The 71104-nt window shown below is 43.4% G+C and overlaps 3 protein-coding genes across 7 annotated transcripts; 2 read left to right on the top strand and 1 right to left on the bottom strand.

Annotated features, from left to right (window-relative positions):
- Positions 1-1530: 1530 nt before the first annotated feature.
- On the top strand, positions 1531-9439 carry LOC110564431 (GTPase IMAP family member 4-like). Of its 4 annotated transcripts, none has more exons than XM_060380040.1 (3): positions 1531-1624; positions 3565-3636; positions 7665-9439. In XM_060380040.1, exons 2-3 carry the CDS (start codon positions 3579-3581, stop codon positions 8591-8593), a joined length of 987 nt encoding a protein of 328 aa, XP_060236023.1. In that variant the 5' UTR covers positions 1531-1624; positions 3565-3578; the 3' UTR covers positions 8594-9439. The 4 variants fall into 4 exon arrangements, with proteins under 4 accessions (XP_060236023.1, XP_060236021.1, XP_060236024.1 ...); XM_060380038.1 differs by having other exon boundaries at positions 3565-3651; XM_060380041.1 differs by lacking the exon at positions 1531-1624 and adding an exon at positions 2056-2106.
- Positions 9440-34361: 24922 nt separating this feature from the next.
- Positions 34362-49425, top strand: LOC110564433 (uncharacterized). The gene is made up of 6 exons (XM_060378776.1): positions 34362-34472; positions 36317-36414; positions 37455-38326; positions 41592-41852; positions 46402-46450; positions 47824-49425. Exons 1-6 carry the CDS (start codon positions 34387-34389, stop codon positions 48705-48707), a joined length of 2250 nt encoding a protein of 749 aa, XP_060234759.1. The 5' UTR covers positions 34362-34386; the 3' UTR covers positions 48708-49425.
- A 4501-nt stretch (positions 49426-53926) lies between these two features.
- LOC132653070 (GTPase IMAP family member 3-like) lies at positions 53927-59477 on the bottom strand. 2 transcript variants are annotated; one of them, XM_060380037.1, is made up of 4 exons: positions 59252-59477; positions 58677-58751; positions 57238-57272; positions 53927-56694 (listed from the first exon to the last, which is right to left on the bottom strand). In XM_060380037.1, exons 3-4 carry the CDS (start codon positions 57263-57265, stop codon positions 55889-55891), a joined length of 834 nt encoding a protein of 277 aa, XP_060236020.1. In that variant the 5' UTR covers positions 57266-57272; positions 58677-58751; positions 59252-59477; the 3' UTR covers positions 53927-55888. The 2 variants fall into 2 exon arrangements, with proteins under 2 accessions (XP_060236020.1, XP_060236019.1); XM_060380036.1 differs by lacking the exon at positions 58677-58751.
- Positions 59478-71104: the final 11627 nt, after the last annotated feature.

Below are 71104 nucleotides of genomic sequence, written 5' to 3'. Positions count from 1 at the left end.
CACTTGGTGCTGAGACTTGGTGCTTGGTGACTCTGTGCCAAATTACCAGATTTCACAGGTGAACCTAGAGAATCAAAATAACTTTATAAATAGATTTCCCTGGGTATACAGGTCTGACGCACTATTTTCCTCCACATCACTCTTATTGTTTATGTTAGGGATTCAACTCCTAGACTCTTCCTGCTGAACTTTGCCCGTGTGACTATCCAGAGTTGATGGTCCCTTGGGGTTTATAAACCATGTGGATGTCAAGTACATGAAAATAATAGTGTGGAGACATGAGGTTCTTCTGACATATATGTGGAGAGGTTGAATACAAATCGAAAGGAGACTGTCCCAATCTGAAGAGGTATGCATGGAGGACAAAGCAAACACACACACACACACACACACACACACACACACCACACACACACTTGTCCTGTATAAGTCAACAAGAAGAAATAAACATGAGATTACACAAGGATAAGCCTCAAAGTAGGCAGAATAATACAGAAAAGAAGAGAAAGAAGAAAGTGAAAACTGGTAGCAGATGATAATTTTATTCTTAGAGGATTGTATACATCCACATGTGTTCGATCAATTCCACTCCCATTTCTCCCATTCCTTCTTGATACCTCTCCTTTGCCTCTCAACTTTGTGTACTCTTATCCCCCACTTAAAAATCAAGACTCCACTTAGTGCTGCCTGTACCTGCAAGGATGTGGAACATCTACTAGCACGTAAGTAGCCTCTTAGGGGAAGTGTCCGTGAGGAAAACTTCAAAACTTCACACACACACACACACACACACACACACACACACACACACAGAGAGAGAGAGAGAGAGAGAGAGAGAGAGAGAGAGAGAAACATGCACCTACGAGCAGCTATCATTTGCCCATAGCTTCTCAGACCTAGGCAAGACTATATGAGCCTTTCTCCATCTGCACTGGGGTTTTGGTTTGTGCAGGTTTGATGTCTAATGGCCTTGTCACATGCAGCAAACACTGTCTCACTGCAGATATTCACTGCCTCTGGTCTTTCCATACCCTCATCTGCAATGAGACCTGTGACCTGAGGGGAGAAGATATGTTATAGATGTCCCATTAAATCCAACGGTATCACTAATAACATGAAGTATAAAATGTCTAAAATCCAAATTAAAAGTAGATTCTATTATGTGCTATTGAAAAGGAATTCCCCCGTCCCCACCATGGCTTAAATAAGTAAGCACACAGGAGATTCAATATCACTGCCGACTAAGTCATTGTCATTTGTATTTATGGCATGCTCTGCCAAACAAGGGCAGACTACCCATTAGTTACTAGATGGAGCATATTGTAGTGGACAAAGCCCTGACAGTGAGAAAAGTGGCTATCATGAAAGCTCTATTTATGCATTTGATTTATCACATTCCAAGTGCTCAGTAGCTACAGCAGCCTATGGGTACCCCATTAGATGGCGCAGAGCAAGAGGACGGCAGGAAGTTCTGCAGAGCAGCTAGCTAGAAGGTGGGTGGGTCTCTCACACACTCCTGTTTCCACAGTTCCTCCCCCTGGCTTCCTCTCTGCCACTCTGCTCTCTTTTCTGGTTTTAGCATTGTTGCAAAATCAGAGAAGGCCACAGGACCCAGATTTTTCAGGTAAAAAAAACGAGGGTGGAGTTTGGGGGTGTTGAAATTGGTGAGAAGGGTGCCTGTCTGCTGGCTGTGTGTAGCAAACCTCCCGGCAGACCTGCTCTTAGAAATTATACATGATGTTTTCTGTTTCCTGTCTGCTGACGGTAGCCTGTAATCTGTGTTGAAGGTTGAGCAAGCCCCACAAATTCATATGTGCTTTAGGGTTCACTGTACTTTCTCTACAGAGAAAGTTTTCTGTCACTGGTCAAAAAATTTTAACTTGACTCTTCGAGGAGGAGAATGAATAGATTGGCTTAGAGAGGGCAGGCAGGGAGAAGGTAGGGATGGGGGATCCCTAAACAGGCTCAGCTTGCCATGTGTCCTCCACCAAGCTGGCATACAAGTCAAGATCAGCAGTTATTTTTTCCTTTAAGCTGCTTCCTAGGGGACTTGCTTCTTGGGAACTATTTTTTTCGGTGTTCATAGAAGCATTGACCTCGCTCCAGGTGAGTCTAAGTAAGGAGGTTACAGTCACTGTGACTACAGTTGTGGAGCCAATATTGGATGTTTGGTCATAGGCAGAGGGGGGACTTCTTAGTCAATGAAATCAGTACCTATAGAAACGCAGGTCCTGGTTGTACAGTCTATGACATTTCAAAGGAGAGCATTCCAGGCTGTCCTGATCATAATGGCTCCAGCATTTGAAAACATGTTAATGGGAGTTAGTTACAGGAAACATTAGGAATGAGCTGATGTTTCTGCATGCCTGTGTCTTGATTGACAAGGAAGGGATGACTATGTGCTCGGGTCATTAACAAGCAGAGAGAGGTAAAGACCCAAGAAAATCCATTTGCTTGTTTAAGAAATAAATTGAGGCCCACCTTTGCCCAGGGCTGTGCTTATCCCTGGAGAGTCTCCTGCCATATAGTCTAAGAGGAGACAATTAAATGTTAGAGTACAATTTCACCTTACAACCATGTCCTTGATAAAGAAATGCTGCTGTGAAGCTATAGCAAGCACAAGTGAACTTGAGAGCCTGAGTCTTCAGTTGACAATGCTGCAGGAGAGAGGCATTAGAGAGGGCCTTTTGGGAAGCAGAGGCTGGGAAGAACCAGCTGGGCAGTCAGCTGGAGCAGTGCCTTCAGGAAGGGGAAGTTCTGAAAAGGTCTAAGTGCTTCTAGGATCTTGGGAACACACAGGGAAGGTCCATGCCTTTAGAGAGAGACGAACATGCAGGGAGTTGTGGGCCATTAGTTCCAATAGTTCACACTATCTTCCTAAAATAATCCAAAGCCACTAGGGAATTCAAGCAAGGAAAGAACAATGAAATTCCATTTTTAAAGTGAGATCTGGAGGAAAAGGAAGTGGGGGAGGGATGACTGAGCACCAGCCCGCTGCACTGACAACATATACATTTGGATCTGATAAGCATGAAGGGAGAAAGAAAAACGTAAATGAGATTTCAGAAAACAGTCATTTGGTGATGGGCTGATGCAAAGCAGGAAACCAAGGCTGTACTAGAGCTCACAGCCTGGCAAGAGAGACTAGCTGTATGGTGACGCTGTTCACTAAGACAGGACTCATGCCTGGGGGAAGCAGAAGTCAAGGGTTCTATCCTGGTCAGCCTTTGTTAGAGATGCCCATGAAAGCCACAGTGGAGGGCTGAGCCAGAAGTTGAGAATACTGAAGGAATATCGTGAAAAAGAGACTGCAGTAGTCACTCACTAGCCCAAGAGAAGGAGAGGACCAGGAAGAGTACAAGGAAGTGCTGGAAGAAATTAAATCTGTGCAAGAAAAATTACAGCCTGAAACAACAACAACAACAAAAGAATTTGTGATGAGTTTTTAGGGACAAGGCAGGAGAAATCAAAATACTGAGTTCATGGGAGAAAGTTTAGTGTTGGCTATAGGAGGTAGGGGCCACTGTTTTTCATAACTTGCATTGGTTGTTTCTTTATCTTCAGGGAGTCAAGCTACAATGGCAGCCCAGTACCATGGTGTGGAGTCCATCCTGGGACAGTCGAGAACCAGCCATGGTGAGAGGAGCTGGGGTCAGTGTCAGAGAAGAGCCAAACTGCAGAAGTGGGAAAGCAGGCAGGGAGGGCTTCAGTCCCTCCTGTGATAACCATTAGTCCCCACTTGGGCAGGAGAAAACCATTATGCTGTCCTCATTTCATGTGTCTGCTCTCCCAAATTTCTTGACTTTATGTTCTCTTGGGGTATGTCCATCAGGCTGAGCAGGAGAAACCAAATGTCCTCCCACTGTTCCAGACCTTAGTTGGCATAGCCCTCTCTTCTCATCCTTTCTTTCTTTTCCCTCTATGGTTTGTCTTGACACAGGTTTTCACACTGAGGCTCAGGCCAGCTTGGAAACTGTGGCAGCCATCCTGCTCCTGTCTGTCCACTGTGGGTGATAGGTATGAACCACCACAACTGCCTTCAGCACAGCTTCTTACTTCCTCTTTTCTACAATGGAGACAGCAGAAAGGCTGCCTATGGGACGTTTGATTGTGGCCTCTCTGGTCATATCTCTGTTCTGTCCTAAAGGAGAATAGGTAGAGAGCAATGTGGGGGTAATTGGTCCCAAATGAATCAATGTGCCAGTGAACACCCCAGTCCTCAACCACCATGTTCACTATGTCAGCTGAGATTTTGCTGGTTTATTAAACTACCTTACAGCATAGTAGTTTAAAATATTACCATATCTGTGCTCCAGATTCTCTGGGTCAGTCAGGCATTTCTTGAGTCTAAAGCACATTTGTTAAAGTTGTGCACTCTCTCATGTACCTGTCAGCATCCCCATAGGCTCACAGATGTGTCACCCCTGCACGTGTTTTAGGCTAGGGTTTTCCTGTCAGTCTTGACAGACTCACAGATGTGGGCACATCACTGTTTCTTAAATGTTTGCTGCCTTGTCCTCAAGGAATTTTTATGTGACCCTAGATACATAGATACACAACAGAGATCACAAGTCAAACATATGACATTTGAACTGAATTTTTTATATGTATGTATGCATATGTATATATATATATATATATATATATATAAAATTTAAGATTTCTTAAAGATTATTATGAGGAGTTTCAGTTATATTGGATGAGTACATTCTTTTTTTTTAGTACATTCTTAAGACCTGTTGCATAACAGAGTGAATATACTTAATACTATATTTTATAGTTGATTATAAAGTAGATTTTAACGACCTGAAGAAGACAGGAGTTCCACAAAGACCAAATATATCTGGGCACAGGGGTCTTTTATGAGACAATTTCTCCAAACAAGGACCATCTATGGATGCAACCTAGAGCCCCTGCTCAGATATAGCCCTTGGAAGCTCGGTATCCAAGTGGGTACCCTAATAAGGGGAACAAGGACTGTTTCTCACTTGAACTCAATGGCAGGCTCTTTGACACCCTGCCCCCCAGGGAGGAGCAGCCTTGCTAGGCCACAGAGGAAGACTTTGCAGCCAGTCCTGAAGACACTTGAGAAACCAGTATCAGATGTAAGGGGAGGAGGTTCTCCCTTATCAGTGGACTTGGAAAGGGGCAGGGAGGAGATGAGGGTGGGAGGGTGAGATTGGGAGGGAAAGAGGGAGTGGGATACAGCAGGGATACAAAGTTAACAAACTGTAACTAATATTAAAAAAAAATAAAAATAAAAGTAGATTTAAATGTTTTCACCACAAAACATAGTTATATGAGCAATGGAGATGTTAAACATTGTGAGTGCCTCTTTCAAGCAGTTCACCGTACACTATAACTTCATACAAGTTGTGTTTAACAGCTTGTCTTCAACGACACTGAAGATGCATATGCCATGGACAAGAAAAGTAAACAAGAAAGTTGAAGTTAATAATCGTATTGTCTTTCTTCAACTTAAAAAAACATGTTTGCATACTAGTGAGATAGATGTGCTCAGGTTTTGTTTAGTTTTGCATAAGTAAGTCTTGATTAAATATTTGACCTCACAGGACAGAGCATTTCAAACATTTTTTAGGGTTGATAGCTATTTTAAATTCATAATAATCAGTTGTAAGAATGCCACTCACTAAGTACACAATACAAAGTGGCAATAGTCTCAAATCCAAGTCAAGAGATTTCAGGTACTGTTTATTATTTGCTCATACTGAATGGTATGAGCAAAATGAAGTGTTCATATTGTTGGTCAGTGACAAGGTTGCCATTTTATCATAAAACAGGCAAGTACTATCAGAGATATTACGGATTCATTACAGCTTCGATTTTGAAATCATTTGTAGTCATTGGGCACTTAGAATCTTTTACTGTTGTTAATCTTTTACTGTTTCTCTTCCTCCCTATTTTCAGTTTTGTGGCCCCACATGAAGTCACAATCTGTGTTTTAAGGAGCTCTGGTGTAGTCAGGTAGTCTAGGGTGTCCGGGATGGTGGGGATCGTACCTGGCTCTTACTATCAAGTAAGATAGTCCAGGTACCTTTACATGGCAGCTGTAGAGAAGCCCAAGGCACAGGGAGGCCACAGTGCTTAAGGGCTCTTGGAAATTTTGTTTGCTTGTCCTCCAAAGCATGTCAGAAGCAGACCTACTGGCAACACTTTACGGGGAGAGCTACAACTCGACATCCCAAAGAGGCAGGCATTCAGGGATGGGGAAGGTTAGGTGTGTATTGTAGCCTAGACATGGGTCATCATCACTTGGTACTGAAAGGGTTAGGCTAACTTTGTAACCTATATGTCTTCTAAAGCCTATAGTTTTGAGTTTTAGGTCCAGGTTAAGCTAAAGCCTCTTAGTACCTTTCCAGAGAGTGAAGGAATGTGAACCTATCTGTGAGGACAGATATAAAAAAAGGCAAGCAAGCAATGACCTTCACTCAGCAAAAGAAGGACCAGACCCTTGTCTTTGAGATAGCATTTCTTAGCAATGAACCTAGACTTCTTCTGAGTAGCTTTTGACCTCCAGCCAAAAGTCTGTAGCCCCTAATCTTCAAGGATGAGCTAACCACCCCCACCTTCAAATGCAGCTGCATCCACACTTGGCAAGACTGGCCAAGCTTGAGCACCTAAGACTAACCAATTATCTTACTTTATAGCTTCCTCATCCAATCCTAAATTGCCAAGACTGCAACTTCAAATCCCCCACAATTTTTCTTTTAAAAACCTAAAGGCCTTTGTCTCTGGGTGCCACTCTTTGCTGACCAGCAGGGGTGACCCCATTGTGCAATGGTTAATAAACCTCTTGCTTTTGCAACGAGTCTTGGTCTGGGGGAGTTTCTGGAAAGGGCGCGATCTTGAACTCCTGAGCTGTGAGACCCCAGGTCTTACAGTAGCAGCACTGGCTAATTATGGGATAGGAACTACCATTGGTACCTTGACCAAGAGCAATGCCAACAAATCTTTCAGATGGGTTACTCCACTATGCAGCCAAGTAAATGCTGATGTGAACTGCCCCACATCCTTTCTTAGACTATCTCCGACTGTCTGTCCTCAGTCATATATTTCTTTCATCCTGGAATTCTGGCTCCCCAACATGGGAGACTATATTAATACTTGTATACCTCACCACTTGCCTGAAAGGTGAAAGAAGAAAATACCACACACACACACATACACAAACACACACACACACACACACACACACACACACACACACACACACCTATATCTACCATTTTTAAATATAAATCAAAAGAAAATACATCTGTCCCTGCAGATGCGCCCAACCTCACACTTTATGTTCCACTCTAGATTCTGTTAGTGAGGTAGCTATCATAAGTGGCTTCTAAAACTTATGTTTCTCCTCTGAGTGCTTGGAAACCACAAAAGGTCGGAATGAGGATCTCAAAAGAATATTTAAAAAAGGATGTAAAGAAAGGAGATCACAGAAGGTACCAATTGTCAAGTCCTTCATTTAGACCATTCAGTTGGCCATTTAGACCCAGAGGTTGTTACAGACCCTGAGAGGGCAGAGATGACAGCAAGGAGAAAGCTGTCACACAGCCAGAGAGTGGGTCTCACAAGTGAGACAGTACAGACTTCTCTCTTGGGGGCTGAATCTCACACTTGGTTCTGTTTCCTTGATGTTCTAGATCTTGGGAAACAAGATGAAGGAAATCCCCAACTCAGAATTGTCTTACTGGGAAAAACTGGGGCAGGAAAGAGTGCAACCGGAAACAGCATTCTTGGAAAGAAAGTGTTTTCTTCTGGCATTTGTGCAAAATCCATAACCAAGGTGTGTGAGAAAAAGGTGAGCACCTGGGAAGGGAATGAGCTTGTTGTTGTGGATACACCTGGTGTTTTTGACACTGAGGTACCAGAGGCTGCCACAAGAAAGGAGATCACTCGCTGTGTTGCCCTGACCTCCCCAGGGCCTCATGCTCTGCTCCTGGTGGTCCCATTGGGGCGTTACACTGTGGAAGAACATAAGGCCACACAGAAGATTCTGAGCATGTTTGGAAAGAAGGCTAGAAGATTCATGATTCTCCTGCTCACCAGGAAGGATGACTTGGAAGGCACTGATATCCATGAGTACTTAAACACGGCTCCCAGAACCATTCAAGAGCTGATCCGTGAGTTTGAGAATCGATACTGTTTGTTCAACAACAAAGCCTCAGGGGCTGAACAGGAAGGCCAGAGGACAGAACTGTTGAACTTGGTCCAGAGCATGGTGAGGGAAAATGGTGGAAGATGCTTTACCAACAAGATGTATGAAACTGCTGAGGATGTGATTCAGAAACAGACCCTGGAAATGCAAGAACAGTACAGAAAGGAGCTGGAGAGAGAGCTCACACGGATAAGAAGGGAGTATGAAGAAGAGATTAGAGACCTGGAAGATCAATTGGAGAGGGAAAGGAGAAAGGCACGTATGGAGAGGGAATTCACCAGAACAGAGGCTGTCTTTACAGAGCGACAAGAAAATGCTAGGAGGGAAGTTGAGAACGGAAATATGATACTTGAATTAATTATAGTAGCATGGAAGATTGCTTCCTTTATCTTCAGCCAGTTTATGCAAGACTAGATCTAGTCTGTAAGACTAGACCTTAGCTATATCTTCTGCATTGCCCCCTGATAACCGTGCCCTACAGAGCTCTGCTGAACATCAAAATGTTCCAGTGTCTGTCTTCCAGGACTAAGGAATGAAGTAAATGCTGCCAGTAGCAGTTGTTAAATTTTCAATTGACTCAACAAGAAACTGACTAATCCTCAGTTTGTGAAACTCCAAAGCAGAATGGATTATGGCTTGCTACCTTGTGTTCTTCCTCAGCGGAAGCTACCCAGGAGGCCACACACACACACACACACACACAAAATAAATAAATAAATAAATAAATAAATAAATAAATAAATAAATAAAAGAGTTTAAGATGTACCCAGGCATCCTTGTCTGGATTCTCAGGAATTGTCGTCAACTACAGCACCTACACACCGATACTCATCTTTTTTATGGTCATTGTGTATGTTTTATTAGAAAGTTCATTTCTTTGCATGAGGTAATCTTGAGACAAAGATAGATGGCTGTACAGTTCTCAGTACATGTCAGTTTGTACATTTTCACGAGTGGCCTCAAATTGTTCCCTACATGCCCTTGAAGGAAAAGCAAATCTTGTAAATCAAGTAATCCAGGATGAACACAAATTAGCATTCCAGTAGGTGAGGACACAATGACTGGTGTGTTTGGGTGTGGCTCTAGGAGCTCTCTGTCAACCTTTTAACCTGTCTGTTTGGTGAACAGACAGGTCTGTCCTTGAGAAATGATCTGGCTGCTGCAAATCTACCCTGATGCCCCGTACATCCAGCCTTTACTGCTTCTGCCCCACCAAGCTAATTTGCTTGTTGCTGTTATAATAAACTTTTCATTGCCTCATACTTGTTCAGAATCAGAATCTGTTTTGTCTTGGAAAATGGTGCTAAACCAGCACAGAGATGAATTTTGTTTTATTGGTAAAATTTTAAGGTGTTTTTCAATTTTTGAACTGAACTTGCTCTATCCCCATGGCACCCATTTTTGTTTTCTCATGCATGTGCATATATGTGTACATGTGTGTGTGTATGTGCATGCACACTTGTGTGTGTGCAAGTACATGGGAGCATGTGGAGGGCAGGGGGTGATCACGGGTGACAGCAGTGCTATCCACCTCCCTCGATAGAGCGATTTTTATTGCCCTGGGTTTCTTCGATTAAGCTGGACTGGCTGGCCCGTGACCCCTGAGGATTCTCCTACCTCCACCTCCCCAGCCCTGGGTTACAAGTGCAAGCCACCACGCCCAGCTTTTCACACAGATTCTGGGAGTCAGATTTGGGTTCTCAAGCTTGCACAATAAGTATTTTCCCGACTGAGTCATTCCCCTAGTCCCATTCTCTTCTTTTCTCTGAAATCTTTGAGCCACATTCTCAGTTTTTCACTGGTAAAAGACCACAGCCTTTTTGGGTCCTTATTATCTTATGGTAGAAATTGTGTCTTAGGTTTCTGAGATTTTCCTGGTGCATGCATTCCCTCTAATATGGAGACAGCAATAATTATTTTCTTATTCTTTTCACTCCATTTCTTCTGAGTTATCCTCACTTAGTTTATAGGAATCCTCAGTGCTTAGTCCCAACATTTCCTGGTGTCACCTGTGACAGCTCACTTTGTTCTTTCATATCTCTAGATTGGTGTCTCTAAACATTTTTGGCAGCAGGTGACTATTACAGAAAGTCACTAGTCAAAATGCAGAGAACAACTCACCATGGGGCGCTCAGCCCTACTTAACACACCACAACTCAACTGCTGCATCCAAGGCTCGGGGACATCATGTAAGAGGGAGTGACAAGAATGCAGTGCAGTTTGCTGTGATAACACCATGGGCCAAATCAAGTTGGGGCAGAAAGGGTTTATTTTATCTTAATGCTTAGAATCTATCATGGAGAGACCCCAGAACAGGACCTCGAGATTGGAAACTGGAGACAGGAACTGATGCAGAGGCCATGGAGGATTGCTGCTTACTTGCTGTACATGGCTTGCTTAACTTAAAAAAAAAAAAAAAAGAAAGAAAAGCTGCATTATGTGTCATAGTGTGTATATCCTTTTGCCCAAACATTTTTACTTGCAAATGTTCATTGCAATGAGTCACTGGTCTGGTTTGAGGCCTCCAGCTTCTGCTGTACTATCAATACTGGACCTCACTGAGACTCCTCTCAGAATACTGTTGTTGTCCTGCATTATGGAGATCCTGAAGCTTTGGATCTGCGGGACCAGTCCCTTCACAGTTTCTAGCAGTTCATAGATGGGGTGGATGTGGGGATGGACCAACTCAAAGCTGTGGATGTAGGCCTAAGTGGAAGCTCAGTTGGTCAGCCCACCACTTTTCACTTTTCTTCCATCCTTGCCATCAGGGCCAGCTTACTTCTCCGCTGCAGGCATCAGGTGTGAGACTAAGGGTTGGGAGTGGGAAGAGTGGAGGGGTGCATCTTTCCTGAGTCTCTGATACCACATGGCAAATGAGGGGTGGGGCTAGCTGTCTAGCACTCATTCCAGCAGGACTAGCTCTCCTGTACCAACACCATCAGAGCCATATCTCTCATGCTGTCCAGGTGAGGAACAGGGGAAGCTCTCCTACTGCAAGTGATGGGTGGGCCCTGTGCCAGGACATCGACATAGCCTCAGGTGACATCCCGGACCAGGGACATCTACATGGTCTTTGGTTGTAATATGGACCTCAGCCATCAGCACAGACCCTGGCTGTTATAGGACCTCAGAAGCAGACATGGCACCATGAGCCTGGATGTCACCATGGCCTCATTTGGAGGCACAGACTGCTCAGATTAGTTTGATTGCCGGCAACAGTATGGCTCCCAGATATTAGCATGGTCTTAGCAGAACCCAGACCAGATGACCTTCTGTGGCAATATAGGCTACAGCCATCAACACAGACCCAAGCTACAGTAGGGTCACAGACCCAGACATGGCCCTTGGTGGCAGCTCAGGCCCAGACATCACCATGGCTCCAGGTGGTTACACAGGTTCCTCATATCTGCCTGTTCCTCACCACCCTCACATCTCCAGTTCCACCTCTCTCCACAGTGCACCAGGTGCACAGATTTGCTTTCTCTCCCATTTCTCCACACATCCTCTTTTCTCCCCCACCTCTCCCTTCCATAGTCACTCACTCATCATAGTGGCATTGCTGGGGTGGGTACTTGGGTGTCTCTCTCTTCTGGATGGCCTTCCGCTTAACTTTTTAAAATCTAGGATCACTTATCCAAGAATGGCTCCTCCCACAGTAGGCTGGGCCCTCCCATATCAATTATTAATCAAGAAAATGCCCCACAGACTAATCTACAGGCCTGTCTGATGGAGGCATTTTTTTCCACCTGCGGTTTTCTCTTCTCAGATGACTCTACCTTGTGTGTCAAATTGACAAAAAAATAAAAAAATAAGAAATAACCAGCTCATTTCCTTTTTTTTTTTTTTACCATGTCTGAGTATATTAATTACTGTCACTAGTGTCATAAATAGTGAATATCGATGGTGATGGAAGGCTTATTTCATTTTCTGGCTGTCTCCAGAGCTCCCAAGGAAGTGAGAGTCTGATTTCTACTTTTTTTATATAGGGCATACCATCATTTAGTATTTTCTTTTAACCTAAAGAACATAAAGCTACAGAATTTGTCTCTACAAATTGATTTTTTCCGTATATTGGCTGTGCAAAATAATGAGTTTTCTTATAACATTTTCACACACACACACACACACACACACACACACATATATATATATATATAATGTATACATGCTTTGATCAGACTCACACCCATGCATTATCTTCCCTTCTCTTTGCTCATCTTCTGGTCTCCTTTCTCTTCCTAAATATGCCCTTTTCTGATTCATTTCTCTTAAAAATTTGATTTTCAACCGATGAGAGAAAACCTATAATATTTGGTTTTCTGAATTTGATTTATTTCACTGAATGTAATGACCTACATTTTCATGCACAGTTCTGTGACACTATTTCCTTCCTCAATATATAATTTGGTGAAATCTATTTTGTTGCATATTCTGATCTTTGAATGAGAAATGTCCCCCATAGGCTCAGGCATTTGAACACTTGGTTCCAGTTGGTGACACTGTTTGTGGAGATTATGGGAGGTGAAGCCCTACTGGAGGAAGTGCATCACCAGCGACAGGATTTAACAGTTTATAGCCTTACCCACAAGTCCCCTCTCATTGCCTCTGGGCAGCTGCTACCATGCTTCCCTCCCCATTTTGGACATTTCATCTAGAGCCATAAACCAAAATAAAGTCTTTCTTCCATAAACTCTTGGTATTGCATTATTACAACCACAAAGTAAACAACATACTTACCTTCTTTTGAAAAATATTCTCTTTATTACTGTGTGTTAATTATTAAAAGTGAGCTTATTGTGACATTTTCATAGATTTATAATGCTTTGTGATTTGGTGTTACTCATTACCCCTTTGAAAAAGATTATTTATTTATTTGTTTGTGTGCTTGCGTTCTTGCGTGCATATGTGCATGCTTGTGCGTGTTTGTGTGTGCCTGTGTGTGTACCACTTGTATGCAAGTACCTTATATGTCAGAAAACATTGGATCCCTTAGAGCTGGAGTTACAGACCATTGTAATTCATGTAATGTGGATGCTGGGAACTGAACTTGGGTCCCTTATAATAGCAGCAAGCACTTCTTTGCTTTATTTAAATTTTAACTTTAAATATTATTTTATTGTATGGCCACGGTTAGCAGAAACCATAACTTAACCTCTGAGCCATCTCTCTAGCCCCAGTCACCTCCTTCCTTTCCTTAGTTATCTCCTTCCCACTCCTGCTAGTCTTTTTCCTTCCTTCTAATTCATTCTCCTTTTATTTGATGCCTTAAAAAACTAGATTCTACATATGAGAGAAAAAGTGTGATATTTGTATTTCTAAGTCTGACTTATTTTGTTTCACATAATAATCTATAACTCCATCTCATTTTTTTTTTCTTTTTTTGAGACGTGTTTCTCTCTGTAGCCTTGGCTGTCCTGGACTTGCTTTAGACCAGGCTAGCCTCAAACTTACAATAATCTGCCTGCCTCTGCCTTCCTGAGTGCTGGAATTAAATGCATGTACCACCACATCTGGCTTAACTCCATTCATTTTATTACAAATAAAACAGCATGCTTTCTTCAGCAGATATACGTGTATATCTCGTATTTCCTTTATCCATTCATACTTTTATGGGCTCCTAGAAGGAGTGGGGTGATAATAATTGAGGTCATATATTGATCTGTATCTTGTGCTCGCTTTGCTTCCTTTGGGCACATGCCCATTATTGATAGAACAAGATCACATAGTTCTACTTTGAGATTTTTTCCTCACAAGTATTTTGTGTGTGTGTGTCGGGGGGGGTGGTACACATGCATGTGTGTAAGCACTCACCTGGAAACCAAGAGTCTCCTTCAATCATTCTCTACCCTCTTGTGTTCCTTTACGTGTGCACACATTGGGCATGGGGACACCGACATGAGAGGGTAACTTGTGGGAGTTGGTGCTCTTTTACCAGGTGGTCTCAGGGACCAGCCTCAAGTCCTCAGGCTTGGTAGAGAGGCCTTTAGACACAGACCCTTGTTACTTGTTGTTTGCTTGCTTTCTTGAGACAGGGTTGCTCCCTAAAATTTGGATCTTGCAAGCTTCACCTACACTGGCTCTGAGGAAGCCCCAGGAACTCATTTGTTCAAATGCTAATTGGAGAAACGTTACAAAGCAGTACTTCAGTATTAGGGAGTTGAGGGAAAATACTTACATTTTGTTTGTTTTGTGTTTTTCTAGAAAGCGTTTCTCTGTGTGGCTCTGGTTGTCCTTCTCATTCTGTCGACCAGGTTGGCCTCAAACTCACAGAGATCCACCTGCCTCTGTCTCTGGTGTGCCACTATACCTGGCTTCGTAATATTTAAATGTTTATTATATAAGAAAGACCTCCCATGGAGACAGAAAACAAAACCTTTGGCTGATTGAAAATTATAAAATAAGCAAGTAATTTTGGCTGGTGCCAGATGGGAAGTGTGAACCACATCAGAGGAAAGGAGACAACTCTGCTATGAAAACCTTTTTAATGTTGCCTTGGCTCTGGAAGGGCAGTGGCTGGGTCTGCTCTGTTGCTGGGCTGATCTGGGGACCCACTGAATCACATTTCCTGTTCATATTTGTATTTTTAAAAGCAGAAAACAGATTGCTCTCCATTTGGGCTCTTGGTGAGCAGAAGTGACCTGCATTTTCTCTTCCTCAAAATATAATTCTGAGTACCTGGTAAATATACACGACAAATGCTGGGTGTTTGGAATGCAATATTCACTTCCTAAAAATGAACAGACAATATACAGTAATGATCATCTTCTAATATATAAAGTATTAATACAAATTTTACAAAAGGTGACAGCCTTCTTAGTGTGGGCATTTTGTTAAAAATGAATTGTTTCTTGTGGTTTCTTCAATTACTGTCTATGGATGGAAAAAAAAAAGAATTAACAAGGAAAGGAACATGACTGGTCCTGAGTTTCAGAACCAGATTGACAAAAAAAAAGAAGAGAAATTTAAAAAGTAGAGGAAAAGGCTGGTTATTGTAGATATATGATACATCTCGGTAGAGGCAGAGATATCTGGGAGAGCCCAGAGTGGACTGAACTGGTCATGTGAAGATAAGGAGGAATTGGAAAGAGAGGAGAGAAGAAAACCATATTCAACAGCCATGAGGACCCTGTAACAGGTAGGGACTGAGGGATGCTAGGAGAACTTGGCAGCCAGCATTAAACAGGCATCTCAGCCATTTGTCCCTTGAAACCTAACATCTACTAGCACAGATCCTTTCACTTTATAGTAACATCTTGTACAGTAGAAACATAGGCATTCAGTATGGGAGGAACCCTCATCACGCAAGGAAAAGAGCCAAAGGCTAAGGCACAAGAATCCATTAAAGACACATGTGCCTCACATTTCATCACTCTGTGTGTTGCTCCAGGAATTAAGACCTCACAGGGAGTTCAGCTTTGCTCATCTCTTGAGCTCCAGTGGTTTGGTTGAGTTCTCTCAGAATGTCTCTGAGGGAGTTTGGCCAGGTACAAGCTCTTATGTGGTTTGAAACCAGACCCATGTTCTGAGGGTTTATTTCTTGACCCATCTTGGGATCCTATGTAGAATTAACAGGACCTTAGATTGAACAGTAGGATATCATAAGACAATGTCTAGGAAGGGAGACTGGGTGGCTCCAGAGTGAGGAGCGAAGAGCTGAGTCACCTGATAGGCGACTGTCCTACTGTCGACTGTACTACTGTACCACCATTTGCTCCTTCCTTATGGACGGACCTACACCATTGCCTAGAAAGCAGAGTGCCCACACGAGTGCTGCATTCCACAGGTTCCTGTGGCTAGTGGCAGCCATATGACCAAGAAAACAAAGCAGAAGTATTGTGGGTTTCTGCACTTCCTTTGCCTTGGCAATAAAAGGCCCTGCTCTCTTGCATATCAGTACTACCTTCCTCTTTCTCCTTGGGATTCAGAGCTAGAAGTTGCTTTCAAAGAATGCTGAGTAGAAAAACATGTCTCTGATGGTGTTTATCTTAGTCCCAAACAGACTCAGAGCCACTCTTTGCCACATCAAAATCAGGTCCTTTGTCTGCTAAGTCACTGAAGTGAATTATCTCAGAGATGTAGCCAAACAATGTCAATGTGGTATTTTTGGAAGCAATCCCCATATGCCATAGGGAGTTTTAGACCAGTTGCAATGGATGGGAAGAACCAACCATGACCCCGTAAAGGATACTTCCTGAGCTGGGAAGCCAACTTGATTTACCTCAGCTGAGACTTCCATGCTGACTTTTCAGAGTCTGCAGATGGTGTGACTCATTGGAGAGGGGCAGAAGTGTGGTCTGAAGAGTCCATCTGACTAGAGGACTGACACAGAGAACTGCAGGACAGCTGGTAGGCTATCTAAGCACCCTCCCAGAGAGTGCCTACAACAACCATATAGACCTGCAGAGAATGACTAAGATCACCATACAGAACTGCAGAGAATGCCTAAAACCATCTTATAGAACTGAGAATGCCTGATGCCACCATATAGAGTTGATTTAAACACTGCACTGATTTAAACTCTGTCAACCTGTCAACCCTTGTGATCTTCCCCAAATGCAATGGATGAGCCCTATGAAAGAATAATAATAATAAAAAGTCTTGAAAAGAAAAATGTTCACTTTTCTCCTGGTGTCCTAATCCTAGTTCATGTTTGAGCCTGTTGTTCAGGTTTAAATGAAATCATTTAGTGATTGCACGTGAAATCACTTTTTTCCACACTTCTTTTAAGCTTCCTCAAAGCCTATTCCTAGAAAGGCTACTATTGGCACAATGGAACTTTAGACATTAACAGTGTCCCGACTACTGAAGGACACACTGTCTGCTTCACATTCTGTCTGTGTGTCCTGCAGTAGTCATCACCTAAATGAGCTCTTTCACATTGGTGAGACTTTAAAGCCCATATTCTCTTTGTTCAGTACTCCTTTCCCTCCCTGCTCAGTAATAGATTGTATCCATACTACCTATAGATCCATTGTACCCTTGGAATAGTATTACACAACGCAAGGCTTATCTTTTATGAAAATGCTTGTTTTGGGTAGATGATTTAGTCTAGGGATATCAAGATACCTGATTAGTTGTACCTAATTCTCAGTGCTGAAGTTAGGTTGGGACAGAAGGAGGGGATCAAGGAAGTGAAAATATTTATCATATTTGGTTGCTAGGAGCCAAGGGAGAGGAAGCAATCTGTTTCCTGTTGTGGAAAGTCAATATAATACAAGGAAGTGCAGCATCCATTATCAGGTACTTCCCAGAAACATTCCAAACCATGGCCACTATTACCCTTTGCCAAAAGAAGTGATTTGTGATGTTTTTTCCTGTGCAACTGAGGTTAGGAGTTCCTCTTTCCAGGCAGATAGATGAGATAAGACACAGACCTGCAGATAAGCAGCTATCAGGCGCTCAGGCCACATCTGAGTCCAGACAGTCCCTATGCAGCCCCTACCATTCCATTGTGGAAGGGAACTAGAACCCCTATTGCATAGCTGAAGGGAGGAGAAGGCTAATCAAGGCCTGTCCCTTCCTCCCTCCTCTTAGCTTCTGATAAGCTGGTCACACTCCCAGTACCTTTCCTGAATCTCCTAGATGTTTAGCTGCATCTGAGGCATGACAGCCTGTATGGTTGGTTAAACTTTTTTCTTTAGTAGGTCTGAGCCAATGTCCTGTTTCCTTCTTTATCTTATGTCCTGTTTCCTTCCATAACCTATCTGTAGGAACATCTCTCCAGAAAGACATCCTTGTGTCCTTCTGAAAACCAGGTTCCCTCTTTTGCAGGGTCCTTTCTTTCAAAGACTCCCTTTCTTCTGCTCACTCTTTTAACTGATCTTCTTGCAGAGTTGATTTACATATGCAGACCCTCCCTTCACTCCAATCCACATTCCCATCAAGGTAAAGGAGTTCATGTAAGCATGAAAATAGCCTTTGCTTTCTAATGGAGTGAAGTTTTTGGTTTCTTTGTAGACTCAGTTGTGATGTTTTTTGAGAAGCTGTCTTGTGAGAGGGCATGTGATGTTTTTCTGTGAGCTGTCTCATGTGAGGGCCATGACTTTGGCCAGCCAAGAACATCTGAGGGTGAACTCTGAGGAGAGGAGATATACAGAAACCCATGGACAGTGAGTCATCACTTTTTGAATTCATGCTTTGACACTTAACTTTGCAGAGAGAAACATTCCAGAGAACTTCTCTGGGCAATCCAACTGAGTCTTGTAGCTTTTGCTGACTTGTCCTGATCTTCTGGATCATGCAGATTCATATTGCTGCTTGGTGTTGGCCTTTGGACTGGACTGCTAGTATCCAGACAGCAAAGAGTGGACTCATTCTAAGAAACTACTTCTAAAATGGTTTAAGGCCTCCTTTACCTAATAACCTTTTTTCTTTCCTACTTCTGGTTGGTGGGTGTAAGGGAGGTAGAAGCACTTAAGAATCTTAAATAATATAGGTTAGGTGAAAAATCTTAGCCTACAGGTGGCATAGGTTCTTTGATCACGTCCCGTGGGTGGGGAGCACCCTTGCCAAGCCACAAAGGAGGACAATGCAGCCAGTTTGGATGAGATAGGATAAGCTAGAGTCAGATGGAAGGGGAGGAGGACCTCCCCTATCTGTGGACTTGGAGAGGGGCATAGGAGGAGATGAGGGAGGGAGGGTGGAACTGGGAGGGGAGGAGAGAGGGGCTATAGCTGGGATACAAAGTGAATAAACTGTAATTAATATAAAAAAATAAAACTTTAATTAAAAAATTTCCATGTGTAGTATTTATCTGTCTGTGTTTTATCTGTTTTGCTGTAAATGACAGGATTTCCTTTATGGTTGAATGAAATTCCGGTGTGTAGATATAGCATATCATTTTTATATATCCATCTGTTGGGCAGCTACATTGATTCAGTGTCTCAGCTATTGTGGCTGCTGTTCAATAAACAAGGGCATGTAAGCATCTGTTATTCTGATATTCTGATGTCATTCCCCGTGTGTAATCTCTGTGCTATGTGGCAGATATATTTTTATTTTTTTTAATTTTATTATTACTACATGGTTGTGCTAATTAACATTCCCCATCAGTGTCTAAGTGCCCCCATAATGTCTCACAGCATTTATTATTCTTTGTTGTTGTATATCTATTCTAATTTAGATGAAATGACTTTTTATTGTTTTGGTTTGCATTTTCCTCAGGGATAATTATACTGAGAATTTTTCATCTGTTTGTCTTCTGAAAAGGGTCCACTCCATCCTTCTATTTGTTCTTTACTATTTTCTTCTTTCTTCCTTGATTTTCTGTTTTCTGATGTGGTGCATATAAGAAAGCCCCTGTCAGGTGAATGGGTTATAGCAATGTTCTCCCTCTTTCTGTGGTGTCTCTTCACTTTTTTTTTTCTCTGATGTAATTTCATTTTGAGGTCAAATATAAAACACTCACCATTAATATCAATCTTTTGAAGAGTCTTTGCTCTGTTTAGTTCTAGTAATTTCGGAGTTCCAGGTCTTACATCTAGGTCTTTGACCCATTTTGAGCTGTTTTTTTATGCTGGATATAGCACATGGGGGAAAGGTTTGAATATTCTGTAAATGCCCAGTTTGGGGAGGATGCTGTTTGTTGAAAAGGCTGTCCTTTCTCCAGTGTGTATTTTTGACATATCTGTCAAGAATCAGATGGCTGAAAATGTGTGAATTCATTTCTGGATCCTCTGTTGTGTTCTACAGGTCCATATGACTGTTTTATGTAAGTATTATACTTTTCTATTCTCATTGCTATTTTGTATTTCTTGGAATCAGGTCCAGGGCACTGATAACATGGCTCTTTCATGCAGGATGGCTTTGTCCATGTCAGATCCTTTGTGTTTCTGTGTGAATTCTTGTATTATTTTTTCTAGTTATCTGAAGAATATATCAGAGTTTTGATGAGGACTGAGTGGTGTCTGTAAAGTGATCTCAGTAATACAGATATTTAAACTATATTTTCTCTAATTCATAAACATAGCCAGTCTTTCCATTTGTGTGTGAATGTGCACACATGTATAGCTGTGACTATGTATGTATCTCTACACATGTGTCTTTTTCAATTTATTTCATTAGTGTTTTATAATTTTCTTTGCAGAGGCCTCTCACTTCCAAAGTTAAATTTATTTCTATGAATCTTTGTAGCTGCTGTGGATGAAATTGCTTTTATTTTAGAGTGTTCTATTTGAGCCCTGAGTCTTACATAGGTGGTGTTCAAGCCCAGGGTCATACTGTTTGCCATACAGAACTCATGTCTTTCACGTGCTGCTCCGTCCAAGAGTAACAGGCCATGGATTACACCAGCCAAGCTTCAGGAAAACACCCAGCCTTTAAGGACATGAGTCCTTAATGCTTCAGTCAGTTTTTTTTTTGTTTTTGTTTTTTTTTGTTTGTTTGTTTTTGTTTTTGTTTTCAGTTGCTTTGAGATTTATTCTAATCCCTACCTGAGCTTTAGTTTTTGCTTTGTCTGGTCATTGTCCTCATGGAAAATGTTTGCTCATAAGCTCTAGGCAAGTGGGTGGCTAGTGCATGTTTTATCAGAGCCGGACTTTTGACTCCTCTGCTCACACAGGAAAAGAAGGTTCTCAGCTGTCCCTGAGAACTCTGTAGCAAACATTTTATGATTTCCTTCACATATTGAACCTGAAACGGTTATTTCACATGTGACAGACCACCTAGAGTTCATCTCAAGATATAGTTGAACTCAGGAAGGATAAAAAGGCAAACCAAAAGGGGCTTTCCCAGCATGTTTGGAGAGGAAACTGTGGGTGTTGAGGAGATTCTAAACCAAAGAAAGACAGTGGGTAAGAAACCAGTGAATGTTCTCAGAAATCACACCCTAGGCTCCTCCTGGGCTCAACTGACCACAATTACCTGTTTACATGCTCTAAGGGGGTGGGGGAAGAAGCAGAGGAAGTAGAGGAGGGCCCCATTAGAAAACCAGAACCCAGCTTCCTTGAGGCACAGTGAGGGGAGAAGGATCTGACAACCCCTGAGGTGATTTTTCATTTTCCCTAAGAAAAATGTCAGGATCCATCTGCCTGAACCCTACTCCATGTCCTCACAATCTGACTTTCATTTGTAGATCTAGCTGCCCTTGGCTTCCTTTGGCAACCTGAGAGCTTCTTGATGGAACTTGCTTTGGGGTGTACTGAAGAGATGGTTCAGCAGCTAAGAGCACTTGGTGCTCTTGCAAAGGACTTCCTCAGCTACCAAACAGTAATTAATGAGGTTAAGCCATTAGCAAATGGTTCCCCTCTTATCTGTAATTAAGTTTTCCATCTCAACCACAGTCTCCATCTTGTTTAGTAAAACATACTAATGACATGCCACGGCCACTAGAGAGAAGATACGGAGCCCACTGCCACTATTAACATTCCTCTAGATATCAGCTATAATAAGCTAACAGTGGAAGAATATAGACTTTTTATTTCTAAACTGAAAAAGACAAGGTGTTCATCATTGAAGCCAAAGAAAGTATACCTCTCCACACCACATCTAAATAACAGTAGAAAGAGAAATTGTAAGATGGTTGTGAAATGCATTTTGCTAACATTTTTATTGTAAGCTGTGCGGCAAAACTTATGAAACTTTTAAGTGCATATATAATTTTTTACCTAATTCTTTTGGAGGAAAGTCAAATTTTTCAACTGGGTCACCTGTTCCTCCATTAAGTCACTCCGAATAAAATAACTATTACACTTATGGTTTACATCAGGAGTTCAGGCAAAACTCTAGAAGATTCAACTGAGGTCTGCTGGGCCTCAGCAGGAGTAGCTCAAAGGATCACAGGTAGCAGAGAGTTAAGTAAGAGGACATTTCTGAGCCTCTGACTGTTACCTGTTCTCAAGGTTGAACTTATGAGAAAGGAGTGGGACTTTTCACACCTCCCCAAGGCAGCAGCATTCCTCTGCTGGTGATTTTGCTCACTCAGGTGCACCAGAGCATTGTAAAGTGAGAAGAGTCTAAAGGTAGTGCTGGTCGGCTGTGCTCATTGTTGGGCTGATAACAGGGAGGAAGGAGGGTTCTCTGTGAGACCCCGAGTCCACACATGCACAAAGATCCCATTTTAATAGTTCATTGCATTGTCATAGCAGCTCTGCCACGTTCACTCACTGGAGCGACATCTCTGAATATGCTAAAACAGCACTTTGAGAAGCATGGCTTTGCTTGTGCCTTTGAGGAATTGTCTTCAAGCTCTGAAGACAGGGTCCTTTACTGAGTCCTGACCAACTCACAGCTTTCACTGAGACTTTTGCATTCTCACCACTCTGTAGTTCAAACTCTGTAGGTCCCCCTTCTTCTGAGAAGAACACATGTGATATAAAGTTGCCTAGAAAAACTCCAGACTGAGAAGACATACATCATAATCTTAAGGAAGGGAGACATCGTTGCATTCTTAGCCTTTGCCAAGCCCCAGTAGTCCATCAAAATCCCTCTACAACTCTGACAATACATGAAGGGTTTCTATAAAGTATAAGGAAGTTAAACGGCAATCTAACAGTTTACCACTTACCTCCATTGGATGGACACTAAACTCGGAAGCTTGTGAAGGGTAATGTCCTGGATGCCTTCATCTTTTCTATTGTGCCTCTGCAAATATTCAGAAAAGAGATTTAACAGAAGAGTGGGTTCATATGCAGATGGCATCACATTACTTCACAAAAAAGGAATTTTTGAGTATGATCATTTAATAGGCACACCTGGTGCCCTTGGAGGTCAAAAAGAGTGGTGGTCGGAAAAAGGTGGAGGCCAGAAGAGAGCATTGGATCCCCTGAACCTGGAGTTACAATGGCTACGGATGGTCATGATCCATCATGTGGGTGCTCAGTGTTGAACCCAGCCCCTCTGCAATTGTAGCTCTTAACCATTGAGCCATCTCTCCAGTCCCTATTTCAAAATGAAAAGACCACTTACGATATGTTATATACTCCTTAACATGCATTTAAAAGAGGGTTTGGGTGAGAAGAAGGAGAAGGCTATCTGTGGAGTGTGAGGATGACACATTAGACCGGGCACCATCCGTGTCTAAATTTTGTCCATGAACTGTTCCAGGAAGTGGCCACTGTCTTTACATCCTGGCAGTTGTCCTTCCAGAAAAACAAACAAACAAACAACAGTGATTTACATCTGACATCACGGATAGGAAACTTTTAAGATCCATATCTTTGTGCTGTGTGCGCTGGCAGCACCCATCTCTCAGTAATGTTGCTGTGTTCTCGCCATTGCCTCCAGGAGAACTTGACTCTGCACCTGCCACCTCTGTGAAACTTTGACAGCCAGAAGCAAGCTGTCCCCTTCCATTCACAGCTAAACTGAAGGAATCTAGTAAATGGAGTTTTGCCTCCTGGCTTTGCCAGACACAGGTCTAATCTAAAGTTCAGTTTCTCAGAGACTGACCTTGGCAACCTTTTGGAAGCTGATCTTGGCAACTTTTCCAGCAGGGTTATCTGGTCCTGAGAACTAGATAATAAACTCTGTGAAACTCTGGGAACCAGATAGCACACTTTGTGTAACCTTGAGTGAATCCTTGGATGCTTTGCCAGGTGATGCAGATGAGCTGTTACGGTGAGAAAATTGCTTGTAACCCGTTGCTTTATAAGTGCTGTTTGTGTGTTCAGTAAAGGGGGGCCTTGATCAGAAACCTGTCTTGGCCTCCATTCTTTGTGTCTCTGTTTCCTGTCAATTCCCACTCTCTCTTCCAGGTAGACCCTGTGGGACCGGTCAGGTGGCACCCGAACAGCGACCCTGGAAATGAGGGACTCCGTGAGAAACGCTGTTTTTGGGGGCTCTGGATGCCAAAGTGAAAGTGCTTCCAGAGGACTATCCATAGCAAGGAAACCAAGGTAGGCAGGCAGCACAATCATGGGGCAGAGCAATAGCAGGGAGTTGTTAATGAAGACTTCAAAGTCAATGCAAAAAATCGTGAGGAATTGGGATAAATGCCCTAATCCCCTTTAGTTTGTGAATAAAGTTTGTTGCTGGTTTCCAGAGGAAGGTACCATCAATCTGGAAACTTGGGAGAAGGTAGGGAAAAGGTTGCAGGATTATTCTACTAAGAAGGTACCAGTTATAACTTTTTCTTTGTGGACTTTAATTAGGGATGCTCTGGATCCCCAGCATGAGAGTGAAAAAAAATGAAGAATTTAATCTCACAAGCTAAAGAGTTACTCGGGTAAATTAGAGCAGCCAAACAGGCAGAAAAAAAAAGTACTTCTAAGGATATTTCAAATGTTCATGTAGGAGTTCAAGGAGATTTATGCAATTTGAGAGCAGAAAATGATTTAGGAGATGAGCTAGATATTGAGGATGAGACGGAGATGGAGCTAGAGGAAGAAGCTGCTAAGTCTCATAATTCAGACTGGCCTCCTGTGCCCTCTGTTGCCATGGCTTTTCCTGCTACATGTGCAGGAGGTATGGGATCACTGCAGGCAGATATTACTGTTCTCCAAGAGAGAATCCAATTGGAAAGGGAACAAGTTCAGTTGTTAAAGAAATTAAAGAAGTTAAAATTACAAAATAATAATAATAATAAATACATAATAATAATAACAATGCTTATTCTAATGTAACAACAAAAGGGTATTCACTCAGAGTAGACTTCCTTCTGTGCAGCAATTGGCTTTTGAGAATGCTAATCCAGCCTATAAAGCAGCTATCAGACCATATTGAGCTAAAGCAGACTTAACTGGGTATATTAAACTTTGTGCTGATATTGGGCCATCTTATACCCAAGGTCTTGAGATGGCAGTAGCCATGCAAGGAATTACTGTGACTTCTATGCTTGCTTAACAGAATAGAGGAAAAAAATGTTTTTCTTGTGGAAAGATGAGACATTTTAAAAGAGATTGCCATAATAAGGTTAAGGGACCAATTCTAGAAACAATGCACCAACTCCTGGACTATGTCCTAGATGTAAGAGAGGGAAGCATTGGGCAAATGAGTGCAGATCTAGGACCAATGTTCAGGGACAGTCCTTGCCTGAAAAGCAAGGAAAGTGGGTAAGGGTCAAGCCCCAGGCCTCCAGACCCAACAAACAAATTTATGGGGCCATGAAGTTTGTTCCTCAAGCTCCCACAAATCCATTTTACAACTTGTCAGAGCAACCCAGGAAGCGCAGGATTGGACCTCAGTTTCTCCTCCTACACGGTGCTAACCCCTGAGATGGTAGTTCAAGCCCTCCCTACTGGAGTATTTGGTCCTTTGCCTAAAGGGATGATGGGATTGCTTATAGGGAGGAGTAGTAGTACCTTGAAAGGATTGCAAGTTTTTCCTGGAATTATACATGATGATTATACTGGAGAAATTAAAGTCATGATAAGTTCACCTAGAGGAATCACTGTGATCCAAAATTATCAATGAATAGCACAAATAGTTCTACCTCATATACATAATTTGCATAATAAAGCTGTTGGTCCTGCCAGAGGCACCAGAGGTTTTGGTTCCTCAGATGTTTATTGAGTTATTGGCTCTTCAGAGGTTATTGGGTACAACCTATTACTAAAAATAGACCTCAGTTAACACTCTGGCTTAATGGAAAACAGTTTGGTGGCTTGATAGACACTGGAGCAGACATTACAATTATAGCAGGATGTCATTGGCTTCCTAGGTGGTCTAAACAGCCTACTCTGACTCATTTGAGAGAATAGGACAATCGCAAAATCCTGAGCAAAGTACAGAATTGGTAGCTTGGCAGGATAAGGAGGGAAATAAAGGTACTTGCCAGCCATACATTGTTGATAATCTGCCCATTAATTTGTGGGAAGAGATATTCTTGGACAAATGGGAATTATGATGTGCAGTCCTAATGAAATTGTGACTTCTCAAATGATAAAAGCAGGCTATCTTCCAGGACAAGGATTGGGAAAAAATAGTCAGGGCAGAGTCTAACCTGTTGAGGTGCAAGGAAACGATGGAACTAAAGGGCTAGGGTATTTTTAATGCGGGTCACTAAACAACCTGCAGATGGAATTAACTGGAAATCTGATGATCCACTATGGGGGGATCAGTGGCCTTTAACCTCTGAAAAATTACAAGCTGCTCAGTTGCTTGTGCCGGAGCAATTGACTACTGGACAAATAGTTTAGTCCATTTCTCACTGGAATACTCCTACTTTTGTCATCATAAAGAAATCGGGAAAATGGAGATTGTTATAAGATTTAAGAAAAATTGATGAAACTATGGAGCTCATGGGAGCTTTGCAACCAGGGTTGCCTTCACCTGTAGCTATTCCCAAAGGAACATTTAAAATAATAGATCTTAAAGACTGTTTCTTTACTATTCCTCTTAATTCTAAGGATTGTCATAGATTTGCTTTTAGTGTACCTTTAGTAAACTTAAAAAAAAAAAAACTCATAAAAAGGTATCATTGGCATGTCTTGCCTCAGGGGATGGCCAATAGCCCCACCTTGTGCCAAAAGTTTTTCACCCAAGCTTTAAAGAAGGTTAGAGAAAAATGGCCACAAATGTATATTGTCCATTATATGGTTGATATTTTGATTGCTGGTGCAGATGGATCTCAAGTATTATTCTGTTATGCCCATATGCAAAAAAGTTTACAAAATTATGGTTTGCAAATAGCTTCTGAAAAAGTGCAAAAAACTGATCCATATTCTTATTTGGAATTTAAATTATATCCAACTCAAATTACACATCAAAAATTTCAAATTAAGATAGACAATTTAAATACATTAAATGATTTTCAAAAATTGTTAGGTGATATCAATTGGCTTAGCCCTTATTTAAAACTTACCACTGGAGAGCTTAAACCTTTATTTGATGTTCTGAAAGGAGACACCTCTCCAAGATCTCCCAGAGCTTTAACTCCTGATGCGTGCCAGGCTTTAGAAATTTTTCAACAGGCCATAGATGATCAATGTTACTTATTTAGATTATAAAAAAACCCCTTAAATATTTAATTTGTTGTACCAAATTCATTCCTACAGCATTGTTTTGGCAAGAGGCACCTATTATGTTGGTACATTTGCTGCCTTCTTCTTCTTCTTCTTCTTCTTCTTCTTCTTCTTCTTCTTCTTCTTCTTCTTCTTCTTCGGTTATTTATCCATATTATTCTTCTGTGGCTAAATTGATATATCTAGAAAGGTTAAAAGGTAAAAAATATTTTGAAAAAGAGCCTGATATTATTTACCAATCTTATTCTAAGGAACATCAGGAATGGCTGTAAGCTCATACAGATGATTGGCCCCTTGCTTGTGCCAATTATTTGGGAAAATTAAAAAATCATTACCCAGGAAACAAATTAATTCAGTTTTTAAAGATACAGCCTATAGTTTTTCCATTCAAAACAAAAGTTAATCCAATTGTTAATGCTTTAATGGTATTTACTGATGGTTCATCATCTGGCATTGCTGCCTATACTTATGAAGGAAAAACAATATCTTTTCCAGTGTCTAGCACTTCTGCACAAATAGCAGAGCAATCTGCAGTATTGGCTGTGTTTCAAGGTTTCAGTAAGCAGTCTTTGAATATTTTTACAGACAGCAAATATATTGCTCAGTCTTTGCCTAGGTTAGAGACTGCAGGTCAAATTCAGACATCTGATGGAGTTTTATTTTTACAAATTCAAAATTTGACACAAAAAAAACCTTTCCCTCTTTTATAGGACATTTGAGGGCTCATTCTGATTTGCCAGGACCCCTGTCTGAAGGAAATGCAATGGCAGATAAAGCCACCAAAGTTTATTGTTCACAGTTGGAAAGAGCCCAGGATGCCCATAACATGCATCATCTCAATAGTCAAACACTGAGACTTAAATATGTGTTGACTAAAAAACAGGCCCGTAGTATAGTCAAGGCTTGCAGTACTTGTCCTCAATTTCAACCTGTTCCTCATTTAGGAGTCAATCCTAAAGGATTGGTTCCAAATCAAATTTGGCAAATAAATATTACTCGTATTCCTGAATTTAAAAAATTAAAATATGTACATATTTGCATAGATACCTATTCTGGATTTATTTTTGCCACTCCTCAACCAAGAGAGGCTGCAAAGACTGTTATTGCTCATTGTCTACAGGCTTTTAATGTTCTGGGAGTTCCTAAGCAATTTAAAACTGACAATGGAACAGGATATACCAGCAAATCTTTTAAAAGATTTTGTCAACAATTTCAAGTTTCTCATATAACTGGAATACCTTACATCCTCAAGGACAAGGTATAGTAGAGCATGCCCACTGAACAATTAAGATTTATTTGCAAAAAAACAAAGAAGGGGGAGTTCCCCCCTGGACACCTAAGAACCATCTAATCATGTTCTTTTCATTCTAAACTTTTTAAATTTGGATAAGAGTGGTAAATCTGCAGTGGATAGATTTTGGCCTACAGAAACCAAGAAAACTTTTGCTAAAGTAAAATGGAGGATCCTTTAACAAATGAATGGCATGGACCTGACCCTGTACTCATACGGGGATGAGGATCCACCTGTGTTTTTTTTGCAGAAAAAATGATGCGGCTCAATGGCTATTAGAATGCCTGGTGCAACAAGTGGATGAGGAGCTTTCTCCTGACAATGATAATGATGTTAATGAAGAACTCTCCGGTCAAGATGACTGTTCATTGGGCATACGTTCCTGATCCACCTCTACTACATCCAGTTTCCTGGGATGATCCGGGAGTCCTTATTTATGTCAACAACACACATGTGCTGGACTTTGGAGGACATCAAATAAAAACTGGCAAACCTATGTGTGGAAATTGTGGCTGCCTTCAGAAATATAGGCATTCTTCCTGGGAATGCAAGTAGCTCTGCTGAATTAATCAAGTATACTTCTGTTTTGGCATGTATTCATCCTCCTTATTTATTGCTAATAGGAGATATTACAGTAAAACATTAAGAACAATGATACATATTCGATCAAATGTGTAAATTGCAGTTTTACTAATTGTGTTAGTACTGATAAAGAAGCTCTTTCAGTATTAGTAGTTAAGCAACCTGCTTTTGTTATGATTCCTGTTAGGATTTCTTATTTTTGGTATGATGAGACAAAATTTAATTGGACTCAGGTTCAGAATCACCTTGCTGGTATTTGGTCTACCAAAAACTTCTCATTGGATATGTTAACAATGAGAAATCAGATCCATGATATAGAATCTGCCAAGGAACCTAGATTGAAATTGGCCAGTAGAGCTTTGGATATATTTACTAGCCTCAGGAGGTGCTTTCCATCCTTTGACTCTGTGCTTAAGTGGGGACTGACACTTGCGGGCAAGGCGAGTATGGGTTTGTTGGCCTGTGCCTGCCTTCCTTGCACGTTACAGCTCCTTCTTCAACAACTTCAATGCATGCAAGTGCAGCTGCATGAATTTAAAGAGCTCTAACAACCCTGTTTGATATGGAGGTAAGTCAATGACAAGTACAAGTAAAACTGGTTTTACCAACATAAGACAGAGGCTTGTGAAAATTGCATCCAAGACCTTGATGACAGGTAAGGGAAACACACATTTCACCAACCTAAGGCAGGCTCTCCAAATTACAAAGAAGGGGGAACTGAAGGAGTCTGGTAAATGGAGTTTTGCCTCCTAGCCTTGACAGACATGGGTCTAATCTAAAGTTCAGTTTCTCAGAGACTGACCTTGGCAACCTTTGGAAAGCTGACCTTGGCAACTTTTCCAGTGGGGTGCTCTGGTCCTGAGAACTAGATCATAAGCTCTGTGCAACCCTGAGAACCAGATAGCAAACTTTGTGTAACCTTGAGCGAATCCTCAGATGCTGTGCCAGGTGATGCAGATGAGCTGTTACGGTGAGAAAATTGCTTTGTAACCGTTTGCTTTATAAGTGCTGTTTGTATGTTCTGTAAAGGGGGCCTTGATCAGTAACCTGTCTTGGCCTCCATTCTTTGCCTCTGTGTTCCCTGTCTATTCCCACTCTGTCTTCCAAGTAGACCCTGTTTGACTAGCCCGTGGGATAGGTCACTAAACCATTTTACTTCCCAACGTGGAAAGTGGGATTCTCAGGATTCAAAACAAATTTAAAATTCAAAAAGAGGAGGCAGCCTCTTTTCAGAGAGGAGCAAGCGAATGACTGTGTTCATTCTGCATCTTCCTCCCCTGATCACAGGCAACAGACACCTTTGTGGGGTGCACAGCCACTAGGCTTCTGTGAACTTGCACATGAAAGAACAGATGTGGGGAAAATTGATTGCAAGTGATGTGTAGAAAATGGTCTAATTATGAGATATGGATATTTAGGGGTATACACAGGTCAATATCCTCTTAACTCATAATCATTCCAAAGCATAGTATATTGGAAAGCCAACTGTAGCAGTCTTTTTAAAACTCTCCTTTATTAAGGGTGTTTATGCCTCTAACTCCCTTCCATCAACCTCCCATCCTTTAGTAGGAAAGGAAAAAGGTGGAGAGAGGGGGCCCAGACCCCTTCACTTCTCAGTAGTTAGGGTCAAGGTGTTATTTTAGGGCTCTATACCAATCTTTATCAATTGCAGATGCAGCAAGCAGTCTCCTCCACACTGCTGCAGCCATTTGTCTCCTCCAAACCACCACACCAGCTCTGTTCTCTGGTCTCTGGTCTCTTCAAACTGCTACATGTCATACGCCAACACAGAGTACCATATTGAATGCCACCCAGTCTCTTTCTCGGCCTCAAATTTATACTCTCAGAGTCCTAGACCATTCTCCTGTATGCCACATGAAGAAGGCCGTTACCAGCTGGCAAAAGCCACACTCCACAGGAGACAATTAACAAGTGTGGACAAACTAACACCCCACACTTGGGATTAAAAAAATAACATATTTACATAACATATTTACATACAAAGAAGCCAAAACTTCCATTACAGTATAGAGTCCAAAACTTGCCCCAGAGGACAGAAGGCTAATTAAGCTTACAAGAGGCTACTGTAAACCTTGCCAGTAACATGCCTCTCCACCATAGCTTGGATTTTGTTTTATTTTTTTTTTAATGTCAAATCCATTTGTTCTTTCTGCTTTTCAACTTCTATCCCATCTTTACCTGTGTCCCTTCCATCACCACACACAGTATTCTGTATCATCTTGCTAAAAAGCATGCTTGATCCAAGCCTGGTGATGCAGACCTGTAATACCAGTTCTCTGGGGAGGCTGAATCAGGAAGATGGCAAGTTTGAGGCATGCCTTAGCTACCGAGTAAAAGTCAAGGCTAGCTTGGGGAGCTTAGTGACACATTGTCCTAAAATGAGAGGTACAAAGAGGGCCAGAGTTTCTGTCCCCTCCAGGTCTTTCTATCTTTCCTTTCTTCCAGAAGGTTTCCTGCACTCCCACCAAAGTTTGGCTATGAGTCTTAGTATCTCTTTCAAGACCGTGGTGGGTAGAGTCTTTCAGAGGTCCCCTGTGGAAGGCTCCTGTCCTGTTCCTTGTCTTCTCCTACTTCTGCTGTCTATCGTGTTTGCCCTTCTGAGTGAGGTTTCAGCCTCTTCCTTGGCATCTTTCTTGTTGTTTAGCTTCTTTAGGACTATAGATTTTAGTATGTTTATCCTATATTATATGTCTAACATCCACTTATAAGTGAGTGTATACCATGTGTGTCTTTCTGAGTCTGGGTTACCTCACTCAGGATGATCTTTTCTAGTTCCCACCATTTGACTACAAATTTCATGATTTCCTTGTTTTAATTGTTGAGTAGATTTCCATTGTGCACTACAGAGTGTATGTACTACACTTTCTGTATCCAACAAAGGAAAAAAAAACAAAACCTGGGCCCAGTGGGGCCTGCAGAGACCAATACTCCAACCAAGGACCATACATGGAGAGTACCTAGAACTCCTGCTCAGAGGAAGTCTATAGGCTGCTTAATTTCCAAATGGGTTCCCAACTAAGGGGGGCAGAAGCTGTCTCTGGCATGAGCTGAGTGGCCAGCTCTTTGATCACCTCCGATGAAGGAGGGAGGGTAAAACCTTCCCAGGCCACAGAGGAAGATGATGCAGCAAGCTCTGATGAGAACTGATAGGCTAGGGTCAGATAGAAGGGGAGGAGGTCCTCTCCTATCAGGGGACTAGGAAAGGGGCATAGGAGAAGAAGAGGGAGGGAGGGTGGGACTGGGAAGAGACGATGGAGGGGGCTACAGCAGAAATACAAAATGAATAAATCATATTAAATATTTTTTTAAAGAAAGAAAACAATTCTTACCAAAAAGAGGGCAGGTGCAGAGATACAGGTTAATGCTACAGATCTTCCCTAGCATCCATGTGCTAGGTACAGGGTTCTATACTTAGTACTGAAAAAGAAAATGAGAAAGCAAATAAATACTGTAGCTGCTACTCAAAAGGCTACTACAAGCCATATAAATCCAATAATTAATGATATTAAGTATGATATTAATGATATGAAGTATTGATAAAATATGCAGTTTAGTCTCCAACCACAGGGCATAAGTTCATAGCTCATGAGCCCTGGGAACAATCATCATCACAGAATCTCTGATTAAGCAGAACTTCTTCACGAACAGGGCCATGTGAGAAACCACAGGACACTTGTCAACGGTGTCTTAATGCGTCTGCGGTCTGAATCATCTCCCATAATTGCTTGAGACTGCAAGAATAAAATGAATTGCTGTGGATTGGATGGTTCACAGTAAGCCCTGCTCATTCATTTTAGCCCTGCCGGCTCCTCCTTCCTCTTCCTCACTTTTGTCCTGTATTTGTCGACTTCTATGTTCACATGATGTGTTGGTGAGTAGGACACTGGGAAAATGTCCCTTTGAAGGTTGGTGTCACAAGGGCAAGAGTGGAGAGGCAGACAAGGCAGTGTTCTCGGGAGTTTCCCACCACGTCTGGTGAGAATTGAACCTAGGCCTCCCACATGTAGGATATATAAGCATTATATCATGTGCTGCATTCCCAGCCCTTGTAATTACTGTTTTGAGACAGGGTCTTATTCAGTTGTCCATAAACTATGGACATAGGTGGTCATAAACTATGATCCTCCTGCCTCAGTCTCCCTACGTTGGAAATGCCTGTGCTTTGAGGGGACATCTTTAAAGCTATGCTGAGACATCTCTTCAAGTGGTTCAGACAATGAAGCAAGAGAAGTTACATCATCATGCACCACCTGTAGGAGCAGTGCACAGACAGTCCTTTGCTCTCCAGACCAGGAGTGCTGCCAACTGGCTGTCCTCACTGTCTGGCTGTCACCCTTGCCCAGAGGTTAGCATCTGCCGAAGAGAGATGCCTCTAAGTTAAGTGTTCACTCCAGAGGAAGTTTACATCCAACAACAAGCTGGCAGAACTGTGAAATCCAGTCCCCTTGCCTCCAATCTCAAGGACTCTACAAACTGTAGAGTTCCCTGTGGAGTCAACAGGTGTAGTGACTGTCTCAGTCTAACTTATGTCCTCCTAATTGTGTATTCCTACCTTCCCCTCTCAGGTGTAAATCTCAAGGTGGCTTCCTGGTAGCTTTTCACATCACCATTGTATCTCCACCTCAATAGTCCACATGCCTTGGAATCCAACATTTTGACACACACACAAAGACACAATATACATAAATGTATACACAGAATACATAAAAACACGTAAACAGAAACATAGTTTACAATATTAAGAAATCAGAAGAAAAATCATGCAATTATTCCAACCATTAAAAGACATTGAAAAATAACTCACACCTCCAATAAAAGCATTTATTTAGTGAAATAGGAATGCATAAAGCATGTATACACTAACTTAAAAATTAATCACTCATAACCAATACCAGTCTTCGTGATATTAGGTATTCTATTCTCTGGCAATTTTTCTCTTTGTTTTTTCACACAACACAGGACCTTGTATATTCCAGGCAAATGCTCTATCAGTGACTTATACTTCTAGCCTTTAGTGTTTTGTTTTGTTTTTTGAGATGGTGTCTTCTTAAGTAGGCTAGAATGACATTAAATTTCTCATCCTTCTGCCTTAGCACGGATACTATTTTGTAGCAAAAGAAATCCTTAAAGAGCAAAAAGAATGAAGATTAGCAGTAACCAATACAGGAATAGAGTCAGACCTCAGGATCCTAGACCTTCCATTTCTTCTTTGGCTTTGGAAACATGTTTGATACTATTGTTGCTTCTGGACACATGGATCCCCTGAGTCACAGAGAAGATCAAGTGAATGATTCTATAGGAGAAATGCTAAGACCACAACCACATAGAAAATGTTTCTGTCTCTTTAAGCCATCATTGGGCCTTTCTCTCAGTTTCCTGATCTCTAAGACCCAGGCAGCCCAGCGACTTCCTCTATGCTCAGCCCTGGCGACAAAGAGACTGAAGGGAAGGAGAAGGCTGGGGCTTCTGTGGGCCACTTCAGAGTCTGTCACCAAGAAAGGTGAGCCTGAGCCTGTGAGTTGGGGTTGGGAGGGGTCTGGGCTGTGAGAACAAAATGCCTGATGCCTACATACTGCATTTTACAAGGCACCATGCAAGTGCACATCATTCATGGGACACAGGCAAGAGCAGGCTGCCAGATGCTTTGGGATGGTATAAGTTTCAACCTGATAAGTTTGGAAGATGTCCCAGGAGCACACATATTTTTGATGAACGAAACTTATCTTTTCCCACACTTCTTGCACATGGTAAGAGAAATCTCTTCTAGATCTCCTCCCAGGAGCAAAGCACAGTTTACAAGACACCATTCCTCATGACGCACATTCGGTAAGAGCAAAGGAATCTTCTGTGTCCTATAAACCGTGCTTTCAAGGCTACTCTCAGTGTTCTACCTCTGCCTCTCTCAGAAGTCTGCTTCCCTCTGCCTGTAGGAGGGGGCTCTAGTGGACCTAGGAGGAGTAGAATTTGTTCATTAAGCCCTGCCCTCACTTTGTTTCTTGATTCAAGTTTGTCTCACTACAGCCATAGGGACACCTCAGTTTCTTTATGTCTACAATGAAGGGTTTGAGAAATACTGACTTTCAAATTCTGGGTGTAATTATCCTCATGAGAAATATCTCTTTTGTTTTATCATAACTACTGAGGATGGGTCCAAGAAACGTAGTGTACAGGGGAACTCCTAAACATTTCTAAAAATCATCAGTCCTGGAGGCAAGGAACAAGGTGGTTCTTTTGGACTTTCTTAAACATAGAATTGGACATGCTTTTTGTTCCCAGATTATAAAAACCTTTTGACACCCAAGATTTCACTCAGTGTTGACTTTTCTCTGAAGTTCAGTCTCCACTCTGAACTTGGGAAGTCCTGGTGGCCTGCCCTGAACTTCCCATGAATCTCCTGACACGTGCTCTCATTTTCCTCCAGGACAATAAGATACTCAGGTTCCCTCAGAAACCTTCTTCATAGCTCTAGGTTGTATGGCTTTTCTTCATTTCTGACCTGTGTCATTTATGGGCATTTGTTGATATCTGCACACAAAACAGTGACATGGACCCACACAGTTAGTTCTACCAAAGGCTTTGGGGAGAGGGAAGGGGTGCCAGCCAAACCTGCTCCTGAGACCCCTCTGAGGGAGACAGGCTATTCAGTTAATATTCCCCTTTTCTGTGTGTGTGGTGCCCACAGGAAGGAGTGTGGGAGAGAACACAACACTGGCAGTGGAAACAAAGCCAGAGACTGAAATGATGGAGAGATGCAGATAAACACTCAGACAGAATGTGGAACCAAACTCATCTCTAGAGAAAGGCCAGAGAGGGCTGGAGAGGCTGAATATGCCTTCTGGGCAGCCACTGGTTGAGACTGTTAGCTGGAAATAAGACTGGAGCAGCAGACTGGGGGAACACTATACTTTTTGCTTAGGGGCTCTAGGGATTAGACACAGGTGACTAGCAAGTACTTGGCTGCATCTGATCATGTTACAGTCAGAACCTCAGTGGTGGAAGGAAATGCTCAAAGAGAATGGCTCAGAGACCCTTAACTTGGTAGAACTGGTTCTCTCCATCACCATTACCAAAATCAGGAGAGCAAGCTCAGCTTGTCAATCTAGCACTGAAACCATCTTTCTCATCCTCCTGGATGTTATTCTTCAAAATCCAGATGCTATCTCTAAGAAGGAACAGCAGAATTTACTATGAGGGACAAGAGGCACCCACCTTGTCTCTAGACACTTGCCGGTAAACTGAAGCACACACCTAGACGTTCAGCAACTTGCAGACAAAAGCCTTGCTTTGGAACTCAGTCCTTTGTTCTTTAGACTTTGCTTGACAAAGTGTTTGGGTTTTTCCCAGTTGCAGGAATGAACACATGAATGAAGACACAAACACTGAGAGTCTTCTAAGAAGCATGGGGGGAAGGAAGATGGCAAGAGATGAGGAGAGTGCCTATGGTAAGAGCCCTTCTCTGAAATGCTTCCTGCTGGTATGTGAGCTCAGGGTAAGAAAGGGGTGGAGCTTCCTCAGGTCTGGAAGCCCCTGGGATGAAACCACAGGACCAGGGTCATGCATTTGGCTGTGTCTCTGACTCTGCCCTGCTTGGAGAAGCTCATGGCTTTGACCAGCCTGTCATTGCTCAGCATGAAGGGAGGATGCTAAATCTACTCTGGTCTTCACAACAATGACACAGGATGGGGAATCCGGTACCAGAGTGAGCATCACTCACCAGGTCCCCAGTGTTAGGAGGATGGGGGATTAACTGGGTATCCAGTATTTGGCACCAGGGAGATGACTCAGTGGGTAAAGGCACAAGCTGCCATACCTAATGAGCCAATTTCAACTCCTGAGCCCACATGATGGAAGGAGGGAGCCGACTCCTGAAAGGTGACCTTTGCCTCCTTAGACAATGGTGGTTTGCCCCTGCCTCCAGTCAATAAAATGGAATCAAATATTATCCAAAAGGGAGGTATTCTCCTTAGGGTGCTGGCTTAGGAGAAGAGAGGTGAAAGAGGGAAGAAGGTGAACTCTCTCCTCTAAGAACCCAGAGAAAGCCTCAGACTATCTCCACTTTTGAGATTTGTCCTTGACTGAGCACTCTCTGCAGTTACACAAGGAGCACAAGGTGGGCTGAGATTCAACCACTGTCTGAATTGAGGCGCTCCCCTCTGCATGATTGCCTGCATCTCAGGGAACATTAGGGCCAAAGCTACATCTAGTTGGCATGTATGTGCAGAACCAGAGGACCTGGAAGACCCACGAGTTATACAAGAACAGGTTGCGAAACGCAATGGGAGCACCTGTAGGTACACAGAGAATCTAAATGAGGAAAGGAGAGATGGGGAGGAGCCTGAGCTCAGAGAGCCCAAAGCAGGTTGGGGCATCAGGTTTCCAAGGGGAACACTGTCCTTCCCTTTTATGTGGAAGGCTAGAACACAAGGCCAGTCCAGGGAAAAGCTTAGGTCTCTGACTCAGTGCTGCCAAATCTGATCCTCAGGCTCAGAGGAGAACTTGCGGTCCCTGCAGGAGCCCCCACTGAGGCTCATCCTGGTGGGCAGGACCGGGACTGGCAAGAGTGCCACTGGCAACACCATCCTGGGCCAGAACTGCTTCCTGTCCAGGCTGGGTGCGGTGCCTGTCACCAGAGCCTGCGCCTCGGCCAGCAGGAGATGGGCTGGCTGGCGCGTCGAGGTGGTGGACACTCCGGACATCTTCAGCTTCCAGACCCTGCGAACTGACCCCACATGCATGGAGACTGCCCGCTGCCTCTTGCTGTCTGCGCCCGGGCCTCACGCCCTGCTGCTGGTCACCCAGCTGGGTCGCTTCACCTCACAGGACTGCCAGGCGCTGGCTGTGGTGAAGAGGGTGTTTGGAGAGCAGGTGATGGCGCAGACCATCGTGGTGTTCACTCGCAAGGAGGACCTGGCAGGAGACTCCTTGCAGGATTACGTGTGCTGCACAGACAACCACGCGCTGCAGGAGTTGGTGGCCGAGTGCGGGGGCCGCGTGTGCGCCCTCAACAACCGCGCCACAGGCCAGGAACGCGAGGCACAGGCTGAGGAGTTGCTGGGCCTGGTAGCACACCTGGTGAGGGAGCGCGGGGGCACGCACTACTCTAATGACTTGTATGAGCTGGTGTGGGCCCTGCGGGGTAGTGACCCACAAGGCCAACTCGCCCAGGTAGCAGAGAAGGTGGCAGCATGCCAAGCGAAGCCCCTGAGCACCTGGAGGCTAGCTGGGCTGTGGGGATGGCTGAAGTCCTACAGGAAGGGCTGGAGAACTGGTGTGACTCTCTTCCTGGGTGTGGCCCTCATGCTCTACCTGCTGTTCTACAGAAAGGTCCAGGTCATTGGGGACCAGAATAACAGATAAAGCTGAGCTTAGAAGACGTTGTGACTAGGAAGGTGATCTCTTAAAAACTGAATACTTAGAACTCTGCTCAGGGCTTTAGTGACTCGCAGTATGGACATTGTGGCACCAACTTTGCTAAGACTCCAAGGTGCTGAGTCTCAGCTTTGACTATGTGCATTCAGAGTTTTATTAATAAATTTGTCTAACTAAAGCTTTCTTTAGACAGTCCATTATCCCTGTGGACCATTCTTCCCTTAAAAAGCTAAATAAACCTGGCAGCTTGTAAACAGAGAAAAAGGCACAGCACAAAAAGAGCAAGCATTTTATTTTCTTTATTAAAATGTTTTTATTCTTTGAGATTTTAATATAATATATGTTGGCCACATTCTCTCACTTTCCCCCAAGTCCTCCAAATCCTCCCCACCTCTCTTCTCTCAGAACCTCACGTTCTCTATCCAGTAACATGAAGTTGGATTTCTTGGCCATGTACTCTGGGGCATGAGGTCTGGTTAATACACCCAGTGTCATGTCACTGAAGAAATTGATTTTCCTTCTCCTAAGAGCTGCAATTTGTGAATAGCTGGAGTGGAACTTTAAGCCCCCTTGCCTTTGTGGGGATTTTTGTTTGGTTTGCACTTGCTCAGGGGATGTGCATGATGTCACACCCACTGTGAGCTGGTGGGCACCTGGCCTGTTGTGTCTGGAAAACTGCCTCCATGACGTCATCCATCACCTTTAGTTCTTACACTCCTTTGTTACCTCTTCCACACAGATCTCTAATGAGATAAGCCAGTCAGGGGTTTCCTTCCTGTGTTCAAACCAAAGCACGGGTCTGGAAATTTGCTTCAGTAATCAACAGCAATAATGACAGAAGACTCTCTGCCTGCCTTCAGGAGAACTCTTCCCATGGCTTCTTCCGGCTTAATTTTTACTCTGTAAAAATAGACATCTCGTTTGCAAGATACCAGAGTTTCTTTTCTTTCTTTCTTTTTCTTTCTTTTTTTTTCTCTTTCTTTCTTTCTTTCTTTCTTTCTTTCTTTCTTTCTTTCTTTCTTTCTTTCTTTCTTTCTTTCTGGCAGGTTTCTGAGTGATTCTGGCTTTGTTTGAAGAGTTAGAGTTGGACAGGATTATGGCCTGTTGATTTCCTAGCCACTGTGGACTCTGCCCTGACATATAGAACTCACAACAACTATCGCTGTCTACTAAATGGAAAGTACTGGAAAACTGGAGAGCCAAGGGTAAATAAAGATCAAAATGGAAAAAAAAAAAGTCTCTCCATTGGGAGCAGAACCATCCCTCAGAATTCTTTATTTTTTCAATTTCTTTTTTTTTATGTTTATTTTTTTATTAATTACACTTTATTCACTTTGTATCCCCCCATAAGCTCCTCCCTCCTCCCTTCCCGGTCCCACCTTCTATCCCCCTTCTTCATGCATGCCCCTCCCCAAGTCCACTGATAGAGGAGGTCCTCCTCTCCTTCCTTCTGATCTTAGTCTATTAGATCACATCAGGAGTGGCTGCATTGTCATTTTCTGTGGCCTGATAAGGCTGCTCCCCCCTCATGGGAAGTGATCAAAGAGCAGGCCAGTCAGATTTTATGTCAGAGGCAGTCCCTGTTCCCATTACTATGTAACCCACTTGGACACTAAACTGCCATAGGGTACATCTGTGCAGGGGTTCTAGGTTATTTCCATGTCTGGTACTTGGTTGGAAGATGAGTCTCTGGGAAGACCCCTGTGTTCAAATTTTCTGATTCTGTTGCTCTCCTTGTGGGGTTCCTGTCTTCTCCAGATCTTACTATTTCCCGCTTCTTACATAAGATTCCATGCACACTACCCAACAGATGGCCAGTATCAGCATCAGTATCAGCATCTGCTTTGATAGTCTGCAGGGCAGAGCCTTTCAGAGGCCCTCTGTGGCAGGTTCCTAGGTTGTTTCCTGTTTTCTTCTTCTGATGTCCATCCTCTTTGCCTTTCAGGATGGGGATTGAGTGTTTTAGTCAGAGTCCTCTCTCTTGATTAGTTTCTAAAATCAAAACCCTTGGAACCCTTTATTCTTCCTCTTCCTTTTTGCTTTGAGATGTATATCTTTTTAAAAGCTGTTTTTGTCTTGTTGAGGTGTTCTAGCCTCTCTTTGCAGTGTAAACATCAAGGAAGGTCAGGCCCTTGCTTTCTGGACCTAACCTGGGGGCCTAACTCAGGTTGAAGCCCAACTGCATAGGTTTGTCCTCCTGTCACAGACCTTTTCTTACCCTAAGAACCTGAGAAGCATATTTCCCCTAGATAAAGGCAACTAGCAGACACAGCTGGTCCCTACCAAGTTCAGGATAAAGGAAAAAGACACGGATAAAGGATGCTGCCACATGCTCTTGAGGAAGAGCTGGGGATTTTTATTAGACTCAGTGGCCTAGGCTGGCTTCTAACTCACAACAATCCTATTGCTTCAGCCTCCTGACAAACTGAGATAAGAACAAGACACCTCACTCAGCTTGAGTTACATCTTTTGAAAAGGCTTGCAGAGGGCTCTATCCATCAGCATTAAACTAGCCCTTCCTCTCCCCACCCCCTCCCCCGCCTCTTTCTTCTTCTCCCTCCCCCCACTTCCTGCTCAGTCTCTTAGTGTGTCACTTGCCTAGACCCCTTGAAATCATAGTGTTAAAAACTTAAGGCCAAGTATACTTTCCTGCCAACAGAAAGCCTCATGGGCAAATTCCCTGAGATGAGATTTGCCTTACAGAAGACAGCACTGTGTTTTATGGTCAAGGCTCACTACTTAACAGGCACAATCAGGTGAAGAAATACTGCCTGCTCCCAGACCATCTGGACATTCCAGAGGTGAGAAGCTACAAAATGACCACCTATGGTTCTCTCACATAGCTGGGACAGGCCAGCCAGCAGCCAGTCTTGTGTCTGAGCTCAGCTGTCCTTTGAGAGAGGGTGGTCCAGGACTCTGGAACCAGCAGTGCTGGTTTAAGGGTTCTAAAGGCAGAGACTGTAACATGGGAACCAGGGGCTTGGGAACTTACAGATGATCATCTTGGGTGCTGATAGGGGAATCTGGAGACCAGCATTTTCCAGCCACAAAAGAGCTTTCTTGAACCCCAATTAAAAATGCTGTCCCCAGTTTTCAGGCATCTGGCTCTCAGTACTGTGCACACAAACCTTCATGAAGGGGAAATGAGTGCAGGGCTGTTTTCCACAGGAAGTGGCCATCTACTAAGGAGGTTCTGTTGGCTTCTGGCGGATGTTTCCACCTACCCGAGGGGACACAGTCTGCGTAGCAGTGGTGTGTGCTGCCTCACTGTGGATTTTCTTTTTCTCCTGCCTCTGGACTCTGGATTCACGGCACTGCAAGTAGCTGTTCTGTGAGAACATCGCTCAGCTGGCACAGGTCCTCCACCTGGCTGCAAGGCACCCATGCTGGTGACTGGAGGCTGAGCACCCTCTGGCTTGGGGAAGAAGGAATCCTCAACAGTGCAGACTGCCACGTGGAGGCCTGGAGGACCACCAGGGAGCTGCTCTGCTCCTCTCTGGCAGGCACTCAGGTAAGCTCTGGGACATTGGGTTCCCCAGACAGAGAAAGAGCAGTGAAGTGAGTGTCAGTGACAGCACATGGTGGGAAATTTCCCTGCCATCATCCCTTGGTCCCTAGGGATGCTGGGACTTTCAATTCCATCCCTTTTGTCTTTTTGAAACCCCCAGGTAACAAAGCTGAACAAATGCTCTTTCCCCAGCTCCCCAGCAGGTGGAGCACATGTCTTCATTTTACACCAGACTCCTTAAAGCCCACTCAGGCCAGACAGACCTCACCTCAAAGAGGACAGGATAGGTTCTAAAGGCCCTACATGCCAGAGTGGAATCCCCCCTACATGATGTAGCCCTTCCTTAGAGGACTGGTCACTGAATTCTTAGGATCTTGTTCTGAAAACTACCCCATTTTCTGTGGCCAGGTACACCACACCTTTCCTGTAACATATTCCAAGATAACTGTGGTAGGTCAACAGTCTTGTGTTTAACACACATGTAAACATGCCCTTTGCCAGATGAACGTCACTCACAGGAGAGGGTAGTGTTTCCTGGACTCTTGTCCACTAGCCTGCCCTGTGACTCCAGAACCTGGACATAAAGGAACAGGGGCGGGGCAGATGGGAGGAGCTAAAAGAGAAAAGTGGTTTTTGTTGTTGTTGTTGTTGTTTGTTTGTTTGTTTTGTTTTTGTTTTGTTTTGTTCTATGAGGGAGGGCAAGCATACACTGGAGACGCAGGACACTTTTAGAGATCTGAGGACAGGTTTCTGAAATCATTTCTACACTTCCCCTTGGTGGAAACAGCTTCTTTCTTGGTTCTGGCGCACCCTGGGCTAGCTAGCCTCACAGCTTCTGGCCAAGTGGCCTCTCTGCATTGGTTGCCTCACTGTGTGTAATGCTGAGATCACAGAAGCAGGCCAGTATGTCCTGCTTCTCAAGCAGGTTCTGGGCCTCACAGTCAAGTCCCCACGCTTGGGTAGCAGGTGCTTTGACCTGACAGTCATTGTTGCCAGCCCAGGACTTAAGAATGAGTAGGATGAGAGAGTCTCATGAGATAGCTTCCTGAGATGTGTTCTCATTTCTTGCTTGAATAAATTGTCCTGATGAGTCAACTTCACTCTCTCAGATGAAAATATGCATTTTGTGTTTAGGCCTCTGCCTTCCTGCAGCCCCTTGTCAGCCGCTGCCGCCCACACACTGTCTACCAGTCTGCTGTGCTCTCTTCTCCCAAATAGGGGAAATTAGCAGAGTTTCCCTTTGTAGGGGAAATCTACGTCCAAGTTCAATCTCCCCTCAGTTGAGTGCTCTGCAGACCAGCAGCCATCACATCTCTTCATGTCTATCACACAGCCCCTCCCCTCCCCTCCCCTCTCTTTCTGGGCTGATGTTAGGTTCCTCTCTTGTTTGGTGTGTGACACATTTTAGTGTCTATCTCATGCCCCCGCCTCACCTCTGGGCATTTGGGTATTTGTTCATATCTGCCAACTGGTTAGTTGCTCAGTGGAACATAATGTCCTCTGTTGTCGGTCTGATTTCTCAGAAGCTGATTCAGAAACTCCCATACTAATGATGCTGAGGTTGGTTATGACAGACACATTGCACACATGCAAGTGACACTGAGACCCAAGTAGGTTCAAGCTGAAATCCTTCAAGACAGAGCAGATACCCCCACTCAGTCTTTCCTTAAAGACAGAGCAGATACCCCCACTCAGTCTTTCCTTCAAGAGAGAGCAGATATGCCCACTCAGTCTTTTCTTTGAGTCTTTTCTTTTTCTTGGGGGGGGGGGTATTTTTGTTCTGTAAAAACATGAACTGAGGCATAGAAGTACAATTCTCTCTGTTGGCTTTGGAGAGACTTCCAGCAATAATTACCGGTTTGTGTCCAAAGGTTGGGGTCAGCAACATCATATGTGGGGTTCCAGAAAAGGAGGCTGGTTGATTTTTTGCAGATGATCCCCTCCCCCCAATACCCAATGGCTAATAAATCGAAGAGAAGACACATAAAAGGAATCATTTGGGCATATTTAGGTATAAGGCAAATACATGACTCTGGGCAGGTCATTGCCATTAATTGAAAATCCAGTGATCTGTGAATAACAAGGTAGGGAATATGGGAAAAGACAGGTGTGCAAGAAGACTGGAAATGATCAGAGTCTGCACAGAGGGTAGTCATGGGGAGGGGAGGATTCAGCCTCAGCCCACTGACACTGTAACCTGCACATTCAAATCTCGGGAAATTAGCAGAAACAATGCTCTATGGTTTGAAGAATTTATGTGTATAGTGTACAGTCGTAAGAACAGTGTGTGACAAGTAGCCATGAGAGAGCTGCTCTTCTCTGGGTGCAAGGAAAGGAGTCAAAGTGGGGAAGGGAAGGGAAGGAAAGGGGAGGGGAGGGGAGGGAGGGGAGGGGACGGGAGTGGAGGGGAGGGAAGGGAAGGGGAGGGAAGGGAAGAGGAGGGGAGGGAAGGGAAGAAAAACAGAGAAGGGTACAAGGAGATAGACAGGCAGAGAAAGAGGAGAAAAAGGGGGAGAGAAAGAGAGAAAGATGTCTTACGAAATTCTAACAATGTGAAAATAATTGATGGTTTTTTGTGAAGCAGTCCAAGAAAAGCCACTTTTCTTTGCAAAATAAAATTATGAAAGACAAAATAACGGAAGCATCATCAGTAGCACAGGCACCATGAAGTATTTTGTATTCAGTCCATGACCAGTCCAAGTCCACAAGTGTGACGAAAATAGAGTGTGCCATCATGGAACACCTGTGGGGATTTTCTGAAATACTGGAGTGAGCAAGAGCTGACTCGGTCCCCTCAGAGTTAAACCTGGCCATACCCAGCTAACAGAAACTGTGTAAACTAGATGAACTATTTAGCAGGAGTGCCGAGGGGTACGAATGAGGATTACTTTACAGCATTCTTTGTTGTGAGAAGCAATGATTTTGGAACAGTTTGGATGTGTGTAAATAAAAAAATAAATAAAATATTGCAAAAATGACATTTATGTAAAACTTTAACATGCAAAAACAGGACTGAAAATTGTGTGAAGATGTATACGCAAATACCCACCACACATAAAAGCATCAAAATACTGATTGCTGTGCAGGCCAGAATGAGAGAACAGGACAGAAGGATGGGAGAAAAAAACAAACCATGAAGTATTTCTGTGATGTTTTTATTTTTAGCAGGTAGCCCAGCTGCAGCAGAACAGCAAATGATGGCTGTTCATTTTTCCTCTACGTTTTTTAAAGCACATTTTTTCAAGTACAAATGTGTTTTAAAATGACGAGCTTTTAAATACTGGATGACTAACAGGAGCCAGGAGTTCACCCAGGGGTGGTGGGTGTCACAGGCTAACCCTTCTCATTGCCTGCTTCCATTTTCATCACGCCATAACCAGCCATTCAACGTTCCAGTGCTTCTTTCAGATGTAGTGAGCTCTCCTTGTCAGATGGTTGGGGGTTAGTTTGATGCTTGTATTTTGATGCTAGTTGCTGGCCCTCAAGATCTGGTTACTGCTTGGATACACCTATTCTTGTTTTGTAAACCTCCCTAAGACATTATTTCTAATTGGTTGAAAAAAGGCCTAAAACCTGGGCAGAGCAGAATGGAATAGGCGTGGCTAAGACTTTGGGAAGAGGAGAATCATGGGAAACAGATAGAGGGAAGGAAAGAGAGGGGAGAGGAGGATGCCACAATGGTTAGAATGGAGAAGGAACCAGGTGGGCTGGGAGGAAGGACTCCAAGAATGGCGTGGAAAGGCTCAGATGAAAAATACAAGCAAATATTTATGAGGTTATGGAAGACCAGATAGGAATGGTTAAGGCAGATAGCATTGGATGGGGCTGGTAGGTAGATGGTGAGGTTATTGAGACAGTGTAGGTGAAATGTCTGTCCAGCCCAAAGCAAATAATGCAATTATAAAATCTAGCAGGTGTCTGTGTCTTATTAATTGTGATGGTGGGTTAAATAATTTTGCCAGAATAGTTATAGGGCAAATAATAAATAACATTATATCCCCCAAGACCATTTTATTTACTACATCATCAGACCTCCTGTCCTCCTTCCTCTCAGGTCAGTCCTTGGAGGAGCTGTCATCCTCCATTCCATCCTCCCATGTTAAGCATGCAAAACTGCCTCTTTGCACCTAGAACATTTTCTGGAAACACATGATACTTCCAACAAATCAATGTTATTCACAACAAGGCAATTCTCACCTCCTTTGTTTCAAGGGAATGTTGCTGTTGTTTAATTGCTTTGTCTAGTTCTTGTTCATAGAAGAGTGCTTCCCACATTTTGCACTTGCAGCTTGGGAGAGGCAGTCGGTTGCTCTGTACAAGATCATCTACTTTGCTGTGGCTGAGGAAAAGCATTAGCACTAGCACTGTGTGCTGGAAAGACCCCGCCTCACTCCAGCCAGTTACTTATAGATGTGTGAAAGTCAAACATGGGTGGAAGAGTTAGCGAACAGAAGCAGCCATTCAAGGGCAAGTATGCTTCGCTCCCTGAGGCAAGATGCCTTCCCAGATCCCATGTGGACCTGACTTTAATTTTTTCCTGTTTTTGTTCCAGAAGAGAATGGAGGGCTTTCAGAAGGGCACATATGGAACTATAGTTGAAGGTAAGAAGACACCAAGGTCCCAAAGAGAGTGAAAATGGGCGGTAGCCACCATTCCCTGTCCCACCCCAACACAGGTGCACAGTCCGTTAGGATCTAGAAAGAATGAAGGCAACTGGTGTGTGTTCCCATGTCTCTAACTCTTTGTGTCCAAACCACTGTTGTTTTCATGTGCACATATGTACGCATCCATACACATTTGCACACACACACATACATAGAGACACACATGCACACACATGTAAATGTACAGAGAGACACACATACACACATATATTAGCAAACATACACATTTACAAATGCATATACACATATGTGCACGCACACACACACACATACTACCATGACACTCTTTTTCATAAAATGGGAAGATATATGACTCTGACACACATTCAGTGTCAGGAGGGTCTGGAACTAAATAGTGACATAGTTTCTCTCCTTTCATCTCCTCTCAGCTGCAAAATAAATACTGAAAAATCCTCTAAAATGATTATTTCTTAAAAAGCACCCCAGACACCTAAAGGAAAGGAAAAACCAGCACAGAGAAAAAGGAATAAAATGCTAGACTTTTGCTTCCTATGATACTGAAACTTGAACCCAGGGTCTCATGCATATTGGATGAGTATTCTATCACTGAGCTATACCCTAGCTTCTTCCATCCCTTAAATGAGAGGTTTTTAGTCTAGAATACACATAGAATTCATCTGGACTCAAAAGACAGCCCCAGATCCTCCTCCCTTCAACACTGGAGATTTGAGCTCTTGGCTCCCTGGTGTCCCTGCCATTGTGGTGTCACTCTCCAGACTTTGACCTGATATTAACTGTCAGCCTCCCCCAGCTTAAGTTCAAGTTCCTCCTTGGCTTCCTAGTACACCAGCTGTTCCTGAACTCCAGTCACTGTAGCTCTTCCACCTGAAATCCTCTGGGGAGCTGCAGGCATGATGTATGCTGAGAACATTTACAGAGTCTGTCTGGAAATTGTGGGTAAAGAGCTGACTCTGTGTTGTCATCCATGGCTTGTCATCTCTGCCTCTTTCTAAATTCGTACTTACTGCACAACCAGTTTTCTGAAGACCTGTTTTGAGCATCTTCCAGGGGAGAGAACAGGGACCTTTTCTTTAGAAGTGACCTATTTGTATTGGACAGAACATAGCCTCTCCTTCCTGTGGCACTTCCAGCACTTGCCTGTGGCTCCCAAAATAGACTTTGTGAAAGCCAAGAACCACCTGAGGGTATAGCCAAACTGTTAGAAACATTGAACAATGCCTATTTTTGGGGGAACAAGGACAATTGCTTTCATGAGATAGTCACAAGGACCCATGACCTCAAAGTCAGTAGAATCACTAAGTAAAACACAAACCTTCCTTTGTCCTCAGGTGGAGGGAAAGCCTACTGTGCTGCAGAGTCCTGCCTGAGGATCATCCTAGTGGGCAAATCTGGTTGCGGGAAAAGCGCCACAGGGAATAGCATCCTCTGTAGACCAGCATTCGAGTCCAGGCTTGGAGCCCAGTCAGTGACCAGAACCAGCCAGGCACAGATGGGCACATGGAAGGGAAGGCACTTCTTAGTGGTGGACACGCCCTCCATCTTTGAGTCAAAGGCCCAGAACCAAGATATGGACAAGGACATTGGAGACTGCTACCTGCTGTGTGCCCCAGGACCCCATGTGCTGCTGCTGGTGACCCAACTGGGACGCTTCACAGCCCAGGACACCATGGCCGTGAGGAGGGTGAAGGAGGTCTTTGGGGCAGGGGTCATGAGGCACATGGTTGTCCTCTTTACCCATAAGGAAGACCTGGTAGATGAGACCTTGGATGAGTTTGTGACCCACACTGACAACCCCAGCCTGCGCAGCCTGGTCCAGGAGTGTGGGAGGAAGTACTGTGCCTTCAACAACAGGGCCTCTGGGGCTGAGCAGCAAGAGCAGCTGGCAGAGCTCATGGCCCTGGTGCAGAGGGTGGAACAGGAATGTGAGGGTGCCTTCCACAGCAATGACCTCTTCCTTTATGCCCAGGTCTTCCTCAGTGATGGCTACAGTGAGCAGCAGGACCCGTATAGGTGCTACCTGGCCAAGGTGAGGCAAGAGGTGGAAAAGCAGAAGCGGGTTCTGAAGGAGCAGGAGGGCAGCTGGATAGCTAAAATGCTTTACAAAGTCAAGGCCTGCCTGTGCTCCCACCTTGCAGTATCTGCCTTCATTATTATGTTTGGTTTGACTTTCATCTTCATTCTAATTGCCGTGTATATTACCCATTGGAACTGAGTCTTTTCAGGTGCTTTTGGCCATCACCCCACTACCCCAAGGTCTGTATCAGAGCACCTCAGCAGGGTGTTATGCACTCTGCTTTCAGATGACTATTTCAGTGCCCTGAGATCTGGTTACCACCCTGCCATGGACACTGTTATGAATGTTGAACCATCTGCTGTACCCATGTGTGGTAAAGAATGTTCCAGAGTTACCCCTGATTGGAGAAAAAAGTTGCCTACACCTGGACAGGGCAGAAGTGATGGTTTGAGCTAAGGTTCTCAGGCTTTGGAGATAGAAGGATCAGTGGGGAGAGGAAGTAGAATAGAAAAGAGGAAGCAGAGCCACCATGGGGAATCATGGACAGAAGCACAAGGACGGAGGAAAGTTGCCCAGATGGGGAGCACAAGCAAGTGTTTATGAAACTGTGGAAGTATCCCAGGTAGAAATTATTAGAGCAATTTGTACAGAGGCTGGGAGGGTAAGGAGAGTTTAGGGATTAATAATCTCCCAGGCTCAGGTAAAATAAATCTATCTAAAATCTATCAGGTGGGGCTGGGAAGATGGCTCAGTGGTTAAGAACATTGGCTGCTTTTCTAGAGGACCTGGGTTCAATCTCCAGCACCCACACAGCAGTTCACAACTGCCTGTAATGCCAGCTTCAGGGCTTCTGACACCCTCACACCACAGGGCACCAACAAACACAAAATAAAGATAATATATATATTAAAGTCTATTAGGTGTCTGTGTCCTTCACTGATTTGAAAGCAGGTTAAATGAAACCACTGCAACAATTATAGGTTTTAATAATAAATATTATTATCCCACTTGCATTTACTACAACAAAACACCATTAGGTAGATAAAGTATGAAAGAAAAATGTATTTCTCTTTGTTCAAGTTGTAGGGTAAGTGATATCCAGGAGCTACCATCACAAAGGGGGGGTCTTGCAGGAAGGAAGGTGCGTGGACTGTGTGGCAGTGAGTGTGCCTCACCTCGTGCCCCACTTCCTACAGATGTGATGTCAGGAGGAGAACACACAAAGCTGAGAGCAGAATCTTACTTCAGTCATACACACACCCTGTCCTCACTGCAGCTCCAAGTCAGACTCCATCGTCTCTCCATCCCTAAGAAAGGACAAGAACCATATGCATGAAGCAGAGGACTCTGAAGGTTTAGAAGAGAATGGGATCAGGGTCAGGATGTGAGTGGGGAACTGAGTGAGGAGGTCACAGGAGCAGGGTGGGTCTCAGCCCAGGAAAAGCAGGGTCAGCAGTCAAGAAGCAGAGGAAACAGAAAGTCTAAGATAGAGATACAAAGGCCAGAGGGTGGGTTTCTTGGGCTTGGACAATTGTGTAGTTGACAGCCTTGGCTCTCAACAATATATGCACAAAAAGCCACTGGGATCAAAAGGCCATGCATTCATATAACTTGATGATCACTGAATTTTGAATTTTGAATTTGTAATTTTCATGTGTGAAGTTACAGCATTATTCCCCTGAATTCTTCAGCCATTAAAAAAAAAAAAAAAACAGTGAAGCTGGGTTGGAGAACTGGAGCAGGAGTTAAGATCGCATACTGCTCCTCTGGAGAACAGGAGTTTGAATCCCAGAACTTACACCTGGTGGCTCACATCAGCCTGTGATTCCAGCTCTGGGTGATCCCATGCACTCTTCTGGCCTGCACAGGCACCGCGCTCACATACATGGGCACACCCCCATACAAACACACATGTATACACACAAATGAAAGTGAAATTATTATTATTTTTTTAATGTTAAAGTCAGGTTGGGGAGATGGTTTAGGGGGTCTCATCAGGAGTGGCTGCATTGTCTTCCTCTGTGGCCTGGTCAGGCTGCTTCCCCATCAGGAAGAAGTGATCAAAGATCAGGCCAATCAGTCCATGTCAATGACAGTCCCTGTCCCCATTACTATGGAACCAACTTGGACACTGAACTTCCATGGGCTACATCTGTGCAGGGGTTCTAGGTTATCTCCATGAATGGTCCTTGGTTGGAGTATCAGTCTCAGACAAGACCACTGTGCCCAGATTTTTGGATTCTGTTGCATCTCCAGCTCTTACTATCTCTCCCTTCTTTTATAAGATTCCCTATACACTGCCCAAAGTTTGGCTATAATTCTCAGCATCTGCCTTGATACCCTGTAGGGTAGAGCCTTTCAGGGGCCCTCTGCGATAGGCTCCTGTCCTGCTCCCTGTTTTCTCCCTCTTCTGATGTCCATCCTCTTTTCCTTTCTGAATGAGGATTGAGCTACTTGGCCAAAGTTCTCCTTCTTGATTAGTTTCTTTAGGTGTACATGTTTTAGTATGTTCATCCTATATTATATATCTAGTATCCACTTTTGAGTGAGTATATACCCTGTGTGTCTTTCTGCTTCTGGGATACCTCATTCAGGATGATCTTCTCCAGTTCCCACTATCTGCCTGGAAATTTCATGATTTCCTTGTTTTTTATTGTGAGTAATATTCCATTGTATAGATGTGCCACAACTTCGGCATCCATTCCTCCTTTGATTTTGATGTTGGCTGGTAGTGTGTTTGTGTGCTTGGCTACTTTTTGTTTTGCTCTAGTGAGGTTAATTATTTCCTGTGTTTTCTTGAAAGTAGTTAGTTTTCTTGGGTTGTATTTTTCTTTCTAGTATTTCTGTAACACTGGATTTGTGTGTAGGTATTGTTGAAATTGATTTTTGTCATTGAATATCTTGTTTTCTCCGTCTAGGAGGACTGAGAGTTTTGCTGGGCATAGTAGCCTGGGCTGACATCTGTGTTCTCTTAGAGTCTGCATGATATCTGTCCAGGTCCTTCTGGCTTTCATAGTCTCTGTCTAGAAGTCAGGTGTGATTCTGATGGGTTTGCCATTATATGTTACTTGGCCTTTTTCCCTTGGAACTTTTAGTATTTTTCTTTTGTTCTGCATATTTCCTACTTTGATTATTATGTGGCAGGAGAATTTTCTTTTCTAGTATAATTTATTAGGTGTTCTGTAGGCCACTTGTATGCTTATAGGCCTCTCCTTTAAGTTGGGGAAATTTTCTTCACTGATTTTATTGAATATATTTTTTGAATCTTGGAGACGGGAATCTTCTTTTTCCTCTATTCCTATTATTCTTAGGTTTTCTCTTTTAATGTCTTGGATTTCTTGGATGGTTTGTGTCGGGAATTTTTTAGAATGATTATTTTCTTTGGTGGTTAGATCAATTTCTTCCATTGTATCTTCCACACCTGAGATTCTTTCTTCCATCTCTTGTAGTCTGTTGGTTATGCTGACCTCTGTAGTTACTACGTTCTCTCTCTCTATGATATCCTCCGTTTGTGTTTTCTTTAATTTTTCCAATTCTATCTTCAGATCTTGAACTTTTTTGTTTATTTTCTTCACCTGTCTGCCTGTAAGTTCCTTCAATTCCTTCAACTATTTGTTTGAATATTCTTCTGTTTCTTTTATTTCTTTTAATGATTTAATAATTTCCTCTCTGAAAGCCACAGACTGCTTGGCTGCATCTTCCTGTATTTCTTTAGGGATGGCGATAATCTGTTTGATTTTATCTTCTCCTAACTCTTTACCCTTTTTATCTGTTTTCTCCATTAACCTCTTCATAAGCATAGATATAAGGTCATCTTCTTGAATTTCACTTATGTTACGGTGTCCAGGGCTACTTGCCCCTGGGTACGTGTGGTCTGGGGATGCCATATTGCTTTGCCTTTTGTTGGTTGTGCATTTACACTGGCCTCTACCCATCTGGATGTCGCAGGTGTTGTTTGTTAATTTCTGGTGCCTGCTGGGGTCCTGGGGTGGGAGAATCCCCTTGGCAAGGTGCTGAAGGAGATCTCCTCAACTTTTTTGATATGGTCAACTGAAAGGTGGTTCTTTTCAAGAACTGTCACAGTTCACCTCAGGCATATGGACCTGTGTGGTAACTGTGGTGTTCAGGAAGGCTCTCCTCTCATCAGGAGAAGTCCTGAAGACAACTGCTCTGCTACTGGGTTTCTTGCTCTGAATTTAGTGAGGTGTTGATGCTGCTCTTAAGTTGTATTTGCTGGGCACAAAGAACCAGGGAGTCTCACAGTTTCTTCCATTTACCTAGAGATAACTGGTCGCACCTTGGAGCAGTATCTGAGGGCTGCTCCAATGACTCTCAGGCTTTTGTAGGTCTGAGTTTGGAGCTGTGTGTTCCAGTGCCCTAGCCTTAATCAATGGCAGGTAAGCAAGGCACTCATGCCTGTAGCAGAAGGCCGGAGCCTAGAGCCTGCATGAACTCATAAACTCTTCTGGAGCTGGGTGTTTTGAGCATTGGAACTGATGTTTTTCCAGCTGTGGGGATTCCTCCCAAAAGAGACACTCATACTGTGATGTTATGGGGACCGCAGTTCTGTCTAGGATGGTGAGTAGAACATGCAGGCACAGGTGTGTGGCTCTGCCTTGCTGGCAATTGGGTGCCTGGGTGTCAGTAGAAACCCTGGAACTTTTTCAGAGAACTTTTTTGAGGAGGGAGCATGCAGGCTGACTGCTCTGAGGTCAGACCTGCTGTTCCCCTCACAGTGGGTTTCCACCCAACAGAGAAACTCAGTCTCTGGTGCCCTCGAACCACAGTTCTATCTGGGGCATTTAGTCAGGCACACAGGCAGGACTCTGTGCTGGTGCCTGTGTGCCCCTTTCTGGGCTGGCTACTGGACCCTGGTGTTTTCCAGGGATTGTCTAGGAGACCTAAGGTTGGTCCCAATCATTTCCTGCACCGTGGGGTTTTCTCTCAACTGGAAATCCCAGTCTCTGATGTTGTGGGGCCCACAGTTCAGTCTGGGAGTGATCAGAGCATGCTGGTGAGTGGCTCTGGGCTGGCAACCAAGCAACTGGTGGAACCGGGACCTCTTCAGATGTTTAGCTGGGTGACCTGAAGCTACTAGAATTACATACTGTGAGGTTCCTCTCACCTGGGAAACACAATCGCTGGTGTTTAGGACCCAAGGTTCTGTCTGCTGGTCACTGTGCAGATTCTGCTGGTCAGGATTCTGCTGGTCAGAAAGAATGTCCTTCCGGCATCGCCATCTTGGATTCCCCCCAGGTACATCATTTTACCCCCTTCAATTCTTCCCATGCCTTCCTATTCCCTCTCAACCTCATGCCCTCTTATTCTCTAATTATTCTACATATATGCCCACATGTATAATATGTACACATAAATGCTGAGTTCATACAGGTGTGCTCATAGATACGTGTGTTTAGGGACGACCATGTGGGATTGTATAACCTATTGCAGAGTTCATCCTGGGAGGAGGCTGACTCTCTCTTCTCTCTCTCTCCCTCTCATTGCAATATGATCACCTAAACAAGACCTGCACAGTGACAACACCTGTGGACATCACAATAGGAATTTATTTAGGGATGAAGCACAATGAAATTATGTCATTTTCAGACAATAGATAAATCTGGAGTTAATTATATTAAAAAACTTAAGTCAGCTTCTGACAAATATTGTATAACTTTTTTCTTCTGGATTCTAGATTTTATATAAATAAATAAAAATCATGTTTGTATATATGTAATGGAAGTTTTGTTTACTTTGAAAACTCAGTTATGTTATATAAATCTGTTTTGTCTTAATCCCAAGTGTGGGATTTTAGTTTGGTCTTTAGTTTGTGCACAGCTGATAATTGCCTCCGGTGGGGTGTGGTCTTGGCTAGCTGGTAATGGCCTGCCTCCTGGAGCACAGAGAATGGCATGGTCTAGGACTCTGAGGGATTTAAATCATAGCGCCCTGAGGGATGTGTGGCAGTTCAGAGAGACCAAAGGCAGTAGGTGTGGTGGCCTGGAGACAGACAGGGGGAAAGAGTTCAATGAAGTGGCCTCAAGGAAACTAACTGCTTGCTGCATTTGCTGTTGACAGAGGCCTTAAAGAGCCCGAAGAAATAAAGGGGTCTGTGTACCCTTTCCTCACTAACCTTCTCTCTCCTTCATAGGGGTGAGGGTTGGAAGAGAAAGGTTTCAAGAAAATAAAGTTTTAAGTCAAGCACAAAATAGACATGATGTGGAAGGAGAAGTGAAACTGTCTAGAAGAACAGAGGGGCTCTTGAGAGGGAAAAGAGAGGTAGAGAATGTGGGGAACATGCTAAAAATACACCGTGAATTTGCATGAAAAATTCTTTCCAAAGCCACTGCTACGTACAATAAATTTACACAAACTTTAAATGTTATTTTTAAATTTTGACAGAAATAAATGCAACATGAAGACTATTCAAATGCTTTCAAATGTGTAAAGAGACTAGCAATTCAAATCACTTACACAGAGGGGAAAGTTATTGACCAACATATGCGACAATACAAAAACTGGGTGAGCTTTAGGGCTGGGTAGTAGTGGAGGTCAATTTCCTCCATCTCATCAGACAACACTCACAGCAAGAAGAGAGAGACTGTCTCTGCAGGTCTCCCTGGGAAAGGAGAAACCTGTAGTTCCTCCCCCAGAGACTTTGACTGACTGCTCCTTGGTTAGCATGGGCCTGCAGGCTCTTTTCTGAAACCATAGTTCATAAATGAATGGTTAAGTATTTAGACCAGACATCCTTGGAGCTGAGGATAGAAGCCTGGACCAAACCGGAACTCTGAAGGGGAAGTAGAACAGCAATGTGTCAGACCAGGAGTATTTCTGGTCTTTCCAGGAACCTGCTTGAGGTTTAATAATAAAGTCCTGAGACAGCTATGTAGTTTAAAGCTGTTGGCTTTGTGCTGGGGCAGTCTCTAGGCTAGACTCTAAGTGACCTGACCTCTCCTCTACTTTGTAGCTCCACAGGGCTCTCACTGCTTACTTCCCTGCCTTGCTTCTCCCTTCTGCCTTCCTTCTGCCTCTGTCTGCCTCTCTCTGCTTCTGTTTCTAAGCCCTAGGATCCTTCTGACAGTTGTTTCTGTCTCAGCTCAGCCAGCTCTCTGTGAAGCAGTATTTACCCAACCAGTGGGGAGCTTGCCTTTTGGGGACATGTGAGGTAGTGACAAGCATTTACATATCCTGCTAGCAACTGAAAACATGAGCACACACTTTTTCATAGACAGAAATCTCAGTGTTTGTGGGTCATCCCAACACAGGACAGGGGTTTTCTGAAAGGTGGTGCTTAGAGCAATGAAAACTTTAGAAACTTCTTTAAAATGCAGAGCATCAAACATTGTAAAATATGAGCAGAACAACAGTAGTGGGGATTAATATAAACAACACCAAGAAAGCACAAATCTCCCGTCTGGGACTTGGAGGCTGTGCTCCTGCTCTTCCAGAACTCGCTTCTGCTTCTCCACCTCCTGCCTCACCTTGGCCAGGTAGCACTTGTAGGCTTCCTGGTGCTCTCTGCAGCCTTCTCTGAGGAGCTCCTGGGCATGGTGGAAGAGGTCATTGCTGTGGAAGGCACCTTCACATTCCTGTTCCACCCTCTGCACCAGGGCCATGAGCTCTGCCAGCTGCTCCTGCTGCTTGGCCCCAGAGGCCCTGTTGTTGAAGACACAGTACCTCCTCCCACACTCCTGGACCAGGCTGCGCAGGCTGGGGTTGTCAGTGTGGGTCACAAACTCATCCAAGGTCTCATCTACCAGGTCTTCCTTATAGGTGAAGAGGACAACCATGTGCCTCATGACCCCTGCCCCAAAGACCTCCTTCACCCTCCTCACGGCCATGGTGTCCTGGGCTGTGAAACATCCCAGCTGGGTCACCAGCAGCAGCACATGGGGTCCTGGGGCACACAGCAGGTAGCAGTCTCCAATGTCCTTGTCCATGTCTTGGTTCTGGGCCTTTGACTCAAAGATGAGGGGCGTGTCCACCACTAGGAAGTGCCTTCCCTTCCATATGCCCATCTGTGCCTGGCTGGTTCTGGTCACTGACTGGACTCCAAGCCTGGACTGGAATGCTGGTCTACAGAGGATGCTGTTCCCTGTGGCACTTTTCCCGCAGCCAGATTTGCCCACCAGCAGGATCCTCAGTGGCCGTGACCCTGAGGTACAGCCATCTTTGTTTCTGCCTATGGGAGTGTAAAGAAGCTCAGGTATAAGAAAATATTCAAGAAGGAGAGAGTCAAAACTGACAGAAACTAGAGGGGAACCAATTAGGCACTCCCCCCTCGGCTTTAATCACCTCATACCTACCACACAGGGTTTGTGGGATAAAGTGCTCCTGATGATCAGAGTCTGAGCCTTCTTTCCCCGAGGAATTGATGATTTTTTTTTAAACCATTATTCCAGGACCTTCCTTTCATGTAAGTCTGAGGTGATAGTCCAATGCAGAATATTCAGGGCATTCTAGGGGTGGTCATTCTGGTTGTCTGCTCCCTGACCTTCATCTCCTCCCTTCCTCCCTGATCTCTAGTTTACACATCACAGGATCTTATAGTGAGAAAGTTGCTGTTACTTTGGAGAGGGTGACCATTAACAGACTCGTATGTTCAATTGCCTGGGGGGTGCATTTCTCTTGCATTAGGTGCCTGGAGGATAGTTTGTCCCTTTCCAGGCACTGGACAGTGGTTCCTGACTGTTGTAAAGAATTCTACCCCCATCAGCCTTCTTACCTTTAGCATCCTTCTGAAGTGTTTCCATTTTTTTCCTGAAAGGGGAAATATGCAAAAAGTGTTCATATTGGATTTGAATATAATATTCAACATCAAATAGAATACTTTGTAGAAAACAAAAGAACAAAGAAAAAACTGCTGACATCACACACATACTTATAGGTAGTTCTAAGTGATTCAAAGGAGAAAGACCCAAGAAATTGGTATGTGTAATATGGTCATATAGTCAGACTCATTGTCACCCTCACTTGTCTTCAGCCCACAATAAGTGTTAATTAAGCTAGTTATTTCCTACTGAGCACATGGCTGTTCTGGTTTCCTTGAGAACCCAGTACTAGAGACTGGGTCCCCAGCACCTCCAAGAGACAAATGAAATTCTTTCTGTGTTTCATAGCAATGTTCCTCCTGCTGTGCCCAGAGCTGAGCCCAACAGGACTTCCTCTGCCTGAAATGGGAAAGTTCTACTCAATTAGACATCACTTTCAAACAGGGTGCAAGTCTATAAACTAACTTTACCTTCATTGCTTGGGGTTGTAGGCGTGTACCACTTTGCTTGGACCTAAGCTTTTCTTTGTCTGAAATTGATCTACACCAGGTTGTCCTTGAACTCGGTTCTGCTTGCCTCTGTCTCCTGGATTAGAGGCATGATTGTATTCCAGCAGGATCACACAGACCCAGAAGGTCTTTGGACATGATCTCTTGCCAGAACAGCCATATTCCGAGTTAACATTCCTCAATAATAATTACACCATCCTTTCACAGCCGTTTCCCACAGCATCCTGAAGACAAATGGTCCCTGGTTAGAAAAATGTGGCACTGTGCAATGGCTGTGGGGTCATTTCCAGGAATAAATTCTTCATTGCTTCTAATTTCCTTCTGTTTGCTTTGACTTATATTTTTAAAATGTGTTTCTTTTTCCCAAAACAAAAACAAAAGAAAACAAAACAAAACAAAAACAAATGCTTTATGTGACCAGATCAGCCTGAGTGGGACCCTAACATCTTTCTCCATCTTTAAAATAAAAGTCATTTCCCTCCTATCCATACCCTCCTGTGATATTCCCCATGAAAAAGAAAAGTAAAGGGAAAGAAATAAGATTAAAACTCCAGGGAGTAGGGAGATGGGGCAGCCAGTCCAGCCAATTGGTGAGCACTGGATCAGTGAGGCCTTGTTTCAGTAAATATGGTTAAGAGATGGGGAGAAGGCTCACTCTCCACATGAGGAGTGGAGTTTGCTTTCCCAGAACCACATGAGATGAGTATGACTGTGTCATCTGTAATCCTAGCACTGGAGGGAGGAGGTGTCAGAGAGGCAGGCAAATCCATGGGGCTTCTCTAGAGTCCTCTAGCCAACCTAGCCAGTCAGTGGAGTGATGAAGGAAGAGATCAGATGCACCTCTGCTCCCTGAAGTGAGGAACCCAAAGAAGGGTAGCTCTTACCCATTGATGCAGTCCTGATCCTGACTGGAGGAAGCAAACGTTCCCAAGGGAGGCTGGACAAGCAGCTAGGGTTCCCTGTAGGTGATGAGTGCTGTGTGAATTTCAATGTTCCATCTTCCTGCCTCAGGTCACTAATTTCCCAGGTCACAGAAGTACTGATGCTGTGTCCCAAAGACTGGCTTCACCAGTTCCTGTCTACCCTCCAGATACACAGCACAGCCTGGCTGAACAGCCATGGGGAAATTACTTTAGAAAGCTCAACCACTCCTTTTCCTCCTTGGAAACTCCTGGCAGGAAACAGAATGTCTGAGTCCTGAGTGGGAAATTAGGCTTGTCCCTTTGAGTGAGAAGACCAAAGGCCCTCAGAGAGAATGCTCAGAACACAAGACTTTTCCTAAAGTTAATAAAATAGGTAAGTGCCTTGTCCTTCAGGTTGACACTAACTGTTACTGGTAGATTTAAGGGTAAGCAGGACACACACAGACACAGACACACAGACACACAGACACAGACACAGACACATACACACACACACACACACACACACACACACACACACACACAAGCCCGGATACCTGGTGGGTGCTGGAGGATCATTCAATTCAAGGTCTACACACACTGTGGAGCCACCTTTCCGTCCTAGGCAGCCTCTCATGTTGGCTTTGAGTCTCTTCATAAAAATATACAAGCCATGAGAGGGGAAACACAGCTCATTAAATCTGTCTGCCAGTGGGAGGAAGATGAAGGCTCAAGGAGGACAGAAAGAATGATGTGTATGGGTTTCTCCACAAAGCCGTGCTCAGAGGCAGCCAGGAGAAGAGGTTGATGTTTTTTTTAAACAATAACCAGTTCTGCTTCCTGCCCCACCCCACTAGCCACACCACTGAGATGGTTTTGTGCAGAACAGTACTAAGAGAACAGAGAAGCCTAGAAGCATGGCATCCCAAGCCTCCAACTTCTCCTGTCTGTGCAGGGAGACAGCATGCATCTCTCTGGCTCTGCCAATTATCTCTGCCCTACAGAGGTAGCTTCTGAGATGAAAGTGGTGGCAGAGGAGCCCACAGCAGCTCTCCAGAGCATGCGTGGCACACCAGCCTGTGCCATGATTGAGACAGGCTCTGGTACCCTGGCTTCTGGGGACAGTGTGGGGGAACCAGGCTTAGGTTTTTCTCACCTGGGTAGACCTTGTCTACACAGAACCCATAAAGCTAGCTAACCAAAGGATGGTAAGACTTAGGCAAAGCCACAGCACTTAGTGGAACCCCTAATCCCCTCTGTCTATGCATGCTGCCCTACTGGGCTCAGGACTGAGAGGGGAGAGCCAGGTCTCCTCCCTGAAGAGCCTTTCAGGTGCCTCATGTACTTGTGTTCTTAACTTCAGGTAATTCTTTTCATTCTTTTGTTTTTATTTTCTCTATCTGAGTGTTTTGCCTCCATGTGTGGATGTGCCCTTTGCCCATGTCTGGGGCTTGCAGAAGCCAGGAGAGGTTGCTGGATCCCCTGGAACTGGAGCTATGACAGTTGTAAGGCTCTCTTAACTACTGAGCCAGCCTTCCAGTCCCAAGCTCAGATGCCTTTTACAATGAAAGCCTAAGCAGAAAACTGGGGTATGAGTGACACCCCTCTCTCTCCCAGACTGCGGCTGAGTGTGGAGACCAGAGCAGTTCCTGTGCACTAACACACACAAGGAACAGTTTGCAGGGAAAGCCAGGCCTGACCTCCATAAATCTGCCATATTACAACTTCAACATTTAAGATGATAGTGGCTATTATGTTGAGTGAAGTAGTGGCTTTGAACCAAGAGAAGACATCTCTCCTTTTAGATGCAAACCATGTTCTAGTCTCTTATTTTCGCCAATTAAAAAAAAAATCAGCTCTAACAATTTACATGAAACAATATACATGAGTATATCACAAACACATTCATACCTGAGGCCAACTTACAAAGCTGCTTCAGTGTATATTTTATAAGGTTTCAGAACCAGTCAGGCCTCACTGGACCTCCATAGAGAAGATGAGTTTAGTAGTTTCACCCTTCAGGCTAATCCTCGTGTGTCCATCCACAGGGAAGCTGGTGGACCTTGAGCCACACCTGTCTGTACATGAAGGAAAAACAAGGCAGCTTGAAGGAAGATGTCTTCAGTCCAGGCCTGGGCTGCTCTCTGGACACACAGGAGGTGGCCTCTATTTGGGCCAGATGAATGCATGCCTTTCCTACAGTCTGCATGTATTGACATGTATCTTCTTGTTGGTCCCTGAGAGCCCCATGTTTAATAGACACAAATATTGGCCAACACAGGACCCTTTCTTCCTCACAGTCAGGACTCCGTGGATGTTTGAAACTTTTTCTTGGTCAGTGTTCACTGCAGAATTCTGGTTCTGGCCTTCAAAGGGAAGGTGCATCCCGTTGTAAAAGGGTCCTTAGAGGCATGAATGGAAACCAGGCAGCTGCAGACACTGAGAAAAACCGACTTCTACAAGAGCCTGGAGCTCACAACTGTAGGGAGGGACAGGGACAGGGAGACGAGGGAGGCGAGAGAGAAAGAAGTGGGACATCAAAACATTTTAGGCAATAAAGTGAAAGAATTAAGAAATTGGAACTTTTCATGTGCGGTCAAATACTTAGTAAAATTTGTTAATGTCTTGTGAACACTGCCCCCTGCTGGTTACCTTTTGAGTTTGCTGTATTGCTTTTTACCCAGTCTGAAAATCTTAAAAGTTTTGGGAGTTTTGTTTGTTTTTGCTGTGTGTGTGTGTGTGTGTGTGTGTGTGTGTGTGTGTGTGTGTGTGTGTCTGTGTGTGTCTGTGTGTGTCTGTGTGTGTCTGTGTGTGTGTTTGTGTGTCTGTGTGTCTGTGTCTGTGTTGTTCTTGCATGTACATGTGGAACTCTGGTTGCCAGGAGCTCCATTATCTGCCAGTTTCTACTGCTTGATGCTAAGATTACAGACACAAGCAGTCAAACTTAGATTTTTGTTTGTGTGCTGGGGATTTGAACTTAGGTTCTCATGTTTGCACAGCAAGTGTTCTTACCCACTGAAAGCAAATATCCGTCTCCCTAGCCCCAACAAATGCTTTCTTTAAGACTTATATTCTAGAGAGCCCTCCTTTCTCATGCACTTGTTTAAAAACACGTTACCATGTTTATATAAGAATCCAAAAATGAATGTCTAAGACAGTTCTGTTCACAGTGTCCAAATGCAGAGGAAACTCAGATAGCTTTTAGTGGGTGAATGGATAAAGTGACATGTCCACGCACTAGAAATTAAAAAGAGATGAGTTAGCAAGGCACATGGGGCCCCAGAGAAAACTTCTGTGCATGCTGCTGAGTGAAAGAAGCTGATGGAGAAGGGCTCTGTACCGAACAGCCACCATTCAGTGGCCTTGTGGAGAGGGCAACTCTGAAGACTTCTATGATCTCCTGTTGTCAGGGACTTGGGGAAGTAGAGGGAAAAATGAGCAGTGCAGCACAGATAACTCTATAGTAAAGAGAGTCTGTCTCATTTATGGGTTCCTTGTATCCACATGTGAGCACCCACAGAACGGAAGACTCCTAGAGTGACCCCTGGTGTAAAGCTTCAGACGTTAGTTAGTAGAACACATGAATATAATATCATGGTCAGCAACAATGCTACATTAGTGCAACATGCTACTGATAGGAGAAACTCGAGGTCAAGGTGAGGAGGGAACCTCCTGCCCCTGTACTTCCTGCTCAGAATTTCTGTAAATCTAACAGAGCTGGAGATGAAGAGATAACTGCAGAACTGAAGACCTGGGTTTCAATTCCCAGCACCCACATGACAGCTCACAACCATCTGTAACTCTAGTCCCAACACCTTCTTCTGGCCTCTATAGGCACTGCAGCACAGAGTTCACATGCATGCTTGTGACAGAATCACCTTCACGCAGAAAAAAATATATGTAAAACAAATCTAGAAAACGAATATTTGCAAAGACTGATTTTTAATAAAGTCAATTGATTAAATTAAGAACAGGATAAAAATGGATGAGATAGGACAAGAATTGTGGTAACAAAGGTGAAATAAAGTGGGGAGTTGAGAAGGGATGAGAACAGGAGAGGAGAGGAAAATAAAGAGGAGTGGGAGAGCAATGGTCACTCACATGTGACAAACTCATTCCCTAGAAAAGCTTAGGGGAGAGTGCCAAGCTAGGCAAGCTGTTACCAGCTGACAATGCTGTGAGTGGTGGGAAATGTCTATTTTTATTTCTGTGTGTATGTATATCTGTGAGTATATGTGCACATGATTTAAAACGACATTAGATCCCCTGAAGCTGGAGGTGCAGGAGGCTGTGAGCTGCTGTGGGGTCTGGGAACCAAACTTGGTTTCTCAGGAAGAGCAGAAAGCACTTGCAACTGTTCAGCCAACTCTGCAGCTCCACGAGTGAGTCTTAAATGACCACAGAGGCCTGATTCTAACATGAGAGGCTGACATTTCTTTCCCTGGCTGTCTACTGCAGCCTACATCAACATGAAGGCTTGTATCCTACCATGACTCTCTCAACACTGTGTTCTTCATCTGGTTCTCACTTGGGTTTATTATTGTTTATGTATAAAACCTGTCTCTAGCTCCGCTAATCTCCCATTTAAATCATAGGCAGACAGATGACAAATAAATGACAAATAGATTAGATATATGATACAATAGTGTTACATTTCACAGAAATATATGTAACAGACATAGTATCAGGCTTCCCTGATACTTAAATATTTTGGAAACTTAAATTTAGATGTCCTGTACTACTTAGTAAGCACAGTATAATCTAATATACCTACTAAATAACTGTGTAGCCCTATACCAATATTGCATAAAAATTTCTAAAGAGATACAAATAATAAGTCAATACACTGGGCCTTTAATTCTAGTACTTGAGAACAGAAGTAGGCAGACGTTTATGGGCTTGTGGCCAGCCTGATCTACATAGTTAGTTCCAGGTCAGCTAGGGATGCAAAGTGAGATTGCTTCATCATCATCATCACCATCATCATAATTCAATAGAAGTGACAAAATGGATTCACAAAAATTGCTCACTTAATGCAAAATAGGGCAAAAATTAAGGTTAATAAAAGCCTACATGATGATGATTTTAATTCAAAAGTAGTGATAACTACATTAAATGAATAGCCAGAATATTTTGACACCATATTTAATTAGGATATTAGAAAACAGGACCCATTTATATGATCTTACATATCTCAGACATCTTGTTTTAGTGGTGGAAGGCTGACTAAAATTACTGGGAAGCACATGGAATTACCACTCACTGTCAATGGAAATGTAAAATTGTGCAGGCATTTACTGAAGAGGGGGACTTAGTCCTGGAAAATTTGCCCAGATTTAGAGATTATATTGATGGAGACTAAAAGAAACAGCCATTATTTTCCATTTAAAAATGTTGATATCCACAGCATGGTTTAAAATTTAAATCCTTTGCAAATACTCTTGGTGAAAATTTTTAATTTAATAATAATTTTACTAAATAAACAAAAGCTGTCAAGATCAGTGCTTTGTAGAACCCACTTTAAGTCCTCCTCCAAGCATTTTTACAAAATTCATGGCAGTGGAAGGCTAGAAAACAACCCGAATTTTCACCATCAGTGGAGGGAATACACATGCTGTTAGCATGCTGGCCCAGTGTAGTGTCACACAGCCATGAAGATGAACAACCTGCACAGATGAAAATAACCTCCATGTAATCAAGTAAACCAAAGAACAGGCATTCTCTCCCCCAAAGAGGACAGAGTCCCATCTCATTTTCAACAAGTATAATCATGGAAAAAGTTGAAATTTTTATTTTGCAGAGAACAGCTATGGCACTAAAACTATAAAGAAAATAAGGGCATAATGACCACAAATGACAAATAGTAATTCTACCCTTGTGAACCAGGGAGGAGGGTGTGGCAACCCAGCAGGGGTGCATGACAACCGAACAGAAAAATGAGACAACCCAAGAAGAAATTGGACAGGGCACATACACTCAATAATTAGTTATAAAAATGAAGCCCTGTTGAAAACATTAAAGATAAATGGTTTAAACCAGAAATAAACCATGTTCTTTGTAGAAACATGCTCTATGATAACAATAACCATTCTTTCAAAGCTAACACATTGCATAGACTTTCAACAGCAACTGTTTTCTGTGTATGAGGTTTGATAGTCTGGGTTCACTGATTGTCTTATGGTTAGTAATGCTGTGATGAAACGCCATGACCAAAGCAATTGAGGAGGAAAGGGTTTACTCTGCTAATGCTTCCACACCACAGTTCATCAGCAAAGGAAGTCAGGACAGGAACTCAAGCAGGACAGCAACCTAGAGGCAGAAGCTGATGGAAAGGCCCTGGAGGGGCTGTTTACATACTGGTTCCCCACTGCCTGCTCAGCCTGCTTTCTTAGAGAACCCAGGATCACATGTCCAGAGGTCTATCTACAATGTGCTGGACCTCCTCCATCAAACATTCATTAGGGTTATGCCCCACAGGCTTGCCTCCAGTCCAATCCTATGAAGGCATTTTCTCAATTGATGGGGCCATCTCCTCATTGATGACTCTGTCGTATGTCAGGTTCACATAAAACTAGCCAGTACATTGATCTTTCTTTTGTTAGTGTCAGGAAGTCACACCCAGGTTGTATACGCTACTCAGCACTAAAAAGCAGTATAAGAAATGTAGGCAATGCCTTTTTAAAATATAGCCACCGCTTTATCAGGCATTAAATTCATTCCAGAGGAAGACATACACACTTTTCAGTAGTAAAGGAAAGTGGAAATACAGGAAATTCTATATAGGGAAAAATCCTACATAATTCAAAATATCAGCTATATAAAGGGGAAAAAACTATTATTGCACATGAAAGAGAAGCTTCAATTATTTCAAAACTCCTTAGGACTGTACTTATCAACCAAAAGAACCTTTTAATACTTCTTGTATTAATATTGTTGGATAAGAGCCAGAAAGAGATTCATGTCCACCTGGGACAGAGCCAGCAGAGGGAGAAGCAGGCTGTTCCCTGAGCTCCATTGTCAGGCCCAAGGCTCTGCCTGCCTCACCAAGAAGTCATCTGGTACCAGGAACATCCAGCCAAGAACATACTCAATAAGAGCCAGGGCAATATGGCGCCACCAAAACCCAGATAGCATACTACAGCAAGAACAGGATGTCCTAACACAACCAAAGCACAAGAAGATGCACTTAAATCCAACCTTATGAAGATGACAGAGGTCTTTAAAGAAAACATGAATAAAACCTTTAAAGAAAAACAGGAAAATACAATCAAACATGTGAAGGAAATGAATAAAATTGTGCAAGAACTGAAAATGGAAGTAAAATCAATAAAGAAAACACAGACTGAGAAATTCCTGGAGATAGAAACCCTAGGGAAGAGAACAGGAATCACAGGTGCAAGCATCACCAACAGAATACAAGAAATGGAAGACAGAAACACAAGTATAAAAGATGCGATTGAAGAAATCAATACACTGGTCAAAGAAAATGCTAAATCTATAAAGGTCCTGACACAAAACATCTAAAAAAAAATATGGGACACTATGGAAAGAACAAAACTACAAATAATAGGAACAGAAGGAGAAGACTCTCAGTTCAAAACCCAGAAAATATTATCAACAAAATCATAAAGAAAACTTCCTCAAACTAAAGAAAGAGATGCCTATAAACATATAAGAATAATACAGAACATTAAATAGATTAGACTAAGAAACAAAAGTCTGCTGTCACATAATAATCAAAACACTAAAACTACAGAACAAAGAAAATATTAAAAGCAGCAAGGGAAAAATGCCAAGGAACATTCGAGGCACACATAGAGAATTACACTTTACTTTTCAACAGACTCTAAAAGCCAGAGGAGTCTAGGCAGACATATTTGAGATTCTAGGAGACCATAAACGACAGCACAGACTATTGTACCCTGCAAAATTGTTAATCGCCATGGATGGAGAAAACAAGATATTCCATGACAAAATAAATTGTAAACAATAACTATGATAAAGGTCTTGAAGAGATTAGTGATACAAGGCCATACCTAAACATAATAAGGCAATATACAGCAAGCCAATATCAAATTAAACGGAGAGAAACAATTTCACTAATGTCAGGGACAAGACAAGGCTGCCCAATCTCTCCATGTATCTTCAATATAGTGCTTGAAGTTTTAGGTAGAGCAATAAGACAACTAAAGGAGATACAAATTGGAAAGGAAGAAGTCAAAGTATTACTTTAGGCAGATGAACTGATAATATATATAAGCAACCCCAAAATTCTACCAGAGAACTCTTACAGCTGATAAACAACTTCAGCAAAATGACTACATACAAAATTAACTCAAAAAAATCAGTAACCCTCCTACATACAAATGGCCAAATGGGCAAAGAGAGAAATAAGGAAAACAACACCCTTCACGATAGCCACAAATAATATGAAGTGTCTAGGGGTAGGTCTAACCGAGCAAGTATTACAAGAACTTCAAGTCTCTGAAGAAAGAAATTGCAAATGATATCAGAAGATGAAAAGATCTCCCATGCTCATGGATTCGTAGGATTAACTTACTAAATGAGACCTCTTAAAATTGAAAAGTTTCTGTAAGGCAAAGGACACTGTAGACAGAACAAAATGGCAGCCTAATGATTGTGAAAAGATATTCACCAACCCTACATCTGACAAAGAGTTAATATCTAAAACATATTTTAAAAAACTCAAGAAATTAAACACCAAGAAAACCAAATAATCCACTTTAAAAAGGGGGTAAGAGTTAATCAGAGAATTCTCAACAGAGGACTCTCAAATGGCTAAGAAGCACTTAAGAAATTTGTCACATCATTAGCCATCAGGGAAATGCAAATCAAAACAGCAAACTCTGATACTGCATCTTACACCCGCCATAATGGCTGAGTTCAATAACTCTAGTGACAGCACATACTGGTGAGGATGTGGAGCAAGGGGAACATTCCTTCATTGCTGGTGGGAGTACAAACGTGTACAACCACATTGGAAATCAATCTATTACTTTCTCAGAAAACTTGGGAATAGCTCTACCTCAAGAACTGGCTTTTCCACTCCTGAACATATATCCAAGAGATGCCCCAGCTCACAACAAGTATATTTGCTCAACTGTGTTCATGGTAGCTTTATTTGTAGTAGCCAGAAACTGGAAACAAACTAGATGTCACTCAACCAAAGAATGGGTTAACTGTGGTACATTTACACAGTGGAATACTATTCAGCTATTAAAAACAAGGAAATAATGAAATATGCATGCAAATGGATGGAACTAGAAAATATCCTGAGTAAGGTGACCCAGACCCAGAAGGGCACACATGATATGTACTCACTTATAAGTGGGATTAGTCATATATAGCACAGGATAACCATGCTACAATTCACAGACTCAAAGAAGCTAAGTAACAAGGAGGGCCCAAGGGAGAATGCTCAAATCTCACTCAGAAGGGGAAAGAGAAAAATTGGTGGACATTATTGAAGAGAAGGAACAGTAGAGGGAAGACTGAGAGAAATGAGGGTGGTGAGCAGAGGTGGGGGATAGTGGGGCAGGGGAAGGAGGGCTTGCAGAGAGAGGAGAAACTGTGGGTGGGGGCAAATCTTACACAAGCTGGAGACCTGCAATGGGGTGGGCTCCTGGGAAGACTTGGGGAGACTCTAGCTGAGACCCTTGATAGTGGGGTAATGGAGAATGGAGAGGCCACCCTCTAATCAGACAGGACTCTTGGTAGAAGGAGGCACCAACCTACCCACAAAAACTTCCATGCAGAATTTACCCTGCCTACAGGAGGTGCAGGGATAAAGACATAACAGAGATTGGGGGAATGTGCAGCCGATGGAGACCCACTCCAGGGAGAGGGCCAACCCCTGACACTATGATGCCCTACTGAGTTTGCAGACAAGAGCATAGCATGGCTGTCCTCTGTGAGGCCCTGCCCAGCGATACATAGAAACAGAAACTGAGACTCACAGCCAAACATTGGGCTGAGTGTAGGGATCATTGGGGGGAAGGATAGAAGGACCCAGAGGGGACATGGGCTCCACAAGAACACAAACTGTCCAAACTAATCTGGACCCAGGGAGGTTTGTAGAGACTGAAGCACCAACCAAGGACAATGCATGGACTAGACCTAGGCCCTCTACACATACATACCACATACCCAATGGGCAGCTTAGCCTCCATGTGGGTCCCCTAGAAAGGGGATGGGGAAGCTGTCTCAGACATGGTCTCTGTTGCATGCTTTTCAACCACTTTTCCCCCTGGTAGAGCTGCCTTGCCAGGACACTATGAAAGAGGAAGTACACAGTCCTACTGCAACTGGATATGCTGGGGTGTGTTTGTGGAAGGCTCCCCTTTTCGAGGGGGCAAAGGAGGAGGGATGGGAGGAAGAGGGAGGGATAAAGGGGAGAGACTTGGAGGAGAGGAAGGAGGAGGCTATGAAAACTAATACCAATACCCCTCAATAATAAATAAAGTAAATAAAATGAATAATAAAGTAAATAAAAAGCATGCCTCACCACTACTTGGCTTTCTCTCCCCCCTCCCTTTTCTCTGTCATGTTGTGTTTTTACCCTAGGTCTCTGAGCTCTCTAGTCTCTGCTTCTTGGTCACCCAAACAGCATTGGATATGAGTTCCATATTGTGGAGTTGGCCTTGAGTCAAACCAGACATGGCTTGGCTATTCCCACAAGTGTTGTGTACTCTTGCCCTAGTGTATTTTGCAGGCAGGACAGATTGTTGGTCTTTATGTTTAGCCTCCAGAGTACCTTCCTTCACCAATGACGATTGAATGTAGGGGTCAAGGCTCCATTTAGGCACAAGCTTAGCTTCTCCAGGTCCTTTGAGTTGTGTGGGTGTAATTTTCAGAACTGGAGCCCTGATGTTGGGAGATATCTATGAGTATTGCTTGTTGATTACTCTTATTTTATTGGTGCAGTGTGTCTTCATTTGTACATGTGTGAGTGTAAGTCTGCTTGCAAGTGTATCGGTTGGTGCTCTTTTTGAGTGTGTAAGCATTTCTATTTTGCAAGCATGTTCTCTTTGCATTACTCTATTACTGAAACATTTTTCCAGGCTCATTGAATTTCTTGAAAACCACTGATTTATTTATAATTATTATGGAGTACTAATATGAATGAAAAACAGGGCATTAATATTGGGGATCAAGCCTCAAGTTTTCATAACTGTTAGGTAAGGTCTCTGCCCTCAGATACATCAGGATCCCCAAAGAGCTGTCTTTAATTCATGAGAGTTCTCCCATACGGATTTCTATTTGTTCAGTGTCTGGACCTTAGTTTGAATGTTAGTGTAGGACATGGTTTTTTGAAAGCTCTTGATGTTTTTGAGCATGTAAGATATCAGAGCAGTGATTGGAAATGACAGATTTCATAATTTCGGCTTTGGATGTGATGTCTGTGCAGAGTTTCTGAGGAGGCTTTTGGTTTTTTTCTCAGCCTGAAGTTTCTTCTTCTCTTTCTTCTTCTATTTCTGCACCTTATGTTGTCATAGCTGAAGGACTGGAACACAGGACAAGCTCAAGTCTTCCCAAATTGCTGATACATCAGCTCAGACAACCAGGACAGTAACTTGAGAGAGAGCAGTTTGTAGCAGAAGCTGCTTCCTGGTTGTGAGGCCACCCAGATGCTTCACCCACAGTTAGTAAGTGGTGGTTAGGCTGAGTAATGCCCTCCTCCTGTCAAAATTACTGTGCATGAACCTAAACCAGCCCCAATTTCTTCTCACACCTGTAGCTCTTAATGCTACCAAGCCAGGCCTCACCATGAGCTCACCAAGACCTGCAGAGCCTGAAGGAACTGAGACCCACACATTCAGGGGCTGCCTGTTTCTGAGGTGAACTCATGGTCTGTGACTACTGCAGCTAATGCACCAGAATTCTGATATTGAGATTTTGTGTCTTATGTGGTCTCAGGATGCTCCTGATTTCTTCCACAGGCTCATCAAGAGATGGAGTTTATTAGATCTTCCCAGTATTAGATGTCATGAGACTGGCTCTGAGATCCTATTCCCAGTGTGTGGAGTCTTTTCTATTCTCTGCTGCCTGATCCTGGGATAGCATTGGTGAGTAAACTCTTAGTCATACAGGCTGCTGCCTTGCTGGCCATGACTTAGTCATAACTACAAGTGGTCATGCACACTCAGGACAATGAGCTGGTAGGGATCCACACTGAAATGTCCTTCCCACAGTGGAGCAGATCCTTATTGGTACAAATACAGTTCCAGAGGCTGATGTGTTATCACTGCCTGGTAATGATTATGAAAGCAGAAACTGGGGATGGATGGTAGAGGTGGTCCCTTAGCAACCAAGGGTGATACTAAGCTAGTTTGCACCCAAGGCTCATGGCTGCAGGGGCCTACAAAGCAGGAAGGCTGCTGTGCCCTGGG

The sequence above is a fragment of the Meriones unguiculatus genome, chromosome 3 (genome assembly GCF_030254825.1).
Source record: "Meriones unguiculatus strain TT.TT164.6M chromosome 3, Bangor_MerUng_6.1, whole genome shotgun sequence".
Classification (NCBI taxonomy): domain Eukaryota; kingdom Metazoa; phylum Chordata; class Mammalia; order Rodentia; family Muridae; genus Meriones; species Meriones unguiculatus.
Note: the sequence above shows the minus strand (reverse complement) of the source record. Positions and strands in the feature narration are given on the sequence as shown.

Excerpts from the sequence above, each read along its gene's own strand:
- LOC110564431 (XM_060380038.1), top strand. The coding sequence starts at position 3,579 with ATGGCAGCCCAGTACCATGGTGTGGAGTCCATCCTGGGACAGTCGAGA. Across the intron at positions 3,652-7,664 it reads CCATGGTGAGAGGAGCTGGG|ATCTTGGGAAACAAGATGAA; the intron begins GTCAGTGTCAGA and ends TTGATGTTCTAG.
- LOC110564433 (XM_060378776.1), top strand. The coding sequence starts at position 34,387 with ATGCTCAGCCCTGGCGACAAAGAGACTGAAGGGAAGGAGAAGGCTGGG. Across the intron at positions 34,473-36,316 it reads AGAGTCTGTCACCAAGAAAG|TTGCAGGAATGAACACATGA; the intron begins GTGAGCCTGAGC and ends GGTTTTTCCCAG. Across the intron at positions 46,451-47,823 it reads ATATGGAACTATAGTTGAAG|GTGGAGGGAAAGCCTACTGT; the intron begins GTAAGAAGACAC and ends CTTTGTCCTCAG.
- LOC132653070 (XM_060380036.1), bottom strand. The coding sequence starts at position 59,352 with ATGAAGAGACTCAAAGCCAACATGAGAGGCTGCCTAGGACGGAAAGGT. Across the intron at positions 57,273-59,251 it reads GATCCTCCAGCACCCACCAG|GAAAAAAATGGAAACACTTC; the intron begins GTATCCGGGCTT and ends TTCCCCTTTCAG. Across the intron at positions 56,695-57,237 it reads ACTTCAGAAGGATGCTAAAG|GCAGAAACAAAGATGGCTGT; the intron begins GTAAGAAGGCTG and ends ACACTCCCATAG.